General features: G+C 38.2%; 1 protein-coding gene and 2 pseudogenes across 1 annotated transcript; all 3 read right to left on the reverse strand.

Moving 5' to 3' along the window:
- Positions 1–4384: 4384 nt before the first annotated feature.
- On the reverse strand, positions 4385–5717 carry LOC120291366 (TMV resistance protein N-like). The gene is made up of 2 exons (XM_039308626.1): positions 5119–5717; positions 4385–4922 (listed from the first exon to the last, which is right to left on the reverse strand). The coding sequence occupies exons 1-2, from the start codon at positions 5649–5651 to the stop codon at positions 4682–4684; spliced, it is 774 nt and encodes a 257-aa protein (XP_039164560.1). The 5' UTR covers positions 5652–5717; the 3' UTR covers positions 4385–4681.
- A 22444-nt stretch (positions 5718–28161) lies between these two features.
- On the reverse strand, positions 28162–30363 carry LOC120291820 (annotated as a pseudogene).
- A 7430-nt stretch (positions 30364–37793) lies between these two features.
- On the reverse strand, positions 37794–60165 carry LOC120291821 (annotated as a pseudogene).
- Positions 60166–66153: the final 5988 nt, after the last annotated feature.

The following is a 66153-nucleotide window of genomic DNA, read 5'->3' on the forward strand; positions in this document are numbered from 1 at the left end:
GCCCATCTTGATATGGATGATTCCTAATTCTTTTTTTTTCTAAGTCCAATTCTTTTATTCAATTTAGTTTCTAAACTTGAAAAACTCCACTCTATACAATCGTTCCATTAAAATTTTTAACACCATTAGTTTATGTCAACGTACTTTATGTTAACTTGACATTAAATATGCCACACTAATACCTGCATGGCAAATGTATAATCTCCGCATCATCTCTTTCGGCCTAAAAGGAAAGGAAAAAGAAAAGTAGAACAAAATATTTGTCAACTAAGAGAATGGTGTGACAGTTTACGTTATTATTTCGATTTAATAAACATTGACGTGGCAGTCCGTGTTAGCAAAATGCATATACTACGGCATATGTTTATATGGAACAATTTTTTAAAAGTTCAGAAATTAAATTGAACAAAAAAAATGATTTGGAGACATCCTTGAATGTTGAAAAGAAAACTAGAGGGACTTTGTCATCATTCCTTTCAAGCTATGCTTGGCAAAACAAAGAGGCCTTTTATAAGTATCGTATTGATTAAATGCATTATAATGCTGAATTGTAAAAGTCAAATCATTAGACATGTATTTTTTTTTAAATTTTAAGTGGTTAATCAATGTTTGATAATCATCACAATCATAAACACGAGTTTTAGCATTCCGCTACGTTATACCATGGCTGCGTTTGGTTCAGTCTTGGGCATGGGTTTGGGGAAATACAAATATTTTTGGCTTAAAGTGTTTGGGAAATGCAAATTGCGTTTGGTAAAAACATTCTTTGCAAAGTTATTTTGGTGTAAATGGTGTTTGGCAAATCTTTTCTATAAATGGCTTTTGGATTTAATTCTTTTTTATTAAAAATATTAAACTATTTGCCGACTCCAATGAACATAAGGGTAGTTTTTTGGAACAATGAGAGATAAAATTGAAAACTAAAAATTTATGATAATAGTTTTGGACAAAAGAAAAGTAGTTTCAGCATTTGGCTTGAAAGCCCAAAACTGATCTATATTAGCATTGGGTTTTCAGCTTTTTAAGGTCAATAGAAAGCTCCTTTAGACAGTTTCCCAAACACTCTGAGTATTTTTTTCAAGGGGTTTTGGAAAGCTCATTGAGAGAAAACTGAATCAAACATACCTAACAACAAATGGTAACCAAACGGGATTGAACAATCAACAAGCTACGAAAGAATCAAGCTTTAGTTATATGAAAGTACGTGCTAGTGAAAGCTGAAACATGTGCTTTTTGAGACATATGTAACGATAGTCTGCACGTTAGCAACAATTCCAGCACACCGAACTCTCTTTCCCTCTAGTTTTAAGGCCTTCTTCATCTTCCTTTTCTCTTTTTCCTCGGAAAATGGTTTCTCCTTCCTTTTCAGTTTTCAGTGAAATGATTCTCTCTCCCCCACAGAACGAATGATGTGCTTTACTTGCTTTTACCTCAAAATTTGAATGGTAAGTTGGAAAGAAAGAAGAGAAGACTTGGGAGCATGGAGACTTTTCTGTGAATTGGGAGCGACAAGACTGTGTAAAAGGGAGGAGGATCGTACTACTACTTGGAACAACAAGAATATATTGGGGCATAAATCTTTTTATCCTACTTTATGTCGTGATTTTCTTTGCCCGTCACATGGCTCGCATACTTATTGCTTTATCTTGAGGCTCGCGACAAGGCACAAGATAAGGATCAGGAGTAGTCAGTGGAAAGCATTTCTCGTCTTGAATGCTATGTATGATGCTGCAACGTGTTGTGACATAGAAGAAGTTTAGATTTTGGTAGGGAAATCATTAAGTAGGATGATATCTTTTGCCATTCTAATGTGCATTTTCTTTTTTTGGATAGATAAAATGTCGATGGAGGGCGGTCCACGCTAGCAATCCTCTTTGAAGGTCATCATAAGGATTTCAAATCCTTCCGAATAGTTAGATCAGCCCGTAATTACTCCTTATCACCCATGATAAAAAAAATTCAAGGTTGGCAAGTCCATCATGGCAATCTTATTGAGGTATGAGTAAGAGAACTTCTCCTTGTTAAATTTTACGTTAACTTGACCTCGAAATGCAACGTAAGCTCTAAAACCTGGACGATAATTTTTTTTATATTACAAAGTATCACATTGATACGAGTTTTAGATTTCAAAATTCCCTACTTTTAAAGTTATTTTATTCTGAGACAGGCCTCGTTTGCTTCGAATATTAGTCACATTCTTACACACGACCCGGGCAAGTGCCAAGAAAATATAAAACAGTCCTAACGAATAACATCCACAACCCAAATTAAAAACAATTAAGTGTCCAGAAACTAAAATCACTCGAATTGAGGTCATGATTTTTTCATATGACTAATTATAATTGCTTCTTGATCAATATAGATGATCTAGATGTAACCCAGTATATCTTTAGAACTTAGATAATCATGTAGAATAATGGTACTCTGAGTTCATCGCAAACGTGAGTTACAAACTATAATAACGAATATGAAATTTTACATATTAAAAACCTTAAATGCTCAGTTATTTTTGTTTTTTGGTTAAGCATGTAAATAATCTAGTACATTCAGAATTTATACATTCGTAAATGTAGAAACTTCTCATATAACTGTTCTATCTAAAAATAGTTCTTTTAATTCTTCTAATCTACCCAATGTAAAAGGTTGCTCCTCCAAGTTCTTACGGTTCCTCTAGTCCAAGGAAACGAGGCTCTTGACCATTCCGATAGGAGAGTGAATTAGTTCCAATTTGGAAAGGTCGACAGGTCAAGAGCGCACCCTGAATATGCACAACCAATAGGCATGATAACATTTAGCTGCTTTGCCACATAGAGTAGTGAAGAAATTTAGGATTTAGCTATCGAAAACAAGTGGAGCTCGAAATAACGAGAAGAGGATATGCTTGTCCATCTTATTATGACTGAACTCCATCCTCCCCAATACTTTGACGTTGTGCTCCATGACAAATGAAGGACGACTAAATTTCTTAGATGAAAATGTTTGTGACAAGAGATGTAGGGCAACTCTACCAAAAAAGCCATCTTAATTCCAATAGTAATTTCTTACAATCTCCAGTAATGCACACCTCTTGCTATAAAGAACCTTTAATTCTGCAAAAAATTGGAGACATTGAAAACTCGCTACTGACATTCACATTCACCTTTCATCGTAGCCCTGATTGATCTGCTAGAAAAGAAAGAGCTAACGAAAAGCAAGTTCATTTCAATTCCCATAAAGTTGCTGAGTTGGAATCCCATTATAAAGGTAGCTTCAAAGCTATTCTTTCTATAGCGCTTGCTTTCGCTTAGCCCTTTAACCAGGGCTTTCGATCAATTTTGCATTTTTGACACCCTTGGTCAACTATTTCATCTGTGCCGTCTCTTTCAAAACAAATGGCACAAACCTTTTTTGGAACCCTACAAGCAAAGCACCAGTTATCGTAGTATTGCATCATTTGCTAAGAGAAAAAGGTTCAGGCCAACACAATATGTATAACATGTTACTTTGACACATTTCCTCACATATGAACCTTTACACATGGAATTACATTTGAACATAACCACATCGCATAGACAACTTCAGACCGCAAAACAAGCACAATGAAAACAGCAATAGATGTCATGACGAACACAAGGAGTGCCAAGATTAGAACTTGTGACCCCTTCTGATGTCATTTTAGACAAATTTTTTCCCTTTGAAGATTAAGCTGTTAAAAGCAACCCAATAATATATAGTACAAAACCAATTAAAAGAAACTAATTATCTACTTTCTCATAATATGGCGATGATAAAGGGTCTGTTTGGTAAAGATGTGGCTTTATTTTAGTTGTTCATGTTATGACCGTGCGGTGAAGCATTGAAATTTACGTGCTTGGAATACATGTTTTAAAGCTGCAACATCCCTTTTTCATTTCCAGATTCTTTAGATTTACCACAAGAAATTTTTCGTAAGGGTATTTAGAAGAGAGGGGAAGAGAAATATCCCTAGAAAAAGCAGCATTCTTGCCATTATGGGATTTAATAGGTAAGAAGTAACAAATGACAACAGATGTTACATGCTGAAGTAAACGAGAACAAAAGCTAAGAGTGCAGGGAAAAATAGATAGTAGGTTACCTTATCTGGTTCTGTAGACCAGTTCTCCAAGCACACTACATAACAAGATCTCTTAATTGACTATATCCCTTATTCACCGCCTTGACAGTATATTTTCATCACTGCCATATGCATACAACATACTCACCAAGATCTCTTAATTGATTATATCCTTTAATCACCACTCATATGATATCTAAGCTTTAGTTCTTCAACCAAATTGAATATGCACCACAGTCCCCAGCAAATTTTCTATCCATGCCAATGAAAATCAAGCAGTGCCATAACTTATCCTCAATATCTTTTGGACATCTCTTTGAGACTCTTTTTTAAATTTTTAGGCACTTCCCATCTTTTCTTGTTGGATTATACAAACAAATATGAACCTATGACCTCAAGGGCTAAAGGAAGTCTTTCTAGATTTATCTTAAAAGGCACCTTCCTCGAGTTCATACTTGTAGTGTAATCCACATTTCACCTTAATTAAGCATAGCTTCATATCCAGACGTGACGATGATCTTACTTCCCAGCATAAACCAATTTCGTTCTCTGGTCATAGCATGTAGATGATGCTTATGATCCACATCATCGAGAAGAATGATCGATCGTTTAATGAATATCTGGAAGGAAGCTGCGATGCGCGAATCCTCCGAAGGTGAATATGATTTTGCCAATGCCACCCATGCCGTATATTCCAATTGCTCGGGTACCAGTAGTATCCAGCAATCCCATAATCTTCTTCATATGATCATCAATTCCAACCAAAAGCTCAGGAACATCTACTTGAAAACCTTGTCGAATCTCAGTCAGAACCGTTTTAACAACTATTCTTACAAATTCTCCTTGGTGCCTATCAAACAACAACACACAATAAATTAAAGGATTCCACAGAATCCCATTGGACGAAATCGCCATATGAGCAACATATCGCAAAAGGATTATAAACAAACTATATTTCGATTCTACCAATGAGGAATCTGGGATTACAGCAGAAAGATCTCATTGAAAGAAAGACAACAAGTGTAAATGGAGATGAAATTACATACCCGTTAGCGATTTTCTCTGATTCCCATCCTTTCAAGATGCTGAGATCTCTAAGCCCCTGCTGCCCTGCCTCCTCCACCTCCCTTTGCTCAAAGCACATCTCGTGTGAACAGAAGGCCCTGTCGAACTCGACTGTGTGAAAGAAGGGCATGACCACGTGTCCCGCGCTCTTCCTGTTCTCCATCATCTGAACAAGCTCACAGAGGCACCGTTTGCTGGCAGCGTAACTCTCAGAGAGGATGGGGATCGAAACCTCGGACCCCGCCACTTGAGGCTGCGAGCTGAACTGGCTGCTCATCGGCAGGTGCTCGGCTTCGCTGAACACGGAGATTGGCACGGTCAGTGCCGCGTCGACGAGCCCATTGTAGAGGTGATTGGCGATACCATTGCGAGTATCCGAACCTCTAAAGCTCAAGAGCACGACATACTCGTGCTCTGTTGACCCCGACCGCTCCGACCTTCGCCAGAGCTCGTGCTGTCGGCGTTCATCATGCTCTCGAGCAAAGAAGCGTCCGAAACTTGGTGGACGTTGCATTAGGTTGGCAGCTCTGGTTTTTCCCAGAGACCTTTCGGTTCACTCTGTTTGGAGAAGAACCCTAGCCTTGGAACCACCGGTGGGGTGAGCTCTGGAATGAGGGGTAATATATACTACAAAAAGCTCGCCCTAAATGATTTTTTTTTTTTTTTTTTTACATTTTCTCGATGGATCCATTTCTAATTGGAATGATAATGATATGTATGACCCTTAACTTTTTCTTCAAATTCGATATTGCCCTATTTTTTTCCCCCTTGAGTCCTCGAACTTCAAAAACTTCACTTAATATAATCCTTCCATTAAAATCTTAACATCGTTAGCTAGGTGATGTTAAATTGGTCATATTGATGCCTGCGTGATTTGCATGTGGTTTCCACATCATCTCTCTTGGCCCAAAAGGAAAAGAAAAAGAGAGGGGAAAACAATTTATTGACTTAAGAGAATGGTGTGATAGTTTACATTACTTTTTTGGTATAATAAACGTTGATGTGGCGGTCCACGTTAAAAAAAATGCACATACTGTGGGATATGTTTAACATAAAAACTATAAAACGAACTAGAATTCAAGGATTAGATTAACCAAAAAAAGGTTCGGAGATAGCACCGAATCTTGAAAAAAAAAAGTTCAAGCACCGCCCATGTTTTTATCCCCTTTTTTTTGGTCGGAATGTTTTTATCCCCTTTAAGTTATGCCTATTTGGCAAAATAAGGAGCCCTTTTATGAGTACTGTGTAGATTAAATGTACTATAAGCATTGAACTGTAAATATTCATTCGTTTGACGTGTTCCCAATTTTAAGTGGTAAATCAATTTGACTCATTTGGTAATCATCACAATCAAAATATCAAGTTTTAGTAGTTCCAGTACATTGTTCTATTGATCATAGATGGTAACTGAATGAGATTGAACAAGGAACGAAACTATGAAAGAATTAAGTTCAAGTTATATAAAAGCATGTCGGTCATTGGATAGACAAATGAAAATTAATTCTTTTCATTATACCCATAACACAAGAATCAAACTGAGAATCAAAACACATGCTGTTTTAGACAAATGGAACAATAGTCTCGTAACATTTTACCCACCGACCAATCGATCCTCAACATTTTATTTTGATAATCAAGTCAAGACATTTTATTTATTTATTTATTTATTTATTTAATCCATCATAAAAAAAATAGTGTGATTGTTGCATGTTAGCAACAATTCTAGTACACCTGTCTCCCTAGTTTGAAGGCCTTCTTCATCTTCCTTTCTTTCCTTAGAAAGATCTCATCTTCCTTTTTCTGTTCTTAGAGAATGATTCCGTCTTCCTACGGAACGAATAATATCTCTACTTGCCTTTTTTCTCAAAATTTGAATGTCGTGAGCTGGAAAGAAAGAAGAAAAGTTGCATTTTCTCAAAATTTCAATGCTATGAGCTGGAAAGAAAGAAGAAAAGTTGCTTTTTCTCAAAATTTGAATGCTGTGAGCTGAAAAGAAAGATGATAAGATGCTTTTCCAATGAACCAAAAGACATCAAAGATGGACTTAATTTCACATGCATGAACAATTCTTAACATAGTTTCAACAACTAAGAATCTAGAGTTTTGCCATGCCTAGACTACACTCATTCTCCAAGAATCAAGAAGATCAAATAGTATTGAATTTAGCAATTTTACTTTTTAACTTGATTTGGACAACCAAACCTCAACCTACTTGAGTGTTGGATCTTGAGACTCTTGGTGAAGAAAATTGAGAGAAAATAATTGAAGTGTAATGGTGAGAGGGGTTCGGCCAAGAGGAGGAGGGGGGAGGGGGAGAGAGAGATGCCAAACCCTTTTAATCTCTATTTTGCATGTTGGTTGTCAAGTGTGATAATCATCAAGAACACTTCGTTCATCCTTGCTTGTCGTTTAACACTTATGATAATCCTTGAAGACATTTGGCTTGCTTCACTAGATACTTGTCTTTCATGAGAAGGTTAAGTTGTCGGGATTAGTGAACAATTGTCCACTTTCACGCATAATTTGCATTGTTATTTTTGAAATTTAGAATAATTGAATTACCAATAACGGCCCTCTCTGTCTAATTCCAAAGATCACTTATCTGAACATGTCCTTAATGTCACATTGGTAGGATTAACATGCACAATGTATCCCTTGATTTTCTAAAGTCATGAAATCACTGGAGACAAGAAATATGTATCTTCACAACACAAATTATTGGTATTTCCCAAGCCCCAATTGCACCCAATAGCACATACAGTGTTTAGCCCACAATTTTTTACGAAATAATCTCTTAATCTCGCAAAAGAATTATACATACAAATCTTACCACAAGATTTAATTAACTTCAACATTAAAAATTATTGGTGTAATTGCACGATCAAGAACAATGAGATAACCCACGTAAACCACTTGTTTGAAACAACGCTTCAATATTTCTTCTTAATCAACTTCGGATAGACTGGAAAAACCCCCACAATCCATATGTGTGTGTGTATAAGCCAAGAAGGACTGAGTCCAAAGCAGAAAACTAACACAAAGCAAAAATTGGAAACAAAGTCCAAAATTGAGACTTTCCTTTTTATTCTTCTGATCCGCAACATGGTGCAGAATATGCTTAAAGATAAGCCACACAAAAGTCCAAATTCGATCGGCAAAATTGACCGACCGAATTTCTGTCCAATTAATGTTCACATTAGACTTTCCAGTACTAGTCCAAAAACAATCCAAATATAAATTTGTTATAGTATTTATTTCTCTATTATCTTGGTAGATTCCAATTTGACCATCAAGAAAGATCCAATTGAACATTATCGCCAAAACAAGAAATATGTATCTTCACGACACAAATTCGATTGTTGGGTCAAGATTCGTATATAAGGTTCAAACTCAAGATATATTTTAACAATCTCCACATTTGCTCAACGATGAGCCAAGTCACAATCACTTTGCCAAAAAAAAAAAAAAACTATGTTGCCATTCTCCCATAACCCCTAATACGCTCAACCATCATACATATTTTTCAAGTCCAAGCCTCGCTTGAACTTCGCCATAACCGAGGATCTCATTATAATACCAAGTCGACATACATCTTTAATTGCTTCGCAAATATTTTCCATTGCATTCTCATTAATTGTAGATAAAGCAAAACCATTGTTACATCTATATCTTTCAAGACATAGCATATGTACCTTGTCAATATCAATAGTTACAACAACCGTTAGTTCTATAAGCTCTACCTCACTATGAACACCATCTATATCGATTACTTCACTAGTACTTGTAACCCATTACCTCAAGAGTTTCTAGTTGCACTCTACCTCAAGCTGAACACCATTTAGATCTGTAAAAATACTGCTAAAATCACTCTTAGCTAGAAGTACTAGAGATTTGTCAAACGTAACTTCTCTATTGATAACAGGTGAATTTAACTCTGAGCACCATAGCCGATAACCCCGCTCATCTCATGCATAGCTTAGGAACATGTACTTTCTTATCATTCCATCAAGCTTACTATCACTCACTTGAACATAACATGGGTAATTAAATATTCTAAAAATAGAATAATCAACAACGTTACTTGACTGCACTTATTCGAGAGCCCGACATCCAATTGTGGTAAATGGGGATCCATTTATCAGGTAGCTTGTCATACTAAACGCATATGCGAGGAATCTCTAGCCATACCAACATTATGGAGCATTTTATGGGCCGTCTCTAGTAATGTTTTGCTCATCAATTTCACATGTTGTGGTCTAGTAACTATTCTATGGTGTCTCATTATGCTTTCCTTCATGCAAATTTATTCTTTTTCTTAACAGCTTCGAGCAAAACTTCATGTTACTGTCAATCCGTACATGCTTGATCATTTTACTAGTCTCCTTTTCAATCAAAGCTCTCAATTGCATGATCCCGACAACAGTATCAAACTTGTGCCTAAGCACAAACACCCACGTCTTCATCAAGTAGTCATCAACAACTGTTAGTATATATTTGACACTTTTTTCTTGAAGAAAACCACAACAATCTATGAACATTTAAGTAAATTGACTCTACAATTTTCATGGTTTCTTTGACAATCATACCGAAATGTACTTTCCGTCGTAGATGTAAATCATAACATTTTCATACATTAAATTTGTTAGCAACATAACCATATAGCAAATTTCTTTCACTTAAAACCTTTAGGCTTCTCTTGCTAGTATGCTCCAAACGTATATGCCATAATTCAAACTCTCAAACAAATGTATTCAACATCTCCATGTTGAAGGCCGTCACTATCTCACCTTGAAGCTTGTACAAGCCACCATGCTTGATTCTTTTCTTTATCATCAAATCATCTCAAACAATTTTCAAAATTCCACATTCTGAAATATATTGATACCTAGCCGAATCTAGGGCACTCAAGGAAATTAAGTTCTTCTTCAACTCTAAAACATGTCTCACTCCAATCAATGTTCTCACGCTACCATTTTACATTTTGATTCTAACATTACCCACATCGCATTCAGCGTTGTTCCCCAATTGTACTTTATTATTATCCATGCACTAATAAGTAACGAACTAGTTTCTATTTGATGTAGCATGAAAAGAACAACCAGAATCCATATCCATCCATCAAACGATGAATAATTAGTTACAGACAAGACATAATTAACATTATTTAGTTACAACCGCAACATCATTTGCCAAATCAACTATAATTCCCTCACCTTTATCATTCTTCAACTTAAGGCAATTCCTTTTAAGATGTCATTTCTTACCACAACTCCAATAGACAACACTAAACTTAGACTAACTATGCCTATTCATATTAGTACTACTCATGCTAATATGAGTTATAGATCTTCCTTTATTTTCACCTACTAAAGCAATAGATACAAGTTCACTAGATTCTCTTTTACAGATGTTCTGGCTCATAATCAAATCTTGAACCCCATCAAATGTCAAACTAGTCAACCTAGAGGAATTACTAATAGTAGTAACAGTAAACAATAGAATCAAAACACATACCTCATCTTTAACGTCAATCTCAACTAAACTTAATTGACTAACAATCACATTAAATTCATTAATACGATATGCAACAGACGCCCCTTTGCTCATCTTCAAGTTATATAGACGTCATATCAAGTAGACCCCGTTGATAGCAAATGACTTTTCATACATATCCAACAAGGCTTTCATTAAATCAGCAGTGGTCTTCTCCTTCACGATATTAAACACGACGTTACGAGTCAACGTCAGCCGAATAACACCCATAGCTTGTCTATCAAGCAAATCTCAATCAAGTTGCTTCATCATCTCTAGTTTCTCTCTAGACAATGGCAAGTACAGGTTTATCTAGTAGAGATAATATTCAATCTGCATTTTTCAAAAACCAAAATCCTTCCTATCAAATATGTCGATTCTCACTTTTCCTTCTTTTATCACCATTAATTCACTTCAATTCAGCCAAGCTACCTATGATACCAATTGTTGCAGAAAACAAGCGATAATAGACAGAGTAAGAAAATAAATCAAATGTCAGATTTACGTAGTTTAGTCATTGAGATCTACGTCTGTGGGAAGAGCGGTGATGAATTCACTATAAATCAGGCGATACAACGAAAATTACACATTTGAGTCACTCAAACATTCATGGTGTTTCGCAAGCCCTAATTACACCCAATAACACACGTATTGTTTAACCCCACAATTCCTCATGAAATAATCTCTCAATCTTACGAAGGAATTATACACGTAAATCTTACCACAAGATTTAATCAACTTCAACACTAAAAATTCTTGGTGTAATTGCACGAACAAAAACAACGAGATAACCTACGTCAAACACTCTAAAAATAGCGCTTCGATATTTCTTCTTGATCAACTTCAGAGAGATTGGAAAAATCCCACACTCTAATATATATATATATATATATATATATATATATATATATATATATATATATATATAGATCGAGTCCAAAGCAGAAAACAACATGGAGAAGAAATTGGAAACAAAGTCCAAAATCGAGACTTTTTTTTTCGTTCTTCCCAATCCGCAACATGGTGCTTAATGTGCCTGAAGATAAGCCACATGAAAGTTCAAATTCAGTCGGCAAAATTATGCCCAAGTTGACTGATCGAATTTCTGTCCAATTAAAGCTCACATCGGACTTTCCAATAATAGTCCAAAAATAATCCAAATATAAATATGTTATAGTATTCCCTTCTCTATTTTCTTGGCTAATTCCAATTTAGTGTCAAGAAAGATCCAATTGAACTTTATCGCCAAAATAGGAAATATATATCTTCATGGCACAAATTCGGATGTTCAAAAATAACAATTCACCTCAGGTCAAGATTCGTATATCAGGCTCAAACTTAATACATATTTTAACACTAGTATCACCATTTAGTGACTAGTGTCATCCGTCTCCAACCGCATTTATTCCAACATTGATTCACAAACTCATTTTTGCATTGCTCATCCCTTGAGCATAAACTATTACATCCAAACTCTGTACCTAATAATAATAATATCAAACTTCACGTGTTAATTATAATTATTGGATAAGTAAAATTCAGGATGTCACAGGCTCCCAAACGCTTCTGGGATGGCAAAGAGGGCAAGAATGAACCGAATTGCACAATGAACAAGAGGAGAGCATGCCTTGGATATATGTGTGAAAATTAGAATTAACTCACAAATGTGCCTTTTGACGTAAGAGCAAGCTTTGCTTTGAAACTCCAAAGTTAAGCGTATTTAGGCAAGAGCACCACTAAGATGGGTGAACTCCTAAGAAAGTGCCTATCTATATGTCAAGGAAGTTTGATATGGGACAAGGCAAAGCGAACAATACCTCGAGTAACTTCAATCCAAGGGTCACATAACAACTCCTAAATCAGACCTAATAGTTCAAATTTCACATAACTTTAAATTTATGCCCTAATTCTAAAATTTATTCCAATTAGATGAACAAAGGGCTTAAATTCTTTTCAAGCGTTGCAAAATGGAGTTAATCTAGCTTGGCGAGGCATCTATGCATAAGTTTTTCCTTCCTTTTTTCTCTTTCTTTCCTTTCTTTTCATTTTTCGTGCTTCCTCCCTTCTCGATGCGCGCTTTCCTTTTATATAAGCTGGATGTCCTCTTTTCTTCTTTTATTTGACTAGTCAATTCTTTTATTTAAATTTCAACCCCACATTTGACCGAGTCCAAAAATAGAATGAAGGTAAGTATTGGTAGTAGTCATGGCTACTAAAGCTTCGTGCCTATGGGCATGACTGCTTTCTCCTCTTTTATCTATATTTGTGCTACATCATGACTTACATGGCCTTTCTTCTATTCTCTCCATCAACATTTGTTTCTCTTCTCTTACCGCCTCAAGCTCATAACCATGGTTGCGCGCTTTGAGCACATGGCCATAATGGTCAGAGCTTCGAACTCCCGTCTATAGCTACTATATGTAGATACTCATGGCCCTAGATGCTTAATCTATAGTTTGCAACCACCATGACTATGGAGCTCAAGCTTGAGCCTAGAGTTGCGAGCTCGAGCTATAGCTATTTGAGCTTTGACGTCTTGTGGCCATGGTGGCCATTGCCACTCAAGCTTTGATGTCTCACTGTTATGGATGCTCGAGCTTGAGCTCTTGAATGCCATAGCTACTGCCCTAGATCCACAATCTCATTGTTAGAACAATATAAAATTGATTGTTGAAGATTTGAGCACATTGGTTACTAGGCTCTAGATTTAATTGTTAGTATTCTTCAAAATACCTTGATTTATGGTGGGTATCAAAAGAAGAACGGAAATGAATTTGTGAAGCATGATTTATAGCTGGTGCTCAAAGAAGATTGAAGACAAAAAAGGCTACAAGCATTTAATGAAGAAAACCTTGTGTGGGCTTCAAATTTGTAGCTACACCGAAGCAAAAAAGCATTTGCATTTCAATTACTTCTCCCTCTAGTCTTCATTTGTGCCTCATTCCAAATTTCCAGAGTTGCCATTATTTTTTGGTTCCAACATTTGGTATCAAAGCTAGAAATGGCATCCACCAATTTTGTTCAATTGCAACTTCCAAAGTTGAGTGAAAGAATTTTAACAACTAGTCTGTCCAGATGAAGGTTCTATTCAAATCTTAAGATTTGTGGAATTTGGTGGAAAACAACTACCTCAAAGTGGCTAATGTTGAAGCATTTAAGGCTTTAAGAAAGGAGGAGAAAGATTCTTTGGTGGAGTTTCAGAAGAAAGATCATAAAGCATTGTATGCAATTTGAAAAAATATCGAGTGCGAAGACTGTGAAAGAAGCATGGGATATTTTGCGAAACCCTTACAAAGGCAATGATCATGTTCAACGAGTGCAGCTTCAAACACTTCGAGGCTATTTTGAGTCTTTAGCGTGATGACTTTGAATCATCTAAGCATATTTTGGTCATGTGCAAACCATCATTAACCAATTGAAGGTTAATGGTGAAGAACTCCAAGATGTACAAGTTGTAGAAAAAATCTTGAGGTCTTTGACTGAAAATTTTGATTACGTCATCGCAGCAATCAAGGAAGGGCAAGATGTATCGATCCTAACATTGGAGCGGTTGACAAGTTCATTATGCTTGCATGAGCAAAGAATGAATCAAAAGTCCATTGGTTCAAATCTCGAGCAAGCATTGCAAAGCCAAGTTGCTTCATCAAGTCGAGGAGGCTATTAAGGCGGCCGAGGCCATGGAGAAGGTCGAGGTATTGGAAAATATAAAACACTTGACAAATCAAAAGTCAAGTGGTTTAAGTGCAATAAATTCGGACATTACAAACCTGAATGCCAAGCAAAGGCAATGTACGAGCAAGCGGAACATGCACATGCCACCAATGTTGAGGAATATATGGTGCTAACTTGTAAGAAGGATGACCCAAGCACCGTAGACACCAATATATGTCTAGCTGAAAGGAGTTTTTCTCGTAGTTGGGTGAGACAGGTCTTAACGAAGTCAACTTCGGAAATAAATAAAAAATTCCTATGATGGGTAAAGATAAAATTAATATCAAATCAAAAGACGGTATTAATGTTACTATTGTAGATGTTTACTTTGTGCCAAGACTTTTTTGGAATTTGCCAAGTGTTGGGCAACTTTCCAAAAAAGGCCTTGAAAATGGAGTTTGCACCTTCAAAGGTGTCGATAACGAGTTGATCACGATGGTGCAAATGACAAAGAATCCAATGTTTCCCTAACTCTTTAGAAAAAGAGTCTCTCAAGTTTTCAAGCGATGATGAAAGAAAGCAATTGGTTGTGACATATCCAGTCTAGGCATCTAAATTTTCATAGACTAAAATTACTAGTCCAGAAAAAGATGGTGATCAACATGCCATTAATTGACTATTCAGACTGTCCATGTGAAGGATGTCTCGTTGGGAAACAACATCAGACTCTTTTCCAGTTGAAAAGGCCAAAAGAGCAAAACAACTATTTGAGTTGGTACAAACAGACATATGTGGCCTTGTTCAGGTGAAGTCATTCAAACGAAAAGGTACATGCTAATTTTTACTAGAAAACTTGGGTATATTTATTGAGAGAAAAATCCAAAGCTTTTGGCAAGTTCAAAGAATTTAAAATTTATGTTGAAAAACATAATGGGTCTAACGTGAAGACGTTAAGATCAAATAAAGGGGGAGAATTTCCCTCGAATGAATTTGACAAATATTATAAAATTCATGGAGTAAAATGTCAATTGACTACTAGCTATACTCCTCAGTAAAATGGTATAGCAAAAAGAAAGAATCGGATAATTTTTGAAATGACAAGAAGTATGCTAAAAGCTAAAAATTTACCCAAGGAATTTTGGGCGAAGCAATTGTGTGTGCTGTGTATGTGCTAAATAGGTGTCCAACAAGGAAGGTTCTTGGAAGAACAAAAAAGAGGCTTGGAGCAATAACAAGCTAGTCCTATGAGTATTTGAGTGTTTGGCATATCCCCATATACTAGATGGCGAAGGAAGAAATTTGATAATAAAATCAAAAAGTGCATCTTCATTAGCTATAGTCTAAGAAGCACGACACTCCGATACGTGTCCGACACGTTTCGACACATAGTCAACTTTCCCTGACACATTTCAACACATGAGTTTGGAATTTGGACATGCATGGAGTCAATTTTAAAAATTTATCAGGTGTCAAAATGTAAATATATAATTTTTTTCCAATATCTCGACTAGAGCGGAGGAAGCTAGGGAGAGCCTTCGGTTGGTACAGACTGAACCGGTCCTTGATCCGTAGAACCCACAGTTGGTACAGACTCAAGCAGACACGACGCCGTAACTTCGTGGACTTGCGCCGTGATGAAGAATCCTTCTACAGGCAAAAGTCCAGAATTCGGTGGCTTAAAGAAGGCGATAGTAATACAAGATTTTTCCACCTCTTGGTCAAGAAGAGAGAGCTTCATAATAGGATTTTATCGGTTACAAATGTGGCGGGGGAGTTGATCACTGACCCTCTTATGGTTCCGCAGGTCTTTGTTTCCTTCTTCACTGACTTGCTTGCTCCTCACTCAGCCCTGTCTAAGCCCTCCTTACAAGAGGTTACAGATTACATCCGGAGGCCTTTGACTATGGACCAGGTCAGTACTCTTTCTAGGCTGATTCTTGATATAGAAATTCGTGATACGCTTTTCTCTCGAGAGAGAGGTAAAGCCCTAGGCCCTGATGGGTTCACAGTGGAATTATTCAAGAGTAATTGGGACATAGTTGGCCCATCTGTTCTCGACGCGGTCAAGGAATTTTTTTTCCTCCGGGCGACTCCTTAAGGAGGTAAATAATACTATCCTCACCTTAGTTCCAAAAGTTCCAAATGCGTGTGCGGTCACGGACTTCAGACCAATCGCATGCTGCAATACCATCTATAAGGTCATCACGAAAATCTTATCAAATCGCCTGGCTTCGGTCTTGGGAGATGTGGTAGATCCGGTGTAGAATGCCTTTGTAAAAGGTAAGAGGATTAGAGATAATATTATGATTGCCCATGAACTTTTTGCTGGCTTCCACCTGCAACCCTATCTCCCCAAATGTGCTGTTAAGGTGGATTTCCAAAAGGCCTACGACACTGTTGACTAGGACTTCCTTTAGCTGACACTCTTAGCCTTTGGATTCCCTCAGTTTATGATCAGGCTAATTATGGTGAGCGTCCGAACCCCCAAGTACTCGATCTCGATTAATGGTGAGCTGCATAGATTCTTCTCAAGCGGGAGGGGCCTTTGCCAGGGCGACCCCATGTCCCCTGACCTCTTTACCCTAGTAATGGAGGTATTTTCGGGAATATTGAGTGCTCACACATCCCATGCAAATTTCAACTATTTCTGGCGATGCAAACCGGTTAGGCTTTCTCACCTGTTCTTCGCAGATGATGTTTTCCTGTTTAGCTAGGCAGATTGGGGTTCCATCATATTGCTGAAGAAATGACTCGACTTATTCTCCTCTTAGAGTGGATTACTTCCAAACAAGAACAAGAGCGAAGTCTTCATTTCAGGAGGCTCTCCGACTATCCGCAACTACATATTGCTAGCCTTTGGATTTCATGAAGGTTCACTCCCGGTGCGTTACCTTGGAGTACCTATTATTTCCTCTAGGCTTCGGAAGACTGACTGTACTGCCTTGATTGAGCGGATTACTTCTAGAGTCAAGTCCTGGGCCCATCGCCTACTCTCCTATACTGGAAGACTTCAACTAATTAGGTCAGTCCTACATTCAATTCAGGCTTTCTGGTCGAGTGTATTCACCTTACTAATCTCGGTCCTAAACGACATTGAACAAGTGTTGCGCCAATTCTTATGGAAATGTGCTGATCTTGGTAAGGGAGGGGCAAAGGTCTCTTGGGAAGACATTTGTCTGCCAAAAAATGAAGGAGGTCTCGACATTCGAAAATTAAGAGACTATAACAAAGCAACCATGATGAAGTATATCTGGATCCTTTTTGCGGACAAGGTATCCCTGTGGTGTCGTTGGATTCATTCCAACTTCTTAAACTAGCAAAACTTTTGGATCGCCACCACTCCCACAGTTTGTTCTTGGGCTTGAAAGAAGATTTTGCAATTAAGAAGCGAGTCTTGCCTATCATTCCTTTGGAAAATTGGGAATGGCCTCTCAGTTTCCCTATGGTATGACCACTGGCATTCGAAAGGGCCTCTTCACATCCTATTACCGAAACCAATCATCCGGAGATCCGAGCTTCCAGGAAATGCAGTGGTGGCGGATCTTCTTTCTCCCCTGGGTTGTTCCACGTGCCTCCTTCTATTGAGCTGGGGTCTCTCTTCTCCGGCGCCTAACTCCTCTCCGGATTACTTTTCCTGGAGATGGCACCCTTCGGGTCGCTTCACCATTGGGTCCACATGGGATCGCCTCAAAAGGAAGAGTCCCCCTACTCCTTGGGCTTTTCTCATTTGGGCAGGCGACATTACTCCCAGGTTCTAATTCATTCTCTGGTTGATTGCTAAAAATCGTCTACCTACACAGCAACTCCTTCTATCATATGGTAGAATTGACTACACCACTTGTGTTTTTTTACAATGAGGTCCCTGATTCCACTGACCACTTATTTTTTGATTGCCATCTAACGGCTTCTGTTGCTTACTTCTGGGCCACTCGCTGCAATCTTCCCTGGCGTCCTAGGCCTTGGAAGGATAACCTCCTCTGGGCTATGCAATTCCTCAAAGGCAAAGAATTTTTTCACATTATAGCACGACATTCTTTTGCTGCTATGTGCTATATCATTTGGAAGAAAATGAATGCCGCTATCTTCCGTGGAGAGTCAGTCGTCCTTACTTCAATAAAAAATCACATTATCAAAAGTGTGAAGGACAAAGTTGCAAGTTTTTCTAATATCCCTGATATCCCGATGAATAGACGTCTCCAGCAGAGTTGGGCTTCCACCTAGCTATCTTCAGCGATCGACAGGAGCATGCTTAGATCGGCGTCCTTCAACATCCCGCCTCTTCGGTTTCCGATGTTGGCTTCTCTTTGGTAACGGAGGGTCTTTGCTAGTCTTAGCTCTTTGTTGTCTCTCCTCGACCTTCGGTCCTTGCTCTGTTTAGTCCATGTTGTTCGGTCCTTGCTTTGTTTAGTCCATGTTGTTCTTCTTTTCATGTTTCTTGATTGTGCTCCCTTCCACTCTCCCTGCATTTGTATCGAGAATGCAAGATTATGAGCCGGTCGAGTTTTCTTGTAAATTTGTTCAAAGCTATAATACTTTTTACCTTGCCAATATATATATATATATATATATATATATATAATTTTTTTAAAAATAATAATAAAATTAATGAAGTGAAAAAGAAGAATTCTTCTCAATCTCTCACAATCTCACTTCGGCATTCCCTACCCTGAACGATCAAACCCCCTCTTCTCACACGCGTTACTCCTCTTGTTGGTGTTGCTCCGCCACTCCTGTGGTGCACCCCAATAGCCACCGCCACCGCCATCGCCACCGCCACCGCCTTCACCCCAAACCCTAACTCATCCTAACCCCGCCTTTACCTCTCGCAAGCATCACCCCGACCTCGCCTCTGCCTTTCGCAAGTGTTGCTTCTTTTCAATTCACAGTTCGTGTCGTTTCACTCATCTCAAGTTAGCTAGCTGCGTTATTCCACTTTCTTATTCAATATGGCATCTTGGGTCTTTATTAATTCGATTTGAGATTTGTTTTGCGAACCCTAAAGCTCATTTGTCGAGGGGGGTTTGGGTCGTTTTGGTTTCTTCTGTTCTGATTGATGAATAATTTTGTGTGTTTACTCTCGTCACCATGAAGCCGTGCTTTGGCCTCCCGATGGCTTGCCCTCATTGCTTGCCCGTCTTCATCTACCTCAAGCTCGCGAAGATTCTCGAGGTACCTCGGTTTCCTTCTCATTTGATTTTCCCGTTGGCAATGCTTGCTTGCTCATTGGTTTTCCCCGCCTTTTTTTTTTCTTGTAATGGATGAACGAGTCGGAGGGGCACTGGTTGGAGAGAAAAGTCCTTATTTTTAGCCATCAATGTCGCATTCCTATGAAAATTGGGTACGATGATGGAATTCATTCGATGAGTAGGGGTAAAGCCAGTTAATGCCCAGCTTGATAGCCAAGTGGCTACAAATGTGTTCTTCGAGTTTTTTGCATTGATCAAAAGGTTCGCTAGATTTGTGATTTCAATACCCCTTTTTTTTAGTTTTTTTTTTGGCTGGATGTTGCTCGACCAAATCTGTTTTAGGAGCGAATTTAGCATTTATAGAGTGACTAGGAAATCGGGTTTGCCCCCTTCTCTCTCTCAACTTCAGCGATTTGAAGTGCCCTGCTTTTTGAATTTGCCTGCTCTGGTTTGGCTCCTGGTGGTATTTTGTTTCTCTTCCATTGAAGCTGTTATGGTTCATTGAACGCGTAATCATTTGTAAACATAGGAAGGACGATGAAGATAATGTGAGGATACACTACGATGTCTTTGAAGATTTTCTAGTTACTTCGTCTTGTCTATTTGCCAACTAAGACAGTTGTTGATTTTATGGCTAGAAGCTCTTACTAAGAATCCAAGTCATATGCTTATTAAGTATACTCACACCAATTTATTTGCTTGTCTAAGTGTGGAGAGAACCCCTTTTGTTTGTTTGGTTAAGAAACTTGCAATTTTTTTTTCTTTCACAAGGGATCTTCATCTTTATAGTTGAAGATCGTAAAATCTGAGTTCAATTTGTTAATATGTTATTGGGTCGTTGATTTCTGCTGATAATTTGTTTTTATGGATGTGCCTATGATGATATATATTTATTTTTGCTTTTTTGTCATTACATTTACCTATAGTATATATTAAATTTAAAATTCTTGTAACAATATTTTTTGTAGAGTATCTTCAAGTATGGCTAGTAGCAGTTCGAGTACACAACCACCTACATCTAACAATGAAGTTGTAAAACAACTATTATGGAGATATGTTACTAAGTTAATCATAGCAATGTGGGGGAAACTTGTCTTGGAAATATAATTTTTGTCAAAAATATTTTAAGAGTGAGAAGCCATTTGTTGATAATAAATGGAAAAGGAATATTAAAATGCACAGAAGTAGAAAAAAAAGGAACTTTTAAAGATAGAAAGATTAGAGGAAGATGTCAATACTAAATTAATGAATATTGCGCCTATAAATGTACTTTTGCCCATTTCTAGTTTTTTAATTAGTGGCGGTGGTGGTAGAATAGATTCATTTTTTAACTAAAAAAAAAAAAAAGGAAGATTGGAAGTGGAAGTGGGAAATCACTTGAAAATGCATTCAATATGACTTAACGGAAACATTTAGATTGTGAAATTATTAGAATATTCTATTCGGCGAGCTTGTTGTTTAATCTTGCAAAGAATCGTTATTTTCAATCTATTTTTACTCATGCCACTAATCATAATATTGAGAGGTATGTACCACTGAAATATAATTTGTCGAGAACCACTTTGCTGCAAAAATAGAGGCAAATATTAATAAGTTTTGTGTACCTATTAGAAGCATGTAGAGGGAGAATGGTGTAAGTATTGTCAGTGATGGATAAAATGACTCACAAAGGAGACCGCTTATTAATTTTATGGTGGTGTCGGATGAATAACCAACGTTTATAGAATCGGGTGATTGTTCAAGAGAAACAAATAATATGCATTTCATTTTCAACTTATTGAAAGAATTTATTAATGAAATTGGGCATGATAATGTGATCCAAGTAATTACAGATAATAATTCAAATTGTAAGGGTGCAAGAAAACTCATTGAGTAAGAATTTTCATCCATTATTTGAACGCCTTGTGTGGCACATAACCTTAATCTAGCTTTGAAGAACATATGTATCGCAAAAATATGGAGACCAATCAAGTAGCTTGTGAGGAATGTAGTTGGATTTCGGATATTATTAAAGAAGTTATGCAAATTAAACATTTTATTATAAACCATTCCCTGAGATTAGCAATATACGATAAATTTATTAGCTTGAAGTTGCTTTTCATAATGGATACATATTTTGTTTTGATAATTGTGATACTTAGGAGATTCAAGTTAATAAAAAGTAGTCTTCAAAATACGGTGTAACAAATGAAATATCTATTGAGATGATAATCAAGGGAGTTTGTCAAGGACAAGGTGTTGGATGATTTTGGTAGGATTTGATTATATATTTTCTTTCACAACTTCTATTTATGGTATGCTTAGAATTTGTGACACCGACTAGTCTTGTCTTCACTTAGTTTATGAGATGTGGGATTCAATGATTGACAAAATGAGCAAAGCCATATATACACATGAAATGAAAATGTTAGATGAAGAGTCCACATTTTAGAGGTGGTTCATATAATTCATGTGGATCATTGAACAAAGAACAACACTCCACTTCATTGCTTGGCACATGCCTTAAATCCTAGGTAATTTCTAAAATTGAATGAGAATAAGAGAATATTACTTTATTAGTTATTCTTTTTTTGACATGATAACATAATACTCATCTTAATTACTATAGTTTTCTATTTTTATTTTATTTTATTAAATAAGGTACTATGGTGATCAATGGCTCAATGAACATCCTACCCGAGTTTCTCCGTACAAGAATAAGGAGATTAATCAAGAAAGACTAAAATTCTTTAGGAAATACTTTCCTAACTTGGATCAACGCAATAAGGTGAATTTAGAGTATGTAGATTTTATGAGCAAAAATGTGAATTTTAGAGATTTTGATTTCCTTTAAAATCGGTATTCTATAAATCCTAAGGTTTGGTGGGTTAATCATGATATATGTACCATAACTCAAAGTTATTTCTCCTATCAAACTTCTCAATCTCAGATTTCCTCTTAGACATAATTGCAGTAACAGAATTTCCAGATAATAATCAGACAAGCAAAAGCCTCAAATCATAATTAAGAAATCCAACCCCAAACTCTGATATCAATTGTTGGGATATAATATGCGTAAACGACAGAATCTTGCAATTTATGTCAATGCAAAATCACCCTAGAAAAATAAATGAGAAAAATAAGAACACCATAAATTTACGTGGTTCGGTCTGAATATCGATGCCTACGTCCACGGGGAGAGCCAACAGCAAATAATTAACTAAAATCGGAGAATCAAAGTTTACAATCGCTCAATCGCTCAAGTGTTTCTCACACCTAGATTTAACCCAAAACCCAAAGTGTTTAGAAATAAACAACTCACTTGGGTATAAACTCACGTCACAAAATTACCACGCGTTCAAGCTCAAAACACAACGCTCTACGTATGCCTGGTTTGCGTACGTACGAAATCGCGTATCTCTTCAAGCTTCGCGTGAAGGACTTGTGGCTTCGTTGATTGTTGGACGCGCGCTCTACGTAGGGTTTCTTTTGTAGAGGCTTCGGCGGCTTCTTTACATAGGGTGAAAAAGGAAACCTACAACAAATTTTGACCTTGGGCCCCACCTCTTTCCTTCTTCACATGTAGAAGCTTCCTTTAATTTCCTTCGAAGTGGCAGAAAGAAAACCAGGCGTGAAAGTTGTGTTGGGCCCCATCGTGAATAACAACTTTCACCAAGTATTCTGAATAAGGAATTCATATATGTGTGCCCATCCTTTTATTTTATCTTCATCAAAATTCCTTCGCGAGTCCAGCGAATTTCCTCATTCAATTTAAACTCGAGTAATAATTTAACATATATATATGACAAAAAAAAAGGCATTTGGTTACAATACCAAGGTTTTCTATAAATAACCAAGTATCTCCACCAAAACTAACTCACAACCTTATCAACAATATATAACTCATACCAAAAAGTCCTTGTAAAAACAAATACTCACGCCTACTTGCGGCTCGTTGAAGAACCAGAAAAACAAGTAGATAAGAGGAATTAGCTATTACAGCTCAATGAGTAACACATTTCTTCTAAGCGAATCGAGAAATCACTATGCACATTTAAAACACAATCATAACTTGCTTTAACACAATATATTCATAAAGTAACTACCAAAACACCAATGGTTTAATCCATTTGTCAATCTCATAAAAACATGTGTCAATGGTTTATTCCACTGATTAATCTCACCAAATCATACGCCGATGGTCCATTCCATCGACCAAACTCAAATCACCTATCTGTGGTCCACTCCATTAACTAACTCATGCTCAAATGTCAATCCATGGTCACATGTAATGCTCGAAACAAGACGACCAAGATTCCCCCCTTGGTTAGGTCTTCACCTATTATTAGCCGGTAGCTTGGCCCACAAGGATATCCTAGACTAGTGTGCATATACCCACACACCCCTCGGGTTCATAGAGACTTTGAGCATCAACCATCAATCACAATATCTAATAATCTAACATTAGAATAAAAATCATATCACAATTCAAGAATTTGTTATATAAATATCAAACCATTCTTCAACATGTTTCAAAATTCTTTCATAAAGAATTTCACAAACCATTTTTAGACAACCATTCAAATCGGATTCGAAATATAACTCTCTTTTGAACAACGAAATGGTAGTAATTGATTGATCATGTTTTATGTAACAAAAGATGTTTTTATCAACGCATAGAATATATAATCCATAATTTTTTTTTTTTCAAAACATGAGCTTAAAATACAAAGAAAAATAATGTCACTCACTTAGGAAAAGCCAAAAATCAACTACAAGTGGTAACTCGAGTCGATGCACTCGAATTCCTAACAAATAATTGAAAAAAAATATTAAAAAACCAAGTAAAACGATATTTAATGAATAACTCGACTCTAGGCTTATTGTCGATAAAATAATACCTACACGCCATGAAAAGCCCACCTCTAGCGGCAACCTATAGTTGTCCGCTAGGTACTGTCGCGCACTAAACTTCATCACACCATAACTTCCTCCACAAAATTCTATTTCGAGCCATCTTATAATCCTTAAAAAGCTCTCTTGATGTACTATAACAACCCCAACTCAGCTGCCCAAAACATCTCTGAAAACAGCTAAAAATCGGGCCCAAAGTTATTGTTCGCTATAGTTCCAAAACGCACCCTCAACTTGAAAATTCAATTCCGGACAAATCATAAGCTCAAATCACAACCTGTAAAATGCTATAGCTTCACAATACTTTAAAATACCATTTCTACAAAAATATGTAGCTCAACAGCTCAAAAATCAGATTTTGCCGCACAAATATCCAAGAAATCCAAATTTCGAGCCCTAATTGCGACGATTCTTTCAAATAGACGATTAAAAGCTTCAATCACTTACCGGTTACAAAATGAAATTGAGTTAGCTTGATGAAGCGTCCAGATCGCGAGCACGGCAAATTTTTTTCCTTTTTCCCTATTCATTTTCTCTTCTTTCTCTCTTCTTTTCTGTTTCTTTTCTTTCTTTCCCCTGTTTCGTTTCTGCCTAAGCCCTCCGTCTCTCTTCTCTTAAAAGGCCAAAAGTTCTATTGCTCTCCTTCTGTGTTTTTGCCTGAGCCCTCCCCCTCTCTTCTCTTAAAAGGCCAAAAGTTCTATTGCTCTCCTTCTGCCGCTTTTGTTGACTTTTCAAACCTTTTCCTCTCTTTTTTTTTCTTAACCTTTCAAATGCTATATTTTACACATGGTGTGGTAGTCCCCCCTCTCCCATGAATCATGTCATGGAAACACGTGCATAAGTATATTTAATGTTCACGGTAGCAAATTTCCAAATCTTATTTCATGAAATGTGCGATCTTTGAGTCTATCATTTGATTATGAATGGATGTTCATTTCTTGAAGCTTGTCCAATTTGAAGAATCCATAAACCTTACTAGTTTGTCATTTGTGATGGTATTCATAAATTTTAAGAGGGTATAATTTTATATTTAGTTCTCAAATTTAGTGTTTTATTTCTAATTTTCATCCTCTATTTTTATTCTTAGTAGAAAAAAATTATTAAAAGAAATCACCATTCATTACCAAATTGATGCATGAGGAATTATAAGAAATTTCAAAAGTCATTATAACAAGGCAAGCTCGTAAGGCTCCACAACAAATCAAAAAGCATATATCAAGGTAAGTCATCAAATAATGATTGGCAGAGATAATCACGTGTTTGTCCTTCGAGAACGGATCTATGACTACATCCAAGCAAAATGATTGGCAAGTGACCATCCAATCACACATCACCATCACTTTTGAGCATATACTGGGATGTCCATCGGTGATTACGACTTTACTTGTTGGCAGTGTGTGTTTAGGTCATCGTCCCCACACCATTACCATATGAAGGCAATATAAACATATTGAACAAGTTCACATTTGACACACCATTACCATACAAAGACAGTATAAACATGTTGAACAAGTTTATATCTAATCCAGGTGAAAGCAAACTCTTTAGCAAATGCGAGACGCCAAAGCTTTTGACAAAAACACATTAAACGAGCATAAACTTAATACCAGAACTATTGTAAATGCCATCGAAAGTGGAGGTAGAGTATTTATTCATTAAAACTCCTAAATATCAAATTAGATTGGATAGAATACTCCCGAATATAAGATCGGGATAGCAAAATCCCAAATCAAAATCTAGATAAGGAGAGTAAGGAAAGAAACAAAACGAAATGAAAGGAAAAGCAATTAGGTGGGGCGGGAGGGATCCTTGTCAAATACTTCCCCTCCAGAAATTGAAAGTACAAAATGATCAGTTTTTTATTTGTTGGGTTAAATCAAGCTCGTCCGCCCATGTCAGACCAAACCTAGCCCATAAAAGGAAGGGGCAGTAATTTTTAAGTAAAAATAATTGTTGTATAAATATATAAAAAAAAAAAGAGAGGAACATTGAGGTATGTATGAAATACTATGTTCTTTTCCTTCTCTTAAGATAACAGTGTACTCCCTCTTGAAGAATAGAATTCCAGGACTTCAATTAATTCCTCTAAGATTACAACAAATACTTAATCTGTGGCAAACAATATATTTATGTCTCCATGATATACCTTTCGATCAGTGTTACATCTTTCTCGAGCACATTTATCGTTTTTGTTTATGTTATTTGATTGTTCAAGTATCGGTTTGTTTTTCAAGAATATGTTTCCTACATTGGTATCAAAGCGATGTTGTTCATGTTTCTTGATCATTGTTGATGTTTGTAATTTGTTTATGGCCCAAATTTTTTAGAAACTTCGCTGTCAAACGCTCGGGGATAGAAATCCTGACACCTGTAGTAAAGAGATTATTGCACCTTTCATCCTCAACTAAGTCATGTCTTATAAGCTCTAGAAGCCACTGGAATATTGTTAAACAAGCAAAGTCGAACCGTGACATCCTTTTCATTAGGCTGCAGAGAAGTGGCAGCTTGGGACAAGAACAATATGTTATTGTTTACGCAAAAGTACTTATTGATGTGCAATGAAAGAGGGTATTGCAACCAATTAAATGGTAAGAACTGTGGTTTCCGGTACCAAACATGGGGGATATCCATAACAAGATTATTTTCAGGATGAAGATTGACACGGATATTGTGCCCAACCACAACCCTGCCTCTTTTCACTTTTTTTTTCTTTTAGTTTTGTATTTTTAGAATTGTTTTAGTTTTTTTTCAAAAGTCTTTTACTATTAAAGAAGTAATAAAAAATGATATATATGATAAATAAATAAATTTTAAAATACCATTTCAGCATTTTTTTCTTTAAACAATGTTTTTTCCTCTAAGTTTTATGTATTATTGTAACAAATTAAAATAATGAATGATATTAATAAATGTTGAATTAATATTTTTAGTGTAAATTAATTCTATGCTCTTTTTATTATTATTTATTTATGTATGTATATATATAAATATTATTTAATATATAACGTGTCGAAACATGTCGTAATTCTTTATTTTTAATAAATGACTTATTGGTGTATCGTGTTTTGTCGTGTCGCGTGTCCGTGTCGGTGCTACATAAGTTGTGGTGCTCTGGCAAGTCACCTATGGGGTTGCCCCATCCCGTACCACCGTGCTAAGGTGGCGTGACCCAAGGCAAGCCACTTGCCAGTGTCCCTCGACCCAAGAGAGCCTCACCGGGAGTGGTACCACCCCGGGCGAAGTCTCATATGGGTCATGCAACCCGGGGGGCTATGCCTGGGCAGGCCTTGCCAGTGGTCGTACAACTCTTGCTGCCTGGTGGGCTTCCATATTTTTTTTTGCCTAATCTCATCTTCTCATATTTCAGAAGAAGATGGTTCGTCCAAGTAAATACAAGTGATGATCCCTCGAGGGGAGACAAAGCTACTCAATGCAGAATCACTTGCTGCTAAATGCAGAATCATTGATAATGATGGGCACATATTGATGAGAGTCAAGGGATTTCAGTTCATAGAATCTGTACATTTTCCTTCCCACTGTCTTTGACAATTTGATAGGACGATTGTTCGGTAAGTCCCCAATGCACCAAAAAATCAAAGCTTTACCACAATCATTTTACCACAATTAGCCGGATTCCCGTTCCCGTGTTTAAAAACTGAATCGACTATAACTACCTATTCTAGATTCTACAGCGCGTGTTGCATTAGAAGCAAGTTTGATGTAAGAATGCTACTATGGCTATGACAGATAAGATGACCGAGGTCATTGGGACAAGGGCGTTCTGGCCTCGCTATTGAATATGGAGCCAAAGTCGATGCCATTGTCAGGATACCAACCGCCAGTTCCAGTTACCGTTCCAGTTGATCCCTGTCCTGGGTAGCACGAGCTTCCATCTCCGCCACTTGACACGGGATTCCTCACAGTCCCACCGCTTGACCCGGGAGCGGCAGGATTCGTCACAATCCCACCGCCGCTTGAAGGATTGGTCACAGTCCCGGCGTCACTCCTGCTGAGTCAACAGAAGTTACATAAACCAGCGAAGGAAATTAAAATGACAATAATAGCTCTTGTTGTACAGATACTAAATGCACTGGCCGAAAAAGGAATTAAGTGAATAAAAGGGTAAATGCTTTTAGTCCTTAGTCCTATCCACAAGAATAACAACATAAACTATTTTACCATGGACAAAGAACTGAAGGTTTTCATGGCATTGACATATTTACTGAGGTGATCACCCAAGAGTAGCATTATCCCCACATGAATCCTCAAGTTGGCGTAGAACTCATCTTTATACTTTCAATGTGGCAAACAGCGACAGATCCGAGTGAACCTATGGCTCCTAAAAGAACGAAGATGGATTCAAAACAAGAAAGGCAGGTTCCTATGGACTAGGATGATCCTATACCAGTAGATCCCATTAAATTGATTATCCCTACCTGAAATTTGATTCAAAACAGCTAAATTTGCAGCATTGGGCATAGAAGTTTGAATAGTGTGTTCAGGAGACTAAAATCTATACTTCTTGCTGACGATCAAATTAATCTCATAGTATCTTATCCAAGTTGATTGGCGAAATAAGTGATTACAACGGCACCTTTAAATCATAGATGGGTGCATCCAGAGTTATTTGCTTGTGCTTTGATAGGTTAGGTTAAAACGTAACAAACCAGTTGAAGTTGCAATCTAAGGAACAGACAACGAGATTTACCTCTGTACAACAAAGACACCAGCAGTCGCAATGAGATGATTGAAGTAGCTTGCTGATGGGAACGACATACTAGAGGCTTCAGCATACAGGGGGCTCATGTCTGCACCAGAGGTCACAAAGAAGGCACCATTCACCATCAGATCACCTTCCGATCTCCAATTCCATTTCCTCCACTCGCTCTCATCTGTGTCCATTCACTTTGTCACCTATTTCCTCCAATACATGTAAGTAATAATCAGGCGTAACGCAGCAAACATATTGCTCATCTGGGCTTCTTCTACCAAACTCACTTAATGATAGTTCAAAGCAGCTACTGGGATTTATTACATACATTTTGACATCATGTTTCCTTATCTATTAAAAGGAAAGTTTTTACAGCGGAAGTGGATTATTCTGTAGTTTGGCAAGATAACGTTGCAAGATAATCATATCCAGTCTAGCAAGACACTATAGATGATTCTTTTTCCCTTAACTTTTGCAAACACGAAAGTAGCTCCCAGTAAAAGCTCATTTGCAACAACCTGCTTCACTAACTTACCCAATTTAAGGAGGCTGATTATGCAGGATCTAGATGATTCAATCTCACAAAACAATGACTACAGAATCAATAAATGCAGATCAGATATTGTTAAGTTTACCTCCTCGTTGTTATCATCCTGCGGCGCAAAGTACCGATTCCCCTGACTATTAACTGTAGGATTGGAGCTCCCTCCAACAGCATATATCTTCCACCGAGTGTAGTCATTGTTCACAACATGAAAGTACCCAAACCGGCACCGTGGCATACTCTCCTTTAGCTCTTCACCAAAGTGGTTGAACGCAACAGTCACTTGCATCCCTGAGTTAGCCGTGAAATCATCACTGTGACCCAACCTCATCACCTTATCGTGGTGGGTGAACATGTTGCTGGATATTGTGACTGCTGTAGATCCTTCAGTGACATCAATCAGACCGTCTGTGCAATCCGACAGGAAACAATGGTCAATCCAGATTTTTGATGAAGCTAAGACGGATATCATCGCCGACTGATCTTCCCCTCTCGGTAACTTCAGAGGGGCTAATCCGGATCTTGGCATTCCCAGAAGGCTTGCAGTGGTGAATGTGCACATTGTGGATGATGATGTTGGTGACGTCATAATGATCAAACAACCGAGACCTGTTATCTGCACGTTGGCTCCTCGGCCATTGATGGTCTTGAAACTGCTGATGAGAAGCTCATTCCTGAGATTGATTACCATATTACCTAGGTGGAAAATCAGAAAATGTTGAACCAGTTTAGCAGGTACGTCATATGTCAAACTGCTGATAAGAAGGAGCACTCGAGAGTGTGGGCTCCACGATTTTGCCTTGGGCAGATTCGAAGGCGAGGATCAGGGACCCACGACGGAGGCGGAAGGATGGTCTCTAGCTTGTCGAGGGCAGATTTGCAAGCGGAGATAGATGTGGGAATAATACACTGATGAGGAGAAGGAGAAAATCATTTTCCCAACTTTTAGAGGTGTTTTTTTTTTTTTTTTATTGACTGAAAACATTTTCTTTGACTAATTTATTTTCTATGAATCAAACACCGGAGAATATAAAAAAAAATGCTGGAAATTATTTTTGGTGAAAAAACAGAGCTTTAATGAGATGAAAATTTTCTACAATAAATTTATGAAATTCAATTTTTTACAAAATTTCGTGCGTTAGATCGTAATCATAAATAATTTTATAGTAAATATGAGGATTTATGACATTTTCATCATGTTTATGATGGACTATCATGACATTATAAATTCTTAAACAGAAAAGTGACAGTCCACATTTGCCAATTGGAAAACCCAAGCATGGTACTACATTGTTCTGTGAAATTTCTCACGCTTCGGAGACCCAACATGTCATCATGAATTAAAAGTAGATTTCTTTTATTTCCATTGTACTCTCAAGAAATTTTCATAATTCCTGTTTTACCCATCTTCTTTTTAGCCTGCCAAAAGCTGAGGGAGAGATCGAGTGGCATGGTCGCGATGCTCGCAAGTCTCCCGTGGGGTCGCCCCATCCAGCGCTACCTCGCTAAGTTGGCGTAACCCCCCTCGCCGGTGTCCCTCAACCCAGGAGAGCCTCACCAGGAGTGGCACCACCCCGAGCGAAGTCTCATCAAGATCATGCAACTAGGGGGCCGTGCCTAGGCACGCCTCGCCAGTGGTTGTGCAACCTCTGCCACCTGGTGGTGGTAGATCTAAGGCGTTTACATTCTACGCTTCGACCAAAAAAAAAAAATCTTGTCTTCTCATATTTCAGAAGAAAATAGTTCCTCCAAGGCGAACCGCTCCTTCATGGCCAACCCGTGCAAATACAGGTTCTTCATGTGTGAACCACTCTCTGGCACCCACCATGTAGTTGCAGAATCACTTGCTACTAATTACAAGATCGTTGGTAACGATGCGAACATATCGATGAGAGTCAAGGGATTTCAGTTCATAGAAGCTGTACATTTTCCTACCCACCGTCTTTGACAATTTCAAAGGACGATTGTTGTGTAAGTCCCCAATGCTAAAAAAAAAAAAATCAAAGCTCTACAACAATCGTTTTACCACAATTAGCCGTATTCTCGTTCTCTTGTTTAAAAACTGAATCGACTATAATTACCTATTCTAGATTCTACAGCACGTGTTGCATTTGTTGGAGGCAATAGGTTTGAGAGAGAAAATATAGTTGCTTGAAGTATTACACCAAGAGACGTCAAGTTTGGAACGCTCAACAGTGTTACCTCCAGCGTAGGGAAACCCTATAATTTTTATATGCACATTATTGGGCTTCAGCCCATATGGACCAAAATAACCATGCTTTTACCTATTGGGCTTGTATGTGAACATATTATTTTGAACTATATTAATAATATATCAAACAATCTCCTCCTATGTTCACCATACAGCACAATCCAATAAGGTAGTCAGTGTAATGTTCATACAAACATGAATCATCCACATTCAGTCCAAGACAATCAACTCGGATCGGTCAAAGAGTATTCCAGCAGGAAAGTATTAAACTAAATCATCATGTGCAAACTAAATAAGTGAACCATTCTTATCATGAATCTGTTATGAGATTAAAAATCCAAATCCCAAAATAAATCTCAGATTCAGTTCACAACCAATATATGCATATTAATCAAGTATAAGTAGGCCAGTCAAAATAGTCTAAGGCCTTACAAATATAAGAAACAAGCATAATAATGTCCACAAAATAGAAATAGCAAAATACAAGTCTTAAGTAAATGGACTTCATCAAAATAGGCAATAGCAGGAAATTGTCAAGTCCCTACACGCTTTAAATGATATATATATATTCATTCATCAAGTAGGTCATCCTGGTCAGGATCCCACTCATTAAGCTCTCCTCCATCTCTACCATCTCCTGTAGAATGTCAAATATGAATTTCATATTATCATGAATTCAATCATTTGAATAAAAACTTAGCACCATTCCATCAGGTGGAGAAGAACATATATTGATGTCATAAAGCATCATAATATCATGTCATAAGCATCAAGCCAGTTTCATAAATTATGAACAAGACCTAAACAATGTGATTTACAAAGAGCCATCAACTTAAGTTTATTTGTAGGAGAATAACTATTGTCTAGTTTCAAAGAACAAGACCAATAGTCAAGTCACTTACAATAACCTAGTCATGTAATATCAAGTTTCAATTAAGAACAAGACAAAAAAGGCTTCTTATGTAAACAATTGTTTCTATGTTTCAATTTGGAATGTCACAATTACTGATTCCTTAAAGTCAAATAATCTAGCATCAAGTTTGGAATGAGATCATTTAACCAAAAATGATAGTCCAATCTAGTTGAATTGTATCATCAAGTTTGGAATGACACAATTTTCCTAGATAGAACATTTGAATTAGGTTAAAGTCATCTTCATCAAATTTGGAATGAGACAACTCACTCTTCAAATTAGTCAGCAACTGTGAACATCGATGAAACATAGAAACTGTGCTGATCATTGTAGCCAATAAAGAAAGATTTGATAATTCAAAACACACAATTAGAAGGTAAGTAAATAGTAGTTAAGACTTGCCTATATAGTCTTTAACCCCAGTTCCCCCACTATTTTGAATAATCGATCTTTAGGCATACCTTTGGTGAGAGTATCGGCTATGTTATCCTTCGATCTCACATCGATCAAGGTGATAACCCCTTGTTCTCTTAGATAATTCAACAACGCATGTCTCGCCTCACATGTCTTCTCTTTGAATTAAAGAGAGAATTCTTGACGACTTGGATAGCTGCTTGATTATCACAGAATAGGCTTAAAGAATTAATCTTTAGCCGAGTCAAAGGAATATCCATAATCAGATTCTTTATCCACTCTGCCTCTTCACCGGCTGAGGCTAAAGCAAAAAGTTCCGATTCCATAGACGATAATGCAATACAAGTCTGTCGTTTGGATTTCCAAGTAATAGCAGCTCCACCCAAAGTGAATACATACCCACTAGTGGACTTACTATTTCCAATATCGAGCACCATGAGGCATCGTAATATCCATCCACAAAGTTGGAGGATAACCAGAATAATAAAGAGCATAATCTTTAGTACCTTTAAGGTATCTCATTAGCCTATTGAGGGCATTCCAATGCTCTTTACTAGGATTACTAGTAAAACGACTCAGCATGCCAACTGTAAAGGCTATGTCGGGTCTAGGATAACCAGAATAATAAAGAGCATACATGAGACTACCAATCAGTTTCGAGTACTTTAACTGATCCACGCTAATCCCTTCATTAGGACTTAGTCTATTATTATAATCACATGGTGTCTCACTCGGTTTACACTTATCGTATCCCCAAGTAGAAAGTAGCTGCTCAATATAATGAGTCTGGCTAAGGGAGATGACTTGCCGTTCAAAGCTTACTTTCATGCCAAGAATGATATTAGCAATACCAAGATCTTTCAAGTCAAATTCTTTAGCTAAAGTAGCTTTCACGTCACTCACTACAAAATGATCGGAACCAAGAATTAACATGTCATCAACATACAAGCAAATGATGACTATCTTATTTGACAAAGAACGATGGTAAAGGCATTTATCTGAATAACTAGATTGAAAGCCATAACTCTTTACCACTTCATCAAATTTAAGATGCCACATCTTAGGTGCTTGTTTAAGACCATATAGGGATTTATTTAATTTACAAACTTTGTCCTCAAGACCTTTCATAACATATCCTTCCGGTTGTTCCATGTAAATTTCCTCATTTAAATCCCCATTTAAGAAAGCTGTTTTTACATCCATTTGATGCACTACAAAGTGTTCAATAGATGCCAAAGCAAGAAGAATTCTTATAATTGATAGATGACACACAGGTAAATAGACATCAAAATAGTCTATTCCACTCTGTTGTTTATAGCATTTAGCTACTAAACGTGCTTTGTATCTAGCTATTGATCCATCACTATTCAGTTTCTTCTTCAACACCCATTTACAGCATATAGCTTTAGCCCCTTTTGTTGCCAAGTGTGATTCTACAGCAGAGATCTCATTTCATCATCTATGGCTTCTGCCCACAGTAGAGATTCCCTAGATCTCATTGCTTCCTGATAGGAGAATGGATCATCCTCAAGATGGTACGCAACAAAGTCCTCACCAAAACTTTTGGGAATTCTCTCTCTTGTAGATACTCTTACTGGAATTGGTTCAATAGCCAACTGTGTGGAATTAGTGTTAGAAGGGCCTATTTCAGATTCTACAGGAGATTCTGAAATCATATCTGTAGATCCAGAAACATTCAAGCCTTGATCTCTGATAAACTTGTTTTCAAAGAACACTGCATCTCTAGATTCTATCACTATGTTAGTAGATAGATCTAAAAACCTATTTGCAGTGCTATCTTCTGCACTACCTAGATATACACAAGTAATAGTTCTAGATCCCACCTTAGGTTTCTTAGGATCTGGTATATTTACATAAGCAATACAGCCCCAAGTCTTAAGAGTATCATATCTACAAGGGCGCTTATGCCATATCACATAAGATGTCATGGACAACTTAGAGTGCGGCAACCTGTTCAAGATGTGATTAGCAGTTAAAACTGCTTCTCCCCAGTCGGAGGAAGGCATGCCGGCTGTAAGTAACATAGAGTTTAACATTTCAGTTAACGTTATATTCTTACGCTCTGCAACACCATTTGATTGGGGTGAATAAGGAGCAGTAGTTTCAAGTATTATACCTTCTGAAGCACAAAATTCCTTGAACCTTGACATAGTATATTCTCCTCCTCTATCACTCTTAAACCTCTTAATTTTCAAGTTGAGTTGATTTTCTACTCTAGACTTGAAAATCTTAAATTTTTCAAAAGCCTCATCTTTCGATTTCAACAAATAGACATGACAATATCTAGAAAAATCGTCTATGAATGTTATTAGATACTTCCGACCACCTTTAGTAATGTAATTTCTAAAATCACAAATGTCAGAATGTATTAGCTCAAGAAGTTGTGTGCTTTTAGAAACCAATTTAAATGGTTTTCTAGTGATTTTAGCCTGTGCACACACTTTACACTTATTAAATCGAATAGAAGTATCTAATGGAATGTTGTGAGGTTTAGCTAAATGTTACATTTTCCTGCAATTCACATGCTCAAGTCTACTATGTAGCAATTTTGGATCAATCAAAGTAAAATTCACATGATTTATGCTATCGGTATTTAAACTCAACCTATACATACCATTAACCATGAATGCACAACCAAAATAATATGAGTTAACAGATAAAGTTACTCTACCATTCATAGTTGAAAAAGACATACCAACTTTATCAAGTAAACTCATAGATATCAAATTCTTCTTAAGTAAAGGTACTACTCTAACATGTTTCAGAGTTAGTAATTTACCTGAAAAAAGCACCAAATTTGCAGTTCCAACATGAGTCACCTTTGTCTCAACACCATTGCAATTTTCCACAGTATCTTTCAGTTCTGTGACACCAGTGAGTAATTTCTTGTCATTTGTAGCATGACAAGTAGCGCCACTATCCAACCACCACTTAGAAGAGACGCTGGCCTTTCCATTCTTCATCATTCCAATGAAAGCTCGAGGCTCAGATCCTCTAATTAGCATATTGGCCTCATTATGTGGTGTGTCATTATTTGGCTTCTTCGGCAACCTACACTCTACTGCCTAGTGACCCCACTTTCCACAGTTATGGCACTTGCCCTTCTTCTTCTTTTTGAAGATAGTCTTTTTGGCCTCTAACTATAAAGATAATTCACCTTTTGGTGACTTGGACTTTTTCTGAGGTTTATTGGAGTGTGAAACTAAGTTGGCAACTGACTTTTGTTGTCCCACTTGTTCCAAACTCTTCCTAGTGATATTTTGATCCTCAATGTGAATATACCTCTTTAATTCATCCAGTCCCATCTGTACCTTCAGTCTGTGCATTTCAGTCTTGAAAGAACTCCATTCAGTTGGCAATTTGCTCAACACAAGACCGACGAAGAGATTATCGGACATATTAGAATTATCATCTTTCAGCTTGTTCCTCATGTTCTCAAATTCAACTAACTGAGAGGTGATGCTTGAATTCATAGTGAATTTAAAGTCAAAGAATTTCTCCGCTATGAGAGTTTTAGATAGCCCCTCTTGTTTTTGGAACTGAGCGTTCAAGTGATCCCATATCTCTTTCGCCGTCTTATACTCACTATAAGTCATAGACATATTAGGATTTAGAGAGTTCAACAAGTAATCTCTACAAAAGTCCTCATCTTTGTTCCACTGATATTCATTCACATCTTCAGTGGTAGATGCAAAATCGCTCAATACAGTATAGAATATGTCACGTTCTTTCATGCCAAATTGAACATGTAATTTCCAGCCATGAAATTCAGTAACATCAAAAGATTGCAACTTTATAATATCATAGGAACTACGCTTTGCCATTTTAATCAAAGCAAAGTGTTAGAAAAAATGCACCTTGAAGTCCTCAGAGCAACAAAGTTGAATAACTCCCCTAACCTTGATCAAACCGCTCTGTAGGGATGGAATTTGCCCAAAAAAAAACCCCAAAAACGGATCTGGAGCGCCCAAAAACCTTAAGATGGACTGCCCTTGTCGCTGAAACTCGCTGAAAAATTTCGCCCCCCGAAATTCGCTAGAAATTCAGATGGAAACTTCCGGGTGCCGTAACTTCTCCGTCCGACCTCCGATTGATGCGAGTGACCACTTAAAACGTTCGTATCGATGAGTAGAACAAAGCCCAAGTGGTTTCACCCTCTAAAATTGGCTATAATTTTTGGGTCTTTGAAACAAAGATTTCGGTCACCCGAATCTTCAAACTCAGATCCCGGCCAATATCACCGTCGAGATCGAAAGTAAATTACAGCCGCGAGTTCGTCTTGACGAAATCTTCAAGAAGACACTTTACTCGCTCAAATCCGACACACGAACTTAATACTTCAGGATTGTTGGAGGTAATAGGTTTGAGAGAGAAAAGATAGTTGCTTGAAGTATTACACCAAGAGACGTCAAGTTTGGAACGCTCAACAATGTTACCTCAAGCATAGGGAAACCCTAGAGTTTTTATATGCACGTTATTGGGATTCGGCCCATATGGACCAAAATAACCATGTTTTTACCTATTGGGCTTGTATGTGAACATATTATTTTGGACTATATTAATAATATATCCAACAGCATTAGGAGCAAGTTCGATGTAAGAATGCTACAATGGCTATGACAGATAAGATGACCAAGGTCATTGGGACAAGGGGCGTCCTAGCCTCGCTATTATATATGGAGCCAAAGTCGATGCCGTGGTCAATTTCGGTTGTTGGTGCTAGCCCGGGGTAGCAAGAGCTTCCATCTCCGCCACATGACACGGGATTCGTCACAGTCCCACCGCTTGACCCGGGAGCAGCAGGATTCGTCACAATCCCACCGCCGCTTGAGGGATTGGTCACAGTCCCGGCGTCACTCCTGCTGAGTAAACAGAAGAAACATAAACCAGCGAAAGAAATTAAAATGACAATAATAGCTCTTGTTGTACAGACACTAAATGCACTGGCCGAAAAAGGAACTAGGTGAATAGAAGGGTGGATGCTTTTAGTCCTTAGTCCTATCCACAAGAATAACAACATAAATGATTTTACCATAGACAAAGAACTGAAGGTTTTCATGGCATTGAAATATTTACTGAGGTGATCACCCAAGAGTAGCATAATCCACACATGAATCCTCAAGCGTAGAGTGACAGATCTGAGTGAACCTATGGCTCCTAAAAGAACGAAGATGGATTCAAAACAAGAAAGGCAGCATTGTGCATAGAAGTTTGAATTGCGTGTTCAGGAGACTAAAATCTATACTTCTTGCTGATGATCAAATTAATCTCATAGTATCTTATCCAAGGTGATTGGTGAAATAAGCGATTACAACAGTACCTCTAAATCATAGATGGGCGCATCCAGAGTTATTTGCTTGTGCTTTGATGGGTTAGATTAAAACGTGACGAACCAATTGAAGTTGCAATTAAGGGAACAGACACCGAGATTTACCTCTGTTCAACTAAGACACCAGCAGTCGCAGTTAGCTGATCAATGTAGCTTGCCGACAGGGGCGACATTCTAGAGGCTTCAGCATACTGGGGGCTCATGTCTGCACCAGAGGTCACAAAGAAGGCACCATTCACCATCAGATCACCTTCCGATCTCCAATTCCATTTCCTCCACTCGCTCTCATCTGTGTCCATTCGCTTTGTCACCTATTTCTTCCAATACATGTAAGTAATAATCGGGCATAACGCGGCAAACATATTGATCATCTGGGCTTCTTCTACCGAACTCACTAAATGATAGTTCAAAGCAGTTACTGGGACTCATTACGTACATTTTGACATGATGTTTCTTTATCTATTAAAAGGAAAGTTTTTACATCGGAAGTATATTATTCTGTAGTTTGGCAAGATAATGTAGAAAGATAATCATATCCAGTCTATCAAGACACTCTAGATGATCTTTTTTCCCTTAACTTTTACGAACACGAAAGTAGCACCCAGTAAAAGCTCATGTGCAAAGACCTGCTTCACTAACTTACCCGATTGAAGGAGGCTGATTATGCAGGTTCTAGATGATTCGATCTCACAAAACAATTTCTACATAATCAAATAATGCAGATAAGATATTTTAAAGTTTACCTCCTTGTTGTTATTATCCTGCGGCGCGACATACCGATTCCCCTGACTATTAATGGTAGGATGGGAGCTCCCTCCAACAGCATACATCCCCCACTGAGTGTAGTCATTGTTCACAACATGAAAGTACCCGAACCGGCACCGTGGCATCCTCTCCTTTAGGTCTTCGCCAAAGTGGTTGAATGCGACGGTCACTTGCATCCCTGAGTCAGCCGTGAAATCATCACTGTGACCCAACAGCATCACCTTATCATGGTGGGTGAACATGTTGTTGGATAATGTGACTGCTGTAGATCCTTCAGTGACATCGATCAGACCGTCTGTGTAATACGACAGGAAACAATGGTCAATCCAAATTTTTGATGATGCTTAGACGGATATCCCATCGCCATCTGATCTTCCCCTCTCGGTAACTTGCGTCGGGCTGATCCGGATCTTGGCATTCCCAGAAGGCTTGCAATGGTGAATGTGCACATTGTGGATGATGATGTTGGTGACGTCATAAATGATCAAACAACCGAGACCTGTTATATGCACGTTGGCTCCTCGGCCATCAATGGTCTTGAAACTGCTGATAAGAAGCTCATACCTGAGTTTGATTACCATATTTCCTAGGTGGAAAAACAGAAAAATGTTGAACCAGTTTAGCAGGTTTAGCAGGTATGTCAAACTTTGTCCTGAGGATTTCATCTTGTCTAAATTTCTCTATGCCTAAATAATCTACCTTGTCTATACGAAATTGAGTTTCATATTCCTGTTTCGCTGAGGGAAATTTCGCAACTCACCCCGAGTCCCCACATTATCCTAGTAACTTTTCATAGTATTTGATATTAACCCAAGGTCTACTGTCCTAAGTACTTGATCTTTCTCTTTTCTTTTGATTGAGTGTAAGTACTTGATGTAAACGTAGAAAACAGAGCACATAATAGACAAATTCCACAGAAGCATGCACTTGTGTAAATGACATGGGTGTGCTCGATTGTGGATGATTTCGCCAGTTTACTACCAGAGAAGATGATCCATAGGGGTCCGGCTTGGACAACACCGTAGCGGAGCGTGCCAGGGGGCGGGTTCTCTGGGTCCGGGTCAGATGGGTCTGTCACAACGTAGACGTTGCTGCCCCGCCCTCCCAGGGCTTCACGGCCGAACCCAATCGCGCAGTCGGCTAGGTGTTCGCGGTTCGATTCCCAGTTCGGATCGCACCGCCAGCAGTCATCGATTGGATTGCCCGTCAAGCACTGGTCCCTTACTTGGACCACAAGCAGCTGCCTTCTAGTGACGGATTCATTCACCCTCCTGCACGAAAATTGCTCGCCTTCTGATTCCAAGGATTTCTTTTGAAATTTAATATCCTTGGCTAAGTCTAAATTGAAATGCAAAGAAGACTACAATATTATTGCTACCAAATGGCAGTATTTTATTTGTCAGTGATACCGCGAGCACTTTCCATGGTCGCCGGCTAGAGGAAAAGAATAAAAGGAAAAAAGGCGAAAAAAGAAAGAGAGAGAGAGAGAGAGTGAAAAATGTTATAAAATTATTAAAAAATTAAAAGAAATTCTAAGTAAAAATGAATTTTGGGGTCATATTTATTGCATTTATATTCCGAGAAAAAAAATTATACAGTTACCAAGGAACATGAACATAAAAATTTGTTTCTGAACAGAAACTGCTCCCGTAATTACCTGTTCACGTCATGAACTACAGCTTGTGGATCAGGATGCTGATGTGGGTGGACCAAGATTTTAGAAGAAGAAGAAGAGGAAGAAGTTGCATTGAGATTGAGTGCATGGAGAGTGAACGAACAGCATACAAGGACAATGCAGGACCAAGTAATGCGAAGCATTCTCGAAGGTACAACAGCTTTTGACTCCTCCGCTGGCTCGGTCCTTTTGGGTTCTTCCCTTCAAGGAAAAGACTCGACAATCAGTAAAGTGAGGTTGCGATTGTAGCTTGCGATGAGAGCGCTGATGCATATATAATGAGTGAAAAGAAAAAGTGGAGAAAGAAATAACAAAGGATTCTGAGTAAAGTTTTTTCTATTTTCATACACATTTTGGCTTTTCGGCGGGAGGAGATGAGCGGAGAGGGATTCTTTCTGTTTCTATTTTCACATACGCATCGTATATTCTTGTCGGGATGATAATTTCTTTTCCACTTTTGATTGAGCTGAGGAAACTTGAGAAAAAAAGAAACCATCAGTTTTTCTTTTATATCATAACTTTGATTTAATTTCCTATTTTTTTGCCATCCGCCGCTAACCTTTGCTCCGGCCTCTGCAAATTGCATCTTCCTTGCCTTCCCAGGACAATAAAGAAGAATCACCAGCTAGGCTTTTATATCGTTTGATCTCTCTCTCTCTCTCTCTCTCTCTCTCTCTCAATGTAATACATCATAGTCGGATAAAGATGATATATGCTTTGTTTCACCTCATAAACTTTGCTTTAGGTAAATTATCAGCTGCATCCCCCACCTAGGATGAGAGAAATCAGAGTCTTTGGTCCACAAATATAACCTTGTCAGAAAAACTTATTTTATGGTGCTTTTTTAAAGTTTATGATTTTGTTGATCAATATCCAATATCCACTCTAGATAATTAATATTCTCCCTCAACTTTGTTGCCTTCTCGGTCTTTATGTGATGGTATCTAGTATTTATCTTGATATATTTGTTGTCTAAGAGGTATTTTGTATCGAGTGCAGTGAAATATAGGTCTAGACAATAGTTGAATTAGATCTTATCTTTACTAGTGAATGCGCACAAGCCTTGGATATGCACACGATATGTAAAAATATTAGAAGTTGAACTTTTCTTAGGAAGTTGTTCTTGGGCAGATGGAAGAGATTCGAATTTTAGGGCATGTTTGTTTAAGTAAAATATTTTTCCATGAATTAATTTTCTGAACATTCATGCGCATAGTATGTTGCAAATAATTAGTAAGCAGGGAAAAATAATTTCTTTGAAAATGAGGTGTTTTTTTTTCCAAAAAAAAAAAAAACACACACTATTAACACTGAAAACGTATAATGATAAAATAGAATTAAATAACTGACCTCATTTTTCTATGGATACAATGTTTGTGAAATAAGTAACTAAAGATAGTTGGGAAAGAAAATCGAGATCTTTGCAAAGTTCTCTTTGTTTTGAATAATAGCATGGACAAAGTTAAATTAGGTTTTGCAAAAATATGATGTCTTGCATAAATTCATAGATACTTAAATTATTAATTAAGTCATCAGTGATCTTATTAGCCCGGAGCTTATGATTGATGACTCTAAAGCCATCATTGGTCTTCTTATTCTAGTATTTGTGATTGATAAAATTAGCTTACTGACTCTATTTTGCTCAAAGATATCACAAGATTGTTTTTTTTTTTCTTTGTAACCCAGGGAGCCTCTGTAAGCCGGCAGCCCAGCAAGATAAACCCTAAAGCTAGGTAAGTCGTGAGTTCCTTTCCAACAAGGCAGACGACGCAGGGAGTCGAATATTAGACCTCTCGCGAAAGGAACAAGTGTTCAACCAACTACGTCGCCACCACGGGTGGTGATATCACAAGATTGTTGTGCTCTCACTTTAAGTGTAAAGTACAGCGTAACTTTTGATAAAGAAATCGCTCTACTAATCGATTTGCTAATTTTGGAATTGATAAGTGCTTCCACACTAGTTTTTTCTATCATCTCTTACAAAGTTACTTTATTTTTTATTACGTGATAAAAGAAAAATACTACGGCTTTAGCCCCTTTTTCATATCAAAAAACAATTATTAAGTACGCAAGAATCGATGCTACTACTGGGAGGCGGTTCTTTTCTGACCATTTTTAAAGCACATTAGCAGAGGAGTAATTCGATTTTCAAGGCCACAATTAGATACATACAAGACAAGCGATCGATGAACTCAAAAGTCGTGAATTTTTTTAATTAATCATTTATTAAGTGATCCAATAGCCCCCGCACCAGATGGGATTCTCATAGGATAAATCCACCATCAAAGGTGGGACCAACTTTGAAGGCACTCCGGGGCTCGAGAAAAGGTTTGGTTTTGGGGGTCAGGGAGAGGCTCCAAATTTTCAAACATTGGAAAGATAAAGGGGTTCAAAAGAAGGTAACAAATGCAACTTTTGAGTCACTTTTGACATCGATCTGAGCCCCGTTCTCCACTCTTACGCCTCAGACTCCTCCAATCTCTGATCTTGTACATCCACGTCTGACGCAGCCAAATTAAAGGGGGGCAAAGCCATTTTCAGTGGGTGATTTGTGAGAAAGTTTTGAAGAAATCCGATCACTAAGTCACACATCATCATCAATGATAAGTGTACGTTGAGATTTTAATTAGTAATTACAGCTTTGCTATACATTTAGATTCGCCATCGCCAACATTATCATCATATAGAGACAACATAAATAGATTGAATAAGCTCAAATTTGACACTTATGAAAGCAAACACTTTAACAAGTGTGTCGCGACCAATTTTTTTCGGGTGTGAACCACCTAGGGTTTGGCTAATGGATTGTTAAGCCTAAACTTAACTCGGGCTCTCCCAAGCCCATACCACCCGCGACTTGGGTTCAAGTTCTTAACATACAAATGGATTTTATTTAGAGTCGCCACTAATCTATTTTTTGGTGGGTCGATTAGAAACCCAAGTAAAGTAACGGGAGTTTTACTTTACTCCTACGAACCAGAGATTATGAATTCGGGGACTTGGTTACGCTAGACTTTTCTAATGCCCTTTCGGTACCTTTCTCTTTTATTTCAAAGAAAATGTTTTGCAGGCAGCTTGGATTAATTTTAAATCTAATTCTCTAACATGCGAGGCGATCATGCGGGTGTGCAATCCATCAATTTAACACCCAAGAAAGCAAATAGAAAAATGCAGGACTTACCTTGTAGCAACGAAAGCATCTGCAATGTTAATTTAAAATCCACAACAACAACCTTGGATATGGTTTCTAATTAACACGCAATTTCTCTTTTTTTTGTTTTCACTTATTTAATGAAAATTATGCAATATGCAATGCAATATTAACTAAATGACCTAACTCTAATGACATGTAACTCCTAGTTGAATGGGCCTAGCAACAACTACCACATGACATGCATTTTAATGAATCTAATCCTAATGATGTGCATGTGACATCTTTCTTTTCTTTCTTTTCTTTCTTTTTCCTAAAAGAATGCAATCTATCCTAGAAAATAAAACTAATTCAACTTATGAAATTTTTGTATTTTTCATGAAATTCGAAATTAAAATTCCTATTCTAAATATGCAAACCCTAAAACAAGTAATATCCTAACATGCATCTAATCTAACCCAATTTTTTATTTCCGAAATTCATGATAAATAGAATGCTTTGCCTAAATATGCAAATAACCCTAGAGTATGCAATATTCTAACAAGGCAAATCATTCAAAATCATCAAAGATATCATACATCGTTCGAATCAGGGAACAATATCCAAATCGGCTTGATTATTTCGCTAATAAAATCGATAAATTGATCTTAAGCCTTAAAGATCAATATATCAATTTCATTCCGCGTGATTAATTATTCCATCTAAAGCCTTATAGATGGAATAAAAAATCGGTGTGCGGTTGCGAATTAGGAAATATACCCTAATGAATATTATACCTCTTACTCAAAAGGTTTAAATTAGATATCAATCTCATCAATCTAGGCAATATGATGTTTAAATCAAATTAAGATGAGATTTTTTACCTAATTGCCGAATATACTTCCAAATTTGGACTTCGAACGGCTACTCATGACGCGATATAGTGATGCTTGGCGAGGCTCGGCGTGGCTCGACAAGGCCACAACAAGTTCGATGGGCTATCGTACGGGACACCAAGAAACCTGCAAAACTATTGAAAACGTAGGTAATTCATTGGGAGGCTTGCTGGCAGAGAAATATTGGAGCTACGTAGTGAAGCTCGCGCCCCTGGTGGTTGGTTGCTTGCGATGACTCATGGCCAAGAAACTCCGAGATTCGCTTGGGACGTTGAATCGTAATAGTGGGCAAAGTGGCAACGCGTGGCAGCAAAACTTAAACATGAACAAGGGCGTGCGTGCGCGCAAGGCATGAATTTTGATGGATGCCTAAAGTTTCAAGAGATGGGGTTGGTTCGGAAGACTCCTGGACTCCAAACCGACGTGGTGCTTTTGACCAAGTCCACGTGTTCTTCCTTTGCCAAGAATTCTTCAATTTGTTGCCGTAAAAATGTGAATTTCGTGGCTTACGGCATGGTGATCGACGGGTGAGGGGTTGCTCACGAACATGAAAGGGTCTTGATCACGGCAATGCAAGGAGCTCTCGGTAGCCTCCGGGTGATTATCGTCGAGAGCTCATGATGAAGAGGCAACAGCAACCATGATGGGAAATTCAGCAAGGGTATCAGCAAGTCGAACTTCGCTTGTAGGAGTATCTCGATTGCGTCGACACCGGACTAGCGTTGGGTGAATTGCGCTCGCTGGACAACTGAGGGAACGGCACCTTCGAGAAGCAATAATGTGATTCAACCAACGATGGATCAACTCCTACTAATCCGTAAACACAGAATCAATTTGGCTAAAGTATGCATCCGTCGGATAAGCTGCGAATCTGGAACTGCTTGAAGATCTCGGCGTGAGGTGCCACAGGACCAGGAGCTAAAGGCGTTGTCTGAGACAAAATAGAGCCACTGATGTTTCGGGACATCAAGCAAAAGAGACGACACTTTGAGGCCAGCAAGCAGCCATCTCGATGGGATTTGGAGCTCGTCTAGAACTAGTGGATTTGAAGCTCTCTCAATGTGCCGTTTCTCAATTGTGGATCATGGCCGATCCCCTCACGATTTCTTCTCTCTCTATGCTCTCAATTGTGGCCGTGTATTCAATAAATGTGGCCTCTTCCTCAACTTTGTCCGTACGCGGTCCCTTTTATAAGCCAAAAAATTGGATCTTCGTGGTATATTTTACTTTCTAATTTTGCTCATGCAAAATACCACCGAATATATCGTTGCACCCCGCGTAATATTACCTTTTGTATTTATCAAATATCCCATCCAAAATTTTCCTTTTTGCTTGAAAATATATCATTTGGTGTATATTGCCTAAATGTGTGAAGAATCAACGGAATATGTGAAAAATTTTGCACTCGCCGTTGGTCCAATAAAATAAACAAAAATGTTCCTAAACTATATGCCATGTGATTTTATTTTTTCAGGGATAAAATTAACCCCTAATTTTTTAAATGTCTAAATGTGTCGCCAAAATTTAGGTGTCAACAGCTGCCCCTCTTTGAAGGTGAGCTCGTAGAGGTTGCCTTTAAAGACAAATTGAGACCTAAATTTTGACCATGCACATGCAGTGAATGATTTTTTGTTGGAACATGAATTCCATTTTTTAATGCAATTTATATGATGCATGGAAATGCTAATGCAAATGATAGATGAACCTACCTGGGATAACTTACCTTCGAGGAGGATAAAGTAATTCGAGATAGTGAGTGTTACCCGTCCAGGACCCGTACCATTCTACGGTCGCCTAGAATAGTAACATGACTTTGTGAAGATGCTGCTTTCCTAGGACTCGTACCATTCTACGGTCACCCAGTATGGCAAAAAGGAGCTGCTTTCTCAGGACCCGTACCATTCTACGGTCGCCAATATGGCAGAAATGTTTTGTAAGGAACTGCTTTCCCGGGACCCGTACCATTCTACGGTCGCCCAAGACGACAGAAATGTTTTGTCTAGGACTCGTACCATTCTACGGTCGCCTAAACGGGGGATTCATTTTCCAGGACCCGTACCATTCTACGGTCGCCTGAATGAGGGAATTGCTTTTCCAGGACCCGTACCATTCTACGGTCGCCTGTTAGAGCAATAAATGTTGTCTAGGACCCGTACCATTCTACGGTCGCCTAGATTGAGGTTTTGCTTGGCTAGGACCCGAACCATTCTTCGATCGCCCAACCTTGCGACAGAAATCATCCGACCAGGACCCGAACCATTCTTCGGTCGCCTTAATCAGATTGAATCTGGAGGAAGAATCTTTGGGGGACAACTCCATTGAGTGTCGGTGAAAAGGACTCTGGGCTACGAAAGCACGCCAGGTCGATAAAATGGACACCAGGCTACAAAAGCACGCCGGGTCAATAAAGAGAGACTCTGGGCTATGAAAGCACGCCAGGTCAATAAAGAGGGGGACTCTGGGCTACGAAAGCACGCCAGGTCGATATAACTGGACAGCTTGACCAAGTCAAGTGTCGATGCACTTGAGAGAGAATACCTGCACAATGACAAGTATTTTAGAGTACGGTAGAGATATACTTACCTGGTGATATCTCTGATTCTTGGAGAAAAATGTCTTTTGGTTTTTAGCTTTCCTGTGGAGGTCTTTCACCTTATGGTGGAGGTTTTTCATCTCCTAATATCATGAAACATTCTGAAAGGAACTTGAATTACCTGTCATACATGATTTAAAGCAAAAACTGATATGCATTCCTCAAAGAGATAGACAATCTGAGCTACTCTAGAATGCACATTTCAAAATTTAGTGAGGTTTTCATCAACTCAATCGGGGTTCATGCATAATGACCTTTGCATCACCCAAATTTCCACTGGAGAGAATTATCATTCAAGACAATCTTCACTCATGACATGGATTTCCTAAGAATACCAAATGAGGGACCTTTAGTTAGAAAGGACTTTCACTCACTCTCATTTAGAGGCTATTTTGTGAGAATCACTTCATCTCATTATCATCATACCAACAAGGGTCCGAGTATTCTCGCAAAACGTACAACCTTACCAATGAGAGGTCTTTAATAAGGACCGTAATGTGGGCTTGGTCAACGGTTTAACAAAGGGACTCTTTGAGTCAAGGCAATTGAAAGAACAATTTTGTAATCATCTCCGGGTTTACAAGTCAAGAACCCTGCAAAAATGAGAAAGAAATAATCTTGCTCGCACTTCTTCAAGCGATGCTTATAAACATATGAACTCCTATGTTAATTCAAATGCCTTAATCTGAAGAGACTTTGTAAATGACGTAACGTAGGCTAGGTTCATGGGTTGAGAAATGAAAGGATCATTAGGCTCAAAATGTGTGTAAAGGGTGAGAGCTGATGATCATCTTGGCATTGCCACCAGTTTTCATTTTCACCATCGGGGATTGTCTTCATGAAGTGCCCCATTGATTATAAAAACTCAGCATTTGAGTTCTTTAAGTATTGCTCCATTGGAATTCAATTCTTGCAATTGACAGTCACCTATATTGACTCTCTTTTTCATCTATGGGTATTGGCCTTGCTTTTACCAGGCACACTGCTTTTTCATACCCCCAGTTCTCATGCATTTTTTTACTTCTTTTCATGGGCATTGGCCTTGCTTTTACCAGGCACACTGCTTTTTCATGCCCCTTAGTTCTATTTTGATTTCAATTCTTATGCACAATGCGTCAAGGAATTACACTTTGAATGACATTTGAACTTTCAGGGTCTTCATCTACCTTTTGCCTTGCCCCAGTGTGGGGGATGATCACCAACTGGGTTTAATGTGAAATGAATTTATAGGCTCAAATGGGCTATGCAATGGATAAAAGTGTATACGATAGAGAAAGAACTGCTCTTCGTCTTTCTAAGGCACTTAAATTACCATATGAATTCAATGTAATAGCATGACTAGAAGATTGATGCAAGTGAGAGTAAGAAAATTTCAATCCATTTTCTTCACATCATGGTGTTGTCTTACCTCCCAGTTTGCCCCGATGTGGGGTGGTTCTTGACAGGGGTAATTTGAAAAAATTCTTCACAAGTGTATAAGGCTCAAAGTGGTTAAGCAATGGATCACCTGTAGTGTTTGGGATAGAGAAATGAATAGCCCCTCATCATTTCGGTCATCGTACCTTTTGCGAGAGAACTCTTTACCTTGTAGATATGGAACTTCCTACACTCATCTCATAAGTGTATCAAGTGTATAAGTAAGGGACTGTGTATAGGATAGGGTTTGCCTTTCATCATCCTGATACGTCTCATTTAGCATTCTTAAACATTGATGTCACTCCATTGAGTTGTCTATCTTGATAAATTTCCACATGAAATTGGTGAATTAAATAGGTAAAATCACTATGAAAATTCTCTTTTAAAAAGAGTTCAACAACTTTAAGCATGAAAAGCTTTTGTGGCTTCAAACAAACAGTTTACCATACTCAAAAATTCTCTCATAAGTACGAAAACATGATTGCAAGCATTCATTCAATGAAATGTCCCACGAAGGGACTGTCTCAGCAATGGGTGTCCTTGGATTGCCCCTATCAAAAGGGAACAAACATATAAATTGATCAATCAAGGATGAAAAATCCGATCTTTGATTCAATGAAATCTGGCTTTTGCCCCTACACAGAACAACGTGCATGAATAGGATATTATGCATCATCAAAGTAAATTCAAATTGCATAACCATTTTGGCTCGGATCGAGATTTTGTCTCAGTCATGTCACTACTAGAATCCATAGTGTCCCAATTCGTCATCTGCAAGGAAAAGAACAGAGTATCAATTCCAGAATTAATTATATTCATGAACACAATGTATCCATTTCATCCAAGACAGATTATCCTCTTTTGATTTGTTCCATTATTTTCTCATGGAAATGAGAAACTTCATTTGGCCTTCGAGAATGACATCTCACACAAACTGTTATGAGATGTGCCACATATCACACTTTAGAATCAAGATGATTTTGTTCACTCTTGGGAGATGTCATCAAGATCAGTTAGGAAATGATCATTTGCCCCCACGTCTATTTTTCCTCTCGGATGTATGTTCCCAAATCAATGGGCCCACTATCATTGGAAATTGACGCGTTATTTTCAAATGCCTCTCTGTTATGCTCTAAGACATGAAGTAAATGAGTTAGAAAAACAAACAAGGGTAACCTAATGCATGCTTTTTGGAAATGGCTTGAAAAATGATCTTTTTTTTTTTTTTTTTTTGTTCTTTTGGAATTTTTTGGATGAGGAAGCATGAAGAAGCCTAGTCCTCAGAATTCTCCTTGGATGATATTTTCTTTTCATTGTTGGATATCGTCACCGGGCTAGTTTGGTGTACCCCATCATGTCCTCAAAACAAAACTTGTAATTCTATTGATATTTATCAATCAAATTACATTTATTGGAATGTGATGCTCAAGCACAGAAGAAATTGAAATCAATCCCTAAAAAGCGATAAGAATTCCCATGCAAGGGAAGGTGCATGCCCCTAATTAAATGAGGAAATGGAACAACTTAGGACCATGAATCATGTGTACTTGAATTCTTCACCCTCCTTGATCTTGTGAACCCCTTAGGTCAGATATTCTTCCATCTAGATGTGTCGCTACCCTCTTCATGATGGCATCAAATTCGACTACCCTATGAAAATGAGAAGATTCAAAAGATCTTCTTGGCTCTCTTCTTGGAGTCGCAATTTCTCACTAAAGATAGATTGCAGCATTTTTGCTTGACAAGATAAGCTCTTTTTGATCCGTTATTTTGACTCTTGATCGTGAACGGATGGGTGAGCGGGATTGCTCCATAATCACCTAATTCAAATGAACGGGGACGTGTAAGCATGAGGGTAAATAGAAAGTCAATCCATGACAATGATCTAATCAATTTTTCATTTTTTATTTATTCATGAAAAGTTCGTACAAGAAGGGCATTTCCTAAAAATGGACTAGGAAAATAAAGATAGACACCCTAACAAGACCAAATTTCCTAAACATGAATTGAAAACAAATTCTCCAAAGTTTTTTGGCAAATGACTCATTGCAAGGCGATTTCCTCATTTTATTTCTAATTGACAAATGAATTAGATTAAATGACTAACCTAGATTGTCATGGATGGACCAAAAGTAAATTGCATAGTATAGGGATAGAAGACTTACTTCACCAAGGTAAAACGACGGCAATCACATAGACAAGCGCATGAAGTGTGATGTTCGATTTCTAACTAGAAAGGCTAAACAAGGTGGAGTTAAAAGGGTGAGATGACTTAGTTGCAGCCTCGCATACTAAGTCAAGTCCTCCTAACTCCGGCTCGCTTAAGAATGATACCCCAATGCGACGCAGCCTCGCGGGTAGAGGTAAACATTCTTAACACCAAGAAAAACTTTTCGGGATTGAGTTGGGCAACCTCTACTACGCGGCCTCGCGGTCGAAGTCGTATCCAACTCAATACCATCCTAAATGTCCTAGTGCGGCCCAGGTCCGGCGGCGGGTTGTGTGTGCAAAAGTGTAGTGAAAAATGCAAAGCATGCACTACAGTTTATATCAAGCAGCACTTCAATAACTTGAATTTAAAACATTCATTTCCAACTCCAACCTGCAAGACAAGATTTAGCAAAGACTACTCCCCTTATATCTCCTCATCTGCAAAAACATTTAACACCTTAAATGTTAGGGATGTACCTGGGATCCTCGCTGCCAAACAAAAATCATTTTCAAAAAGAAGAAAATTGGCCTAAGTCCACTAAGTGTTTTAACACAAGTCCCCAGTGGAGTCGCCAAGCTGTCGCGACCAATTTTTTTCGGGTGTGAACCACCTAGGGTTTGGCTAATGGATTGTTAAGCCTAAACTTAACTCGGGCTCTCCCAAGCCCATACCAATTCGCGACTTGGGTTCAAGTTCTTAACATACAAATGGATTTTATTTAGGAGTCGCCACTAATCTATTTTTTGGTGGGTCGATTAGAAACCCAAGTAAAGTAACGGAGTTTTACTTTACTCCTACGAACCAGAGATTATGAATTCGGGGACTTGGTTACGCTAGACTTTTCTAATGCCCTTTCGGTACCTTTCTTTTTATTTCAAAGAAAATGTTTTGCAGGCAGCTTGGATTAATTTTAAATCTAATTCTCTAACATGCGAGGCGATCATGCGGGTGTGCAATCCATCAATTTAACACCCAAGAAAGCAAATAGAAAAATGCAGGACTTACCTTGTAGCAACGAAAGCATCTGCAATGTTAATTTAAAATCCACATCAACAACCTTGGATATGGTTTCTAATTAACACGCAATTTCTCTTTTTTTGTTTTCACTTATTTAATGAAAATTATGCAATATGCAATGCAATATTAACTAAATGACCTAACTCTAATGACATGTAACTCCTAGTTGAATGGGCCTAGCAACAACTACCACATGACATGCATTTTAATGAATCTAATCCTAATGATGTGCATGTGACATCTTTCTTTTCTTTCTTTTCTTTCTTTTTCCTAAAAGAATGCAATCTATCCTAGAAAATAAAACTAATTCAACTTATGAAATTTTTTGTATTTTTCATGAAATTCGAAATTAAAATTCCTATTCTAAATATGCAAACCCTAAAACAAGTAATATCCTAACATGCATCTAATCTAACCCAATTTTTATTTCCGAAATTCATGATAAATAGAATGCTTTGCCTAAATATGCAAATAACCCTAGAGTATGCAATATTCTAACAAGGCAAATCATTCAAAATCATCAAAGATATCATACATCGTTCGAATCGGGAACAATATCCAAATCGGCTTGATTATTTCGCTAATAAAATCGATAAATTGATCTTAAGCCTTAAAGATCAATATATCAATTTCATTCCCGCGTGATTAATTATTCCATCTAAAGCCTTATAGATGGAATAAAAAATCGGTGTGCGGTTGCGAATTAGGAAATATACCCTAATGAATATTATACCTCTTACTCAAAAGGTTTAAATTAGATATCAATCTCATCAATCTAGGCAATATGATGTTTAAATCAAATTAAGATGAGATTTTTTACCTAATTGCCGAATATACTTCCAAATTTGGACTTCGAACGGCTACTCATGACGCGATATAGTGATGCTTGGCGAGGCTCGGCGTGGCTCGACAAGGCCACAACAAGTTCGATGGGCTATCGTACGGGACACCAAGAAACCTGCAAAACTATTGAAAACGTAGGTAATTCATTGGGAGGCTTGCTGGCAGAGAAATATTGGAGCTACGTAGTGAAGCTCTGCGCCCGGTGGTTGGTTGCTTGCGATGACTCATGGCCAAGAAACTCCGAGATTCGCTTGGGACGTTGAATCGTAATAGTGGGCAAAGTGGCAACGCGTGGCAGCAAAACTTAAACATGAACAAGGGCGTGCGTGCGCGCAAGGCATGAATTTTGATGGATGCCTAAAGTTTCAAGAGATGGGGTTGGTTCAGGAAGACTTGGACTCCAAACTGACGTGGTGCTTTTGACCAAGTCCACGTGTTCTTCCTTTGCCAAGAATTCTTCAATTTGTTGCCGTAAAATGTGAATTTCGTGGCTTACGGCATGGTGATCGACGGGTGAGGGGTTGCTCACGAACATGAAAGGGTCTTGATCACGGCAATGCAAGGAGCTCTCGGTAGCCTCCGGGTGATTATCGTCGAGCTCATGATGAAGAGGCAACAGCAACCATGATGGGAAATTCAGCAAGGGTATCAGCAAGTCGAACTTCGCTTGTAGGAGTATCTCGATTGCGTCGACACTGGACTAGCGTTGGGTGAATTGCGCCGCTGGACAACCGAGGGAACGGCACCTTCGAGAAGCAATAATGTGATTCAACCAACGATGGATCAACTCCTACTAATCCGTAAACACAGAATCAATTTGGCTAAAGTATGCATCCGTCGGATAAGCTGCGAATCTGGAACTGCTTGAAGATCTCGGCGTGAGGTGCCACGACCAGGAGCTAAAGGCGTTGTCTCGAGACAAAATAGAGCCACCGATGTTTCGGGACATCAAGCAAAAGAGACGACACTTTGAGGCCAGCAAGCAGCCATCTCGATGGGATTTGGAGCTCGTCTAGAACTAGTGGATTTGAAGCTCTCTCAATGTGCCGTTTCTCAATTGTGGATCATGGCCGATCCCCTCACGATTTCTTCTCTCTCTATGCTCTCAATTGTGGCCGTGTATTCAATAAATGTGGCCTCTTCCTCAACTTTGTCCGTACGCGGTCCCTTTTATAAGCCAAAAAATTGGATCTTCGTGGTATATTTTACTTTCTAATTTTGCTCATGCAAAATACCACCGAATATATCGTTGCACCCCGCGTAATATTACCTTTTGTATTTATCAAATATCCCATCCAAAATTTTCCTTTTTGCTTGAAAATATATCATTTGGTGTATATTGCCTAAATGTGTGAAGAATCTGAACGGAATATGTGAAAAATTTTGCACTCGCCGTTGGTCCAATAAAATAAACAAAAATGTTCCTAAACTATATGCCATGTGATTTTATTTTTCAGGGATAAAATTAACCCCTAATTTTTTAAATGTCTAAATGGGTCGCCAAAATTTAGGTGTCAACAAAGTGCAAGACACCAAAACTTTTAACAAAATTCATTGAACAAGCATAGATTTGACATCAAAATTGTTGTAAATATCATTGAAACTAATGGCAAAGTATTTATTCATTAAAACTCATAAATCAAGAATTGTATAGGATAGAAAACTCCCAAATTTAAGATTGGGGTAGCAAAACAGTAAATCTAGTTCTAGATTGAAAGAGTACAGAAATAAAAGAAAAAGCAATTAGGGAGGGGAGGGAGAGATTTAGGTCAAATATTTCCTCAACGAAAGTTGAAAGGACAAAGAAAGGTGGAAACTCAAAAGGGAGAGTGAGGGAGGAAGACGAAGAATCTCAACCTAAAAGACAAGTTAAGCTTTTTAATTAGGTTGACTTGTGCACTCTAACCCTTTTACCATCTCTATTTGGTAGCACTTTCAAAGTACCAATAGGACATCACTGACTTACGTGATAAGCATCTTCGTATGATGCTAGTATGTCACCTAATTGGCGCCACGTCAACAACACTAGCAAAAACATCTGAAATGAGGGTTATTGGTCAATCGTCCCGTGTGGGGCACTTTGGGCCTGTTTGGTTCGGCTTTGGGGAAATGCTGTTGAGAGAATGCAAATACCTTTGAGGTAAAAGGGTTTTCCGAAATGTTAGATTGTTTGGTAAACTATAACTGAAAAGTGCTTTAGGGAAATGCAAGACTGTTTGATAAACATATATTTGAAAAACCCTTTAGTGTAACCAAATTAAGTATTTTAGTTTTAGTATTTTTAAAATTGCAAAAAAGAAACAATGACTATATAACATTTTACATTTTCATGTTGAGAGTAATGTAAAAGATATATATTAGTAAATTTATTTAAAAATTATATTAAAAAAATTGATTATAGATTAGATGCAAAGCTCAACTTTTGGCCTAGGGTTCTTTTAGGTTTGTTTTCAACTTTGAATAATTTTTTTAATTATTGTAGTATTAATCATCTTCGTTAATTAATGTTTATTCTAGTGTATTGATAAAAAGTTGGGTTATTAATTATCAAAAGATAAAAATGACAAAAAAAAAGGCGAACCCAACATTTGCGAAGAGTTTTTTTAAATATAAAAATAAAATCCAATGAAACTACGTCGCGATCAATGACGGTTGGGGTGTGGGAAAGATGATCGGTTTAAAAAAAAAAAAAAGTCAACGGATGAATAATAGAGGTGGACTTGCATTTCTGAAATGTTAAAAGCCCAAAGCATGTGGGGACCTGCTTTGGACTTTCAACATTTCAAATGCCAACATTTAGCCAAGGACATCTCTAAATGCTGAACCATACACCTAAATTTTTTTCTAATGGGCTTTGGGGCTGAAAGCCCTTTGGGAATGTTGAACCAAACGGCGCTTTTGCCTTCTCACTGCAACTCGATAAGGGTCATGTGGCCCTAACATCCATATAATAGTATTAATAGCCTTAATTATGGCATTAATGCCCGGACAACATCATCGATTCCTGGATGTTGGCTGAATGGTGTCAACGCGGACAATACTCATCCCTAGGAAATTTCAATTTGTGCCACATGTCTTGCTTGTATTGCCGATATAATTACTAATGATCCGCGGCATTAACATCGCTTGCCTACCACTTTAACTATGCCGCATCAGCTAGATGAGTAATTACTTACGAAAAGTGGAGAAAGTATTCTGATTCAGCGGTGTATCTTCAGTGTCTTTCAGCGTAAGGGAATGTTGGCTTGACAATGCGTCCATAGATAAACTTTTTGGAGAATTGTCCTCATCTGATCGCGGCAATTTCCTTTTTCCATTTGGAATTGCGGATGGATCAAAGCATAAGGAAAAGGGTATATATATATATATATATTTTGGTGACCCAGGGAACCCCGCACAGCCGACAGCTGGGAAATAACATATATTAATATATAATAGAAAGAAACATGCGAGCCCAGAATATTAAAAACATGATAATATAAATTAAAGGTGAGCAAATTATACTTGCGCAAGATTGCCAAGGCAGCTAAAGTAAGGTGGAAAGTTAAAGCGATTTCATTAATATTGTAAGTATAAAGCTTCGTGTATTTTGTTTGGATGTGGAAAGCTTGATTTACGCAATTGATGTATAAAGTGACCAAATTATGGCTAATTCAAAGTCCGCTAAATGAGTATTCTAAATGACGCAATGAGAGGTAAATGGGCTTTTAAGTTCAATGGGCCGATTTAAACGCCCAATGCAATTTTTTGCCGTATGGACTTTAGTGTAGTTAGTGTTATTCGATTACTTACGGATATGTATATGTAACTCCTCTTGTATAAATCCCGATTTAGAGTGAAATAATGGTCGGGACAGGAAAATACAAAATGTATTTACGGAATGTCGGCCTCCAGAAAAAATAACTCCCCCATAATGATGGTTAAAATATATCACATGACGCTTGACTATAAAAGTTTATATGTTTTTTTTTTTTTTTTTATAGATATGAGATCTCCCTCCACTTATTAATTAAAATTTGTGGATTGGATACTCTAACATGATATGTACTTATACAATCTCTTTCGACTAGAAAGACTAAAGTCAATTGAAATAAGAAGATCTCATTTTAGCAATTTCTTTTCCTAGATAACTTCATGTTCCAAACCGTTAAGTCCATCAATCTTCACGAAAGACTCAAGTCAATTGAAATAAGATCTCATTTCAGCAATTTCTTTTCCTAGTTAACTTCATATTCTGAACCGTTAAGTCCATCAATCTTCATGAGTGCATGCTAATTGTTCCGACCACGGGTGTTAGAGCGTAAAAACACCACGGCTGTTGGGCATGGCCTCCAATGTTATTTCGAAAGAGATAAACTATGATCAAATATCACTTCTCAAATCAAATGCTCGACTATTGACGAATTAGTTGATCCTTTGAGAATTTGATAGTGTCGTTGTACATAGAAGGGAACACGACTTTTATTGGGTCACATTTATTAATTTTTTGACCTATTTAAATATTTCAAATCGTTTTTTTTTCCGGATATCTTTTAATTGCAAAATTTATGTGAGATGACTAATTCATTACGAGTCTACAATATGATATAATACCAATATTAGCCGCCCCTCAACTCGTTTTTTTTCCGGATATCTTTTAATTGCAAAATTTAGCAGTTTTCGACTGATTACGTATTAATTGATATTCAATCGATTGATCCGAGGCTTTTGACAAAAAAAGATTCGTCTAAGCCACTTACTTTCGTTTTGTCCAAATTACTTATTTTTTCTCAGTTTGTTTTTTTCTTTGTGCGTTTCGGGATAGAACAAAGGGAGAGACCCGAACATTGTGCCCAGTGACCGAGGGCGAGTTTTACTGTCGAGAGAAAGGGGAGTAAATCAAAAGGCTTCCGTTTTTCGTTCTAGGTTTGGGGGCTTCTGCCAAGGGCTATTTAAACCTTTGAAACTATGTCACGCGGAACGAGACATGGACAGGTAAAATAGACTAGAAAGGAAGAGCCATAGCTGCCTTATCCGCCTACCCTTTGCCTTTTTCTAATGCCGTGACCATGAGGCAGGAAATTTTTTCACTTAAGACCTTAGGACAATGGCAAGACACGCGTCAAAAACGAACTAAACCACCTTATAAATTATGAAACAAAAAACTAAGTCAATATACAATTTTCCGCTTCAACAGATTCCGTGAACAGGAGTACCTAAATCCTTCAAACAAATTCCGGTTTATCATGCAAGTATAGATATAACTTTTTAACTATTCCAACACCACTAGAAAAATAAAAGTCTTATACATCATTTTGTAAATAATTTTGTAAAACAGTCTTTGAAAGTATACCATTTTCCATTGGAAGACGATTTTGCTTAGACTAATTGCCCTTAGTCATAGCTTGCGATCACAAAAGTAGAGGAAAGAAGAAAGAGAAAGAGAAACAAAAAATTGTCTTCAGATGAAAATTCCCCTGCCGTGGTTCTAGCAGCAAAGATACTAATGAACTTAGCTTGCATTTTGGTCATCTAAATTTCTAACTATGATAAAACTAAGTAGGATAGAATATGAAATTCAATTATTTTACTATATCATATACATAATTTATTAATCGCAGTGAGAAAACCAAATATGTTCGCATTATATCATATCAATTATTTGGTATAAATAACATGATTGTAAATGAACATAAAAATTGCACGAACGGAGATGCTGAGACTATATTTTTACCTACTTCATTTTTATTTGCTTATTTTTAATTATTTTTCTTCTCTTTTGTTTTTTTGTTTCTTTTTTCCCCTTCCATCATTCTCTGGTAAAATTTTTTAAATAGTAAACTATACTAATATACCTAAAATACTAAAATAACTAAAATATATAGTAACTATAAGTACTATATATTTATATATTGAATTTATATTATAAGATAGAAATAAATTCAAGTATATAAATAGATATAAGAATTTTATCCTGATTGTAAATGCAACCTTAGCGACAAAATTGATCTTCTCATAGCATTGTTCAAAACAAAATTCATCCCGAAGGCTCTGTTGAGACTGAGGAGGATAAAGTGTATTCGGCATGGAATAAGTCAAAGTAGATAGGGCTTTAGCCATGTAAACAAGGATTGATTTATTTCCAAAACAGCCAACAATACTTTGCCTCGATCTCCCGAGAGAAAAAGAGCAAAAATCACCACATTTGCACACATAACCCACAAACGAAAGGCTTTTGTAATTATTAGATGGATTTTCATTGGAAAACTTTCCTTTCACTTGACGAGTTGACTATTCTGACCGCCCCAAAAATAGGGTCCACCCAAGTCAATTAGGTAAAGTTCTGGCCTTTCTCGAATATCTTGCTCTCAATTAAATTTCACAGACATATTTTACCAAATTAGAACCAAATCTCCATATTTTCTCCCCTAGCACCAGATAAAGAGAGCAAGTAATCCAACTAAATAGCGCAATGAGGGAAAGTACTAATCGAATCCTATATTATTCCACTTTCTCCGTGGCCAGCAGCCCTACAAGTCAGCTCCATTCCATGCTCAAATCACAAGGCCAAAGAAGCGCGACATTGGAAATGGACACGAGCTCGTCATCGCAAGATCTTTCTGCTCTTCTCCTCAACACTGGTGCTGCTGCTGGCGGCGCTCGCGAACGGGGCCCCCTCCCGTGCACTCGCGAAGAGAAACCCCGTCCATGCACGAGTGAAGGTCTTCGGCGTGAGGAAGTTTGGCGCGGTCGGGGATGGGAAGACCGAGAATAGCAAGGTATAGAATCTCGGAATCGTCTCGCCAGGTTTCCATCGATGCGTGATCATTAATGGTCACAAAATTGATGATTCTACACGCTTTGTTCCCTTTTTATTTTATTTTATTTCTAGGCATTTCTCGATGCGTGGCGCCAAGCGTGTCAATACAAAGGAGCAAATAGGAGGAGATTGTACATCCCGCTAGGGACGTACCTGGTATGACCGGTGGTGTTCGAGGGGCTGTGCACCGGCCTCATCATTGTCACGATCAAAGGGGTGGCCAAGGCGCCCGATGCCCCATCGACATTCTCCCTGAAGGATCACCTTCCAGTACATCGATGGTATGAGGATCCACGGCGGCGGTACGTTGGATGGCCAGGGGCACCACGCTTGGCCCTACAACAAATGCGCTTGCAGGCCTCTTCCAGTGGTAAGCCCTCTCCCTACATTTTTTACACTTTTTTTAATTAAATAAAAAAAAGAATCAAAGACTGATAATTATCTTTTTGATTAATAATTATACAGACAATTGCAGAAATTAGGGGGAACTTTTTTTTATTATTTATTGATTTAACACCCAAAGGTACATCCAAATTGTGAAAGAGTTTAAAGAGCACATGTGACATCCCAGATTTTCGCTTCTGTTTTCTATTGAATAAATCTGGCATTTCATCGACGTGCCTATAGGGCTATTCTCAGAGCCAATCACTCTCGAGATAACTAGACTAACCAGGGAAGCTATTAAGGAATTTTAAGGCAATAAACTTGAGAATTCGATTAGGAATCGACTTCTCAAGCGTGCTCATCTTTAGTGGCCATTACGGTGTCTGCGCGACCAATTTTTCGGGGTGTGAACCACCTAGGGTTTGGCTAATGGATTGTTAAGCCTAGACTTAACTCTGGGCTCTCCCAAGCCCCATACCAATTCGCGACTTAGGTTCGAATTCTTAACATGCAAATTGATTTTATTTAGGAGTCGCCACTAATCAGTTTATGGTAGGTCGATTAGACACCTAAGTAAAATAATGGGAGAATTACTTTACTCCTACGAACCAGGAGATTAAGGTACGGGGACTTGGTTACGTTAGATTTCTCTAACGCCCTTTCGGTACCTTTATCTTTTATCTTAAAAAGAATTGTTTGGCAAGCAACTTGAATTGATTTTAATTTCTTAACACGTGAGGTGAATGCGGCAGACGCAAACCACCAATTTAACACTCAAGAAAGCAAATGAATAAATGATGCGAACTTACCTCAAAGCAACGAAAGCATTCGCAATGTTAATTTAGAATTCACATCAGTCTTAAATATGATTTCTAATTAACACGCAATTTTTTTGTTTTGTTTTCACTTAATTAATGAAAATCATGCAATATGCAATGCATGCCACTAATTTAACATGAAATGATATGACATGGCAACATGACTTAGCTATATGACCTAAGCAATATGACACAACTAAGCATGTAATCTATTCTAAGCATGAGATGATTTATTCTAAATAATTTTTTTTGTATTTTCTATGAGATTCGAAATTTAAGAAATGCAACATTTAAATATGCAATCTAAATTAATCTAATGACCTAATTCTAATGACGGGCAATTTCTAATTAAATACACCTAACAAAATCACTAAATGACGTGCATTGTATGAAACTAATTCTATATGACGTGCACATGATTTTTATTTTCCTAATAAGCATGCAATCTATTTAGGAGAAATTATCTAAACCTACAATATGCAATCTTAGCATGCAATGACGTGCAAAGAATGCCCTAATTCTACATGACATATGCATATGACATTTTTTTTATTAAAAAATGCAATCTATCCTAGAAATTGCAACTAATTTATCCTAAGACAAATTTTATGAAATTTCAAATGATCTAGCTAAATTAAGATTCTATCTAATTTAAACTAGGGATTAAGTCATATTAAATCCTAATTTAAACTAAGACATTATCTAAATCTAAAATGCCATTTATCTTTAAAAGATGATCTAAATTTAAAATGAAGCATGCAATTCTAACCTAATATGCACAATGATTTTTTATGGTTTTTTTAATTAATTTCGAAATTAAAATTTTCACATAATTAACATGCAATTCAAATAAAAAACTAACAACCTAAATAAATGCACCTTTTTTATTTTATTTAAAAATTCATAATAAGATTGCAAATCCTAAATATGCAAGATGACAACAAACCTAATCCTAATTAAGATTTTTGATTTTTTTATTTTACGAAAATAAGATTCGACTTAACTAACTTGACGATGGAAATCAAACAAGATAAGATTGATATCCAAAATTAGTGAACCATATCTCGCGCGTGAGATCGGGTAGACCAATTTTAATTTTAAATCGCGAATCAAATCTGAGGCAGATTGGATTGTCGATTTTATAAAGGAAGTTGTGAGTCGGATTTCGGGCGAAAATCGAACTGTCAATCCCTAACTCAGGGACTTTTTCATATTTGGATCTCAATCACATATTTAGGAACAATTCTACTAAAACAGAATATTAAAGAAATAAAAATAATAAAAGAAAAACTACCTAATCTGATTTTTCTTTTTCTCTTTTTCTTTTGTTTTTGAACGGTGGCTTGGCAGCTCGTGGTGGAGGATGGCCGGCGTCAGAGCTCCGGCGAGGGCACAGCAGGTGCACGGTGAGGAGCTCCGGCGAGGATATTGTCGTGGGTCGGTATGGGCCTGCGTCGCGGGAGCTGCGTCAGGGCGCTCGGATCACGAGCTTCAACCGGCGGGGCGCTGCAGGGACGGCGGGAGGCCTCTGGTGGCTGCGATGAGGAGCTCCGGCGTCTGGATCGGGCTGTTGGGCGCGGCGTCCAGTGAGAGAACCGGATCGGGGGCGAGCGTCGCGGCGCGGAGCAAGGGCAGCGTCAGATCTGGGTCTTCAACGAGGCTCGGCACCGGTGAAAGGGAAGCGTCGAGCTGGGTTCGGGCCTTCTGTCGTCGGGGACCTCGGAGCAGCACAGCAGCAGCTTCGTCGGACGGAACAAAGGCGTCACGGGTGGAGACGCTGCAGGGGCATCGGACGGACGGGCTGGAGCGGATCACCGGTGAAGGCGGGGCAGCGTTGCTGCGTCTGGGCGGAAGGTTCGGGCGGTCAGGGGCGGAACTAGGAAGGCTTGAGTCCTGTTCTGGCGATTTGCGTGCGGGCGGCGTCCGGAGTCGAACAGGGCGTCGCGGGTCTGCCTGGCGGAGCGGCTCGACTCGAGCTCGGGTCGTCGCGAGGAGGCGATCGGCGATTGCTGGTGTCGCGTCGCCGCGGGTGGAGCGACGGGCGGTGATGGGCAGATTTGGCTCCAGTCCGGTCTGCAGAGCTTTGGTGGACCGGAGCGGCAGATCAGGTTCCGAGCGAGTGCGGGGACGGAGGCCGAGGGGGTCCGGCGGTGCGGCGCCGAGGGTCGGTGATCGATGCGGCTGAGCGATGCAGGCACGGCCGGTGGAGGTGCGAGGGCGTCCGGCGGGCTTCGTGGCTGCGGGTGGAAGGCAAAACAGAGCCGGCGAGCGTGAGGGAGACGATGAACAGTAAACGTCCCCTCACCTCTGCCTTTTTACTTTTTACCTTTTCCCTCTCTCTCTCTCTCTCTCTCTCTCTCTCTCTGTTTTCTCTTTGCACACTTTCAAAACCTCACTTTTTTGTGTTGACTTTTCAAAGGCACGAATGAAGAGCCACCGCACGAAAGAACTTTTTTTTTTCTTCTTTTGTGTGTTCTTTTTCGAACTAGAGCTCGAGAAAGCCCCCTCTACGTTCTCGTACACGGTTGCTTTTATAGGAGGTAAGAGATAAGCTTCCGATTTCCCCTTCAAATCTACATCCGCGATACATTTTCACAAACCGATCACTATTGATAAAAATTTAAGATTATGATAAATATTTTCTCGAAATCCAAATCTCGCAAATAAATCGTGAATATCGCAATATTTTTTTCATAAAATTCATCCCATACCGATAAGGATTCAAGATTAAGATGAGATTTTTTCTAAATCCAAATCTTTCAAGGCCAAATCGCAATATTTTTAACCATATGCCCTATCTAAAAAGATTTATATCTCGGAAAAATTTTAAAATATCATATTCCCATGAGATAATTTTTAATTACTAAAAACGCGGCTTGGGCCAACCTCGCCGTGGGCCTCGATCCATCTAATTCGAACTCATCCGCCATCGGTCCAATAGATAAAATGCAAATTAAAATAAAATGCACCTAAAACTATATGCTATGCAATTAATTAATTAACTAATATTTTTAGGGGTTAAAATTAATCCCTAATTTTTAATGCAACTAATAATTAAAAGGGTCACCAAAATTTAGGTGTCAACAACGCGCGTTAAAAAATCGATTCGAGATTAGAAATAGATCCGTTCGGCGAGATGTGTGGCTAATTGTGAGTGACACCACTAAATTGGAAAATTATTGACCGGCCCTGGACTCGATTCTTTTGTCGTTTTAGTACCCTCTCCGCCCGTATTTGAATTCTCGAAATTTTCACAACAACCGAAACTCATCAATGAGTCGAGTGTGTTCATTGTGGCTTGAAGAAAATCGACCACGGGTTATTTGCACTAAAAATCTCTAAAAACTACCCAAGTAGCCTAGGTCACGCTAAAAACGCGTTTGAGTGAAATTAACCGCGAATTTAAATATGATTTCAGAAATTGAAGATTTTGCCATGTCATAATAAATTCTAGGAATATCGACTCAATCTCAGAAGATTTTTCTGCAACCCGAGACTTTTTGGAAAAAAGTCGGCATAGGACCGTTTTTGTTTGGAAAAGGCCGATGATTATTTTTTGTTACAAAATTGAAATGCAAGATGGATTATTGGGTGAGGAAAAATAGCAATTGAGGCATTGAGGTATCAATTGAAATTGTAAAGGGCAAATGAGGTGGAATTGAAGTAGACCAAGCATCCATGAAGCCACCTGGTGTCAAATTCGTAGTTCCCCTTCCCTAGCCAAATGGACCATTTTCATGAGTTGTATGAGATGCTTTGGTGGCTCATTTGTAGCCATGGAGTCTTGAAGTGGTGGACAAGCAAAGGAGGGGACAAATTAGTGAAATTAAGGCCAAATGAGACCCTTGGTCCCCCTCATCTCTATCATCTCTCTCTCTCTCCCCCCTTTGGCCGGTCAAACCATCCTCTCCACCCTCCATTTTCACCCACAGCAACTGAAGGAGAAGTTACAATCGCCTGGACGCTGTCACACGCCAAGCCGCCACCGGAGTCGCGCCACTTGCCGCCGTTCGCCTTGCTCGCGCGCCGCCACCAGCTGCACACCGTCCGCCCCTACCCGCTTCCCTCTCACCTCTCACCTGCTGTTTTGGATCTATTGTATCTCACCCAAAGCTATCCTGGCCCCGTTTGACCTTCGTGAGTCCACATCTAGGCCCGATTTGGCCTATTTCCTCATTCCCGATCAATTCCTGCCTAAACCAAGCTAATTTTCCCTCATTTCCAGCCAAGATTAGCAAGAAAAATTGTGGGTTTCCAACCGCCTTTGGAGGCCGTTTTGAGGTGTTTCCGAGCCCTGAACCTTATGCCCGCTTTGGAGAAAAACGTCCCTCGCGACGTTCGCGACGTTTTGATCCAAATAGATTGTTAAACAAGTGAGTTTAGCTCACTAATCCCTCATTAATATTCTAATGATGCTTAGAGATTGATTAGATTTAATTAAGTACAATTAAATGGATAGATTAGATTATATTAGAATAATTAAATTAAGAATTTACCTATGCATGTTAGACAAATGGTTAGTGTACTTAGCAAGTAGACAAGCCATATTATTTATTAAACGAGTCTCTATAATTTTCTGGGCTCATCTCGGCTTCCAATTAGGCATTACGGGCCTAAATTGGATTTATTGTATTTATTTAATAATTTTCGAAATTAATTAATTAATTAATTATTTTTTGAAAATTAAGCAGGGATAGCTGACGACCAAAATTTTATGCTGATCATCGTGGTGCAGTGTGTTTATTTATTTGAGAGTTGATTTGTGCTGAATTGAATTAAATATGATTTTGGGATTTCATTCCTAAGTTGTTCAATTTCGGCAATTGATTGGAAATGATTGAGCGTGGGTCTACAACGCCATTAATATTTTAATAGGCTGTATAAGGTGGTGAAAAAAGAAAGTTGTATTACGTGGCGCGGAGACCAAGAAAGTTGTCTTGGAGAATGCACGTGACCTATGAATTTAATATAAAGTAATGAGAACGAGAGTCGTAATACGTGACTCGGAGACCTAGAGTGTCGTCCTAGAGAATGCACATGACTCGCAGATTAAATAATTCAC

Source organism: Eucalyptus grandis, chromosome 3, assembly GCF_016545825.1.
Source record: "Eucalyptus grandis isolate ANBG69807.140 chromosome 3, ASM1654582v1, whole genome shotgun sequence".
Taxonomy (NCBI): Eukaryota; Viridiplantae; Streptophyta; class Magnoliopsida; order Myrtales; family Myrtaceae; genus Eucalyptus; species Eucalyptus grandis.

Bases quoted from the DNA above. Each gene is read 5' to 3' on its own strand.
- LOC120291366 (XM_039308626.1), bottom strand. From the start codon at position 5,651: ATGCAACGTCCACCAAGTTTCGGACGCTTCTTTGCTCGAGAGCATGAT. The intron at 4,923-5,118 runs GTATGTAATTTC...GTTGTTTGATAG, and splicing joins TCAGAGAAAATCGCTAACGG to GCACCAAGGAGAATTTGTAA.